The sequence below is a fragment of the Euphorbia lathyris genome, chromosome 2, assembly GCF_963576675.1.
Source record: "Euphorbia lathyris chromosome 2, ddEupLath1.1, whole genome shotgun sequence".
In the NCBI taxonomy this organism is placed as follows: domain Eukaryota; kingdom Viridiplantae; phylum Streptophyta; class Magnoliopsida; order Malpighiales; family Euphorbiaceae; genus Euphorbia; species Euphorbia lathyris.
In genome coordinates this window covers 85,347,113-85,419,201 of record NC_088911.1, presented here as the reverse complement: position 1 = coordinate 85,419,201, position 72,089 = coordinate 85,347,113, and the positions used below count along the sequence as shown (strand labels likewise).

At 36.7% G+C, this 72,089-nt stretch overlaps 1 protein-coding gene and 1 pseudogene across 1 annotated transcript; one reads left to right on the top strand and one right to left on the bottom strand.

Moving 5' to 3' along the window:
- Positions 1-23,782: 23,782 nt before the first annotated feature.
- On the bottom strand, positions 23,783-25,315 carry LOC136217727 (uncharacterized). Its single transcript, XM_066004368.1, has one exon. It carries the CDS (start codon positions 25,256-25,258, stop codon positions 23,783-23,785), a length of 1,476 nt encoding a protein of 491 aa, XP_065860440.1. The 5' UTR covers positions 25,259-25,315.
- A 39,100-nt stretch (positions 25,316-64,415) lies between these two features.
- LOC136218810 (transcription factor GTE3, chloroplastic-like) lies at positions 64,416-67,773 on the top strand (annotated as a pseudogene).
- The last annotated feature ends 4,316 nt before the right edge of the window (positions 67,774-72,089 follow it).

Here is a 72,089-nt window from a genome sequence, read left to right as displayed (position 1 = left end):
TCCTTGGCTGGCCAGCAATTATTGCTGGCCTAGCCCAACTAATTAGGCAGCAGCAAATTGCTGCTGCCCATTATGTTGATCACCGATTTCGGTGGTCAACTTCATTTACTTGACCACCAATTTCGGTGGTCCAACTTTCATTATTATTATTTTTTTTTAATTTACAAATTACATGAAATCACTCCTTAATTCATACAAATTACAAAAATAGTTCTTCATAATTAGAACTTCACAACAATTCCTTAATTGTTTTAAATTAATAGTTAATTTTCTCAACATTTTGCTGGGTATGAATTGTTTGATTTAGGTATATATACATGCTTCTTCTTGTTAGTGTAGTGTACAAGGGAATAGTTTTTTTTTTCATATTTATCTATTAGGTTAGAATTCATTTATGTTGTATCTTGTAGATGCTTAAACAATCTAAGGATTAGCACATTCACTTCCGGAGCATCCTTTCTGCATTTCATTGGATAAATGGGGTAAAAGTTCAGTTAATTCGGTTGGCAACTAGACTAATAATACATGCTAAGTTCTGAAATTTAGTTAGGTGATAAAATGTATCAAAAATTGGTTCAGTTAGGTTAGTGAGCTGTACGAACAGATGCTCGGCCTAGAGTATGCTCTTTCTAGCAGTTATATATTTTCTTCACAGGTTGGACATTATTCTTTTTCATATTATATAGCAGCTTTGTAGTAGTTCCTTGAATGGATCCAATACAAGAGTTTTTGGGAAATAACTGCATTGCATTGAATACATATGTGGCTCTGTTCTTTATCCGAGTCTGAGCTTGTAAGTCGAATCTTTTCTTCATATGTAGATAATGTAATTCTTTCAATTGAAAAGTCCATGAAAGTGTGATTCTACTGGATGTGTTGCTTGACGAATTAGTGCTTTCTAAGATCATAACAACTACTGAAACCATTTAGACAGTCTATCTATGGGAAGATCTTGGTAGCTGTTACCATCACCATGCACCTGTTGGTTCTAAATGCTAATTACTGGAGGTTAATGTGTGTCAGGATATGCTAATTAGCTTGACCTATAATAAACGTTGTTAACTTCACTACATCCTACATCTTATGATTTATGTTTCAATTCAACTCAGTTAGGAAATGGACTTCCAATTGAATATTTAAGTACCAATTTGACAATCGTGACTTCTACTTTTTAGTCAATAAATGGATTTCTTCACGCACCTCCCCCCGCACACAACCCCCATATCAAAATTATACTTGGGAGTCACAAGTGTCTGCTTTTTTCTTTTTTTAAATGCTGTTATTATGACAAGAGCTCAGGTTATTCTTACTGCATTTGAACTTGCTATTAGCAATTCACCCACTTTCTTGGAGTAGGACAGTTACTGATGTAGGTTTAGGTCTACTAGTGTTGGGAAGACTGAAAAGTTTCCTATTAAGATTGGAGTGCATCAAGGTTCCGCACTAAGCCCATTTCTTTTTGCCATCGTTATGGATGAACTAACAAGTTCACTTCAAGATGGTATACCATGGTGCATGCTGTTTGCAGATGATATTGTGTTGGTTGCTGTTTGCAGATGGTATACCATCTAAGGGATAATCACCTTAGATGGGAGAGTTGTTCAGGCCTCGGATTGCTTCCGGTATTTAGGATCTATTATCCAAACGGATGGAGAAGAAGATGGAGATGTTGCTCATAGGATTAAAGCTGGTTGGTCGAAGTGTAAGAGTGCTACGGGTTTCCTTTGTGACCCCGGCATGCCTAATAGATTGAAGGGGAAATTCTACCGGACGGCAATTAGACCAGCATTGTTATATGGTACGGAGTGTTGGGAAGTGAAACATAGCCACATCCATAAGATGTCGGTGGCGGAGATGCGTATGTTGAGATGGATGTGTGGTCATACGAGAAAGGATCTGGTGAGTAATGAAATAATTAGGACAAAAGTAGGGGTCACATCTATTGAGAATAAAATGAGAGAAAACCGACTAAGGTGGTTTGGCCATGTGAGACGTAGAGTGCTTGATGCGCCAGTTAGGAGAGCCGAAGAGTGGCAAAGGGATGTAGTGGTGAGGGGCAGGGGAAGACCTAAGCAAACTTGGAGGAGGGTGATCGAGAGTGATATGAGTTTACTGGTAATTGAGGAAAATATGTTAGTGGATAGGACGGAGTGGAGGGAGCGAATTTGTGTCGATCACACGACTTGATTTCACGGTTTTATATGATGGTTCATGTTAGCCGACCCCGAATCATTTCGGGACTAAGGCTTTGTTGTTGTTGTTATTTTAAATTATTTAGTTTGTTTTATTAACTAATTGTTATTTTTCAAGAGTTTATTTTTATGTATGAAGTTTTATGGTTTGGGAGTTTTCCAAAAGAACTCTTATCCTTATGGATACTACTGCTAGTATGTTTAAAGCAGGGTTTCACATTTAATAAAATCATTTAAGAATTAAGGAAGTTTGGTGATCTCTTACAAATCACCATCGAGTCTCAGAGAAAAATTAAGGGCCTTTTTCTGTGAATAGACCTCTGATGAGACCCTATAATCAACTTGATGTATAGCGGACTTGATTCTCGTAGACTAGGACAATTTTTAACTGTTTTCCTTTTTGAACTTGTTGCAGCACTTGTATTAATGGAAAATGCGAAAGACAACATAAAGAAATCATCTCACGTTTCCTGACTTGGAAAAATCGGATGCTTTCATGGATAGTTGTGGCTTATTTCAATGTAAGCTTGCAGATATCTTGAGCATAGAGGAACTGCAGACTTGTATTGGTATTGATCGGAAAAAGCGATCTAAAAGGTATCTATAATCTCAATTAACTCTTTCACAATCAATTCTGACTTTCTCATTTCTTTTTTTTCCTTTTTGAATTGATCTTTGGACCTTTACATTTCATAATTTCTTGAATGGTAAGTTGAAAGTGGTACTTCAGTGAACCTTAATCTGAAAGAAAGTTATCTTTATATTTTCTAGATTTGCAAATATGGATATGTGGTTTAAAAGTGTATGTGGTTTGTGTAGTTTGCAAACAAAGACATTCTGCAGCAAAAAAAAAAATTGTTTTAACTAATAGAGTAATAAAAAAGACTGACTTTACAAATTAACTAAATCACAAGTATTTTCTGACTGAAAAATTGACTCACATAAGTTTGCACAAACTACATACTAGTAATTACAAACTTTTAAACCTTTAAACCACATATATATGTTTGGAAATCGAGAAGCCACATTTATACTTTTTCTACTCTATCCTAAATAATAATATTTAAAATATAATAAAAGATAAATTTCTAAAATCAAAATGGAGCATTAAATACTAAATCATGATAAATTGTTATTCATAAATTCTAAGATGCAATAAACCCCATATTTTAAAGTCAAGTGTTGAACTAAATAGTGAATTCTAAATTGACTAATAGCTACTTCTCTTCAAAAATCTCAAAATTCATCACTCAGTCATCAAATACTTCTTAAGGGATTTGATCCGCTTCATCTTCATCATACCCATCTACAAAGTCAGTTTCCGTTGTGTATCCATCCGCACCTTTTCAAAGTCTTTGTTTATTTTGGACACTAAATGTGTCTAGTCCAAGGAGATTAAAACCCTGTGGCGTGCGTATCATGATCGCACCAGGATCACAAGGGTGTGCCTTTGGGGTGCTAAAGGTGCCCAGCCTAGTGCCTTGTGCGCTTGTAGCCTTGGGTGGGCCTTTAAAAAGTATAGGGTGTAAATTGACTTTGCAACAACTTTGGTACTGTTAAAATATTTTTCTATTTTTCATGTTCTCTCCTTTAATTTCTGATGAATTTCCTTTTGTGTAGACCAGGGGAAGAAGTTGCAGCCGATGAGAAGGATTAGATCATTGTAGTAGAAGTTCATCTAACTAAGCCCATTGAAGGTATGATCTAATTGACCAATGGAGCATTTAATATATAGCTTGAATATGCTTTTGTTGTTAATATATTTTATTAATTAGATCATCTATTGAATTCTTTCAAAAAAAAAAAAAAATCATGTATTGAATTTTTGTGTGAATCAATTATACACTTAAAACTGTTGTTGAATGGTAATTCTTTTGTGCTCACAGTTCAGACCAAAAGCGGCTCTAGGGTGCTTCACCTTCTGCTCCGTCAGGGCACACTTTTACGCTGTACACTGTTTATTTCTCTTTTTATTTTTCACATGTTCTAAAAAAATTAGAACATGTGACAATAGATGTGGCCGATTAAAGTTTGATCTTTTTAACTGACCTTTCTATGTAGGAAAATTCAAATTCTGAGAACACTTTTTTTTTTTCAACGGTGACATGGTTGATTAATCAGTTCATTAATTTAAATTCGGTCAAATAACCATTAATTTTTTCAGTTATCTTTTTCTTTCAGTTTTTAGCCATTAATAAATACACTAAAAAAAGTAATTATATTCTTTTTTTTTCCTAATAGTTTAAAGATATATAATTCATTAAATAAAATCATAAATTAATATGACATAATAATATTCACAAATCATAAATATAACCAGTCACTAAAAATTATTAATAACATGGATTGTGTAAAATGAAAAAGGGTAAATTAAACTATGACTACTAAACCTTTTCCATTTTAACATTGTGACTACTGAACTTCAATTCTTAATGGTATGACAATATGTTTTTTAACACCGGTGGCCGCCCAATGCTTCAAAACTACCTCAAAATAAAAAAATTCGAAGAGTTAATAATATTCTAAGGAACTTTAATTCTTGAAAATTTTCATTTTGAGGTCATTTAAGTATTGTTTTGTTAGGAGAGAGAGAGTGAAATTTTAAAGAGAAAGTTCCAAAAAAAATCATATTATGGAAAATAAAAAATGTGGTTTCGTGGTAAATGTTGTTCTGAACAACTTTAATTCTTGAATATTTTCATTTTAAGATCGTTAACGGCCATTTTGAGGAGTTAGTTAAAGTTGACTGGTCACCGGTGTTAAAAAGTGTTAAATTCAGTGACTATACCGTTAAGAATTGAAATTCAGTGGTCACAATATTATATTAAGTAAAGTTCAGTGATCATGGGTGTAATTTACCCAAATGAAAAATGGCATATTCAAGATTGGTTTTCAAATTTTAATACTCCACTTGTCAAACTTGTTGACAACTAGTATAATTTTACAAAAACAAAACAAGAATCTCATGAATTAACTGTAACTATATGCATTTAGAGCATCTCCAACACACTCTTAGTAAGCTCTTTAAAAATAATATAAATAATTGACTCTTAGTGATTTAAGAGTGGCTAAGATATATCATCTCCAACAATACTCATTATATTCACTCCTTATTTATTATTTTATTATTAAAATTATTCTTTATTGTTACATTACCAATAGCATGAGGAGAGAGACACATCAATAATAAATTATTAATAAAAAATGAAGTTAGGAGGCACTAAGAGGTGGAGAGAGGCTCTCTATTAAGGGAAAAGTACAAAAATAAACCTTGTGGTTACACCTGTTTTCCAACAACACCCATGTGGTTTAAAAGTTTGCAAAATGGTACCTTGAGGTTCATTCTGTTAGCAAACACATACCAAATTGACTAATGGTGTTAAAAGTCAAAGGGAAAAGAGTTAATTTGATCCTTATATTTATTTATTTTATAAATTAACCCCCTTTATTATCTAATTATCATAAATAAATCCTAAAATAAAAAATAAAATTCAATTAAACCTTCCTCCACATCTCTCTTGAAATATCTTCAGTTCTTCAATCTTGGAAAAAACGATCTTCGCCAGTTCTCTCTTCTCTTCCTATTAATTACCCCTTTAATTTTCATCATTTAATTCTTCCCTTTTTAATTAGTAATTCCCCTAGTTTTGCTTAATTTTGGCAATTTCGTAATCAAATTTAGAGCTTCAGTAGTTGAGTGAAGCTCTGGATAATCTTGGTCTTCCTCGATTTGATCGGTCCCTTTTTTCTTATCTGTTTTTCAGTAATTTTTTATATCAGATTTGCCACAAGCTTCGATTAAGAATCTGAAGGAGAAATCGGAGTTTCGATTAAGAATTTGTTTTTCGTAATCAAATTCGGACTGTCCCGCAAGCTTTATCAGTAAATTTTTCTGAAACTAACTTCTTTTCCAATGGTAATTCTAGCCATGGTGTATATTAGATGCTACCATATTATCGGGGACTCTCGACTGGTGATTTTCGTTCACTTGTTGGATCAAATCCTGTTACGGTCAAGCACCGATTGGACCTGCCGGAAAGTGGTGTTGAAGGTTGCCCAAACCTCGGGTGTTCGTCATCGTCGTCGTCATTGCAGCGCTTGTCGGCGGTGGAATTGGAGTTGTTGTTCATAGTTGAAATTGATCGGAAAGATGTTAGACGGTGAAGAGTGGTGAAATTTGATCGGGGATCCGCGATTGAGGGATTAGTGTTTGGTATTTGCTTTTTTTCAGCGATGAAATGAAAATTGCAAGGATGGGGATGATATGTGTAAGGGTGGAATAATGAGTTGTTTATTTGGTTCCATTGATTTTAGAGAGAGAAAAATTAACAGAGAAGAGAGAGAAAGAAGAAAAAAAATAAGAAATTAGAGAGATGGAGAAGATGCTATAATTGATTTTTATTTTTTATTTTGGGGTTTGTTTATGATAATTAGATAATAATAGGGGTTAATTTATAAAAGAAATAAATATATGGACTAAATTAACGCTTTTCCCTTTGACTTTTAACACCGTTAGTCAATTTGGTATGTGTTTGCTAACATAATGAACCTCAAGGTACCATTTTACAAACTTTTAAACCACATGGGTATGTTCGAAAACAGGTGTAACCACAAGGTTTATTTTTGCACTTTTCCCCTCTATTAATAGAGAGGATGGAGAGACTCTTAGTGATTTGAGGAGTCACTAAGAGGCTGTTGGAGATGAATTTTCATTCTCTCTCCTCAAATTTTAACTTAAGAGCCAATTTAAAAGGCTGTTGGAGATGCTCTTATAAGACGTGTCACCCAATTTTGTTTATAAAAATAAATAATAAAAAAATATACTTATATATATTGGATCGATTAACAGAGTCTATTGGATTTTGCAGGGGCGGAACTATGAGGTTGGGTTTGAGTTCCGGCAGACCGCTGGAGAATTGAGAATTTTTTTTAGTAATGGTGTCTGATAGTATTTTGAAAAGAATTATATTGACTCTATTTAGTATTATTTCAATGTTTAAAGGTAGATGAGATGGTTAAGGATGCTTACTTTCATTTGAGAGATCCTATATTCAACTCCCTCCAACCTCATTTTCTTTTTAAAAGTTTTTATTTATTTTAATTTTATTTTTCAATAATTATAAAAAGATGTTACCATTATTTTTTTTTGGGGTAAATAATTATAAGCTTCATGTGTTTTTACCTAATACACTACTTAATCCCTGCGTTTTTAGAAATAATTATATAGTCCTCCAGTTTTTGTTTTTGTTAATTCAGTATTCCTTATACTTAGATCAATGGTCAAACTATACTAAATGGTAAATAATTATAAGATTCCTGTCACACCCGACCCTAAATGACCTCAATCGGCATCGGGCGTGAAATGGAAAGATAATAATCAATACTTAGGAGTCTCCAATTTATCCACATATCATTATATTACAATTGCAATACCAAAGTTCTAACCATAATTCTAACAATAAGCAGCCAATTTCCAAACCTCGCCTAATTGGGCGGTAACCTTCTCTCTATCATGTACCTTTTCACCTAAAAACATTAAAACATTTAAAAATGTGAGACAAAAATCTCAGTAAGAAACTATCCGCTATAAAAACCAACTTTACTTAACATAGCTATATATATACCTTTATAAAGGGATTTAATCAAAACGTTATTAAATATACTCAAAACCAAAGTTCATAATATAGTCAAAGTAGTAAACCAAACACCAAAAATATATAATCTTGTATCGACTCTTGAGTTCAAAACCTTATTAAATAGTATAATCAAATAAGCGTTTTATCAAACCCAAATCGTAATCAATAAAACGTAAAACCTTATATCAAAATCCATCATAACGGAAAACATAATCCAAATGAACTTAAAAACGTTGTATCCATCCTCGAGTTTCTCCCCTTAAGTATCAATCCATAACCACATATATAGTCGAGACGTCTCTTAACATTGTCTATCCCATATGGTCTTACCCGACACTTCTTTGCCATACCCAATAGGTCTTTCACACTGTGTACACAGGCCATGTCCCTCACTGAACATGGTCTTCAAATATAAAACCACCGATCCGGATTACTCTAGATGGATATAAAATCATAATGTGTTCAAATATCCTTTCACAATCAAATTTCAAACTATTTCATAACTATAAATCATTTGGCTTCAATTAGCCCTTTTGTATCATAAAAATCATATTTGGACTTCAATCCAAAATAATAACAATAATAACCACAACAGATTTCTCAATCCAAACACAATTCGTAAGAAATCATCAAATTCATTTTGTTCAATATAGATTTGTATTGAAACCAAAAACATATACGTATATATGTAAATCAATCAAATCAAGCTTTAAATCAACATAATCAAGTAAAATAGGAAATTCATATAGAAGCATAATCATTAGCTTCATTTGAACCGTAATTTCACAATAAAAAGCAAAATCGTGAAAAACCCCAAGTTTACAAAATACCCGTATAAACCCTGAAATATCAATTTCTGTAAATCCTTTGATTATATATATATTTATATACATCAAACTCAAAATATAGTTGATAGTTACTTACCTTGGCTGTTAATTGAAAACCACAAACCCGTTCAATTCGCCTCTAAACTCTGTCTAAGCCATTTCTCTCTAAACACTGCCGAAACTCAAAAACTCTTCGATTAGGACTTAGATCTATAGATAAAGATGCTATAGTTTCAATTTCGAATGATTCGGATGGTCGAATCTCCGTAAATCAAAGAAACGGTGAAGAAACGGTTCAAGAACGGCAAAGAACACGAAGAGGCAGAGAATGAAAAAGAAAAAAGAAAAAGAAAATAAAGATGATGAGCATCATCTCTGAATCCGTTTTAACATATATCCAAATTTGGATAAAATCCCGTTTGATCTTCCATATTTATATAATCTTTTAAAAATTATTCTAAACTTTTAATTTACACCTAAAATCCTCAAATTAACTCCAAACTTTTTCTATAATACCAAATTAACTTCACACATCCAATAATTATAATATATATTAATATAAATTTTAGAAATTTAGTCACGGACGTGACAATTCTTCCCACCTTAAGAAATTTCGTCCTCGAAATTCACATTCTCTAATCTAAATTTTCTTCCTCAAATAATCTCCAAAATCACAAAATTATTATAAATTATCAACTTTACTCATAATCATCATAAGACCACAAATTCTAATGTTTCTTTCCATTAACTCCATGATTTATCCATTAACTCAATGATTTATCCATATCCACATCACTGTAACAATCATTTAAATATATCTCTTAATAACTCTAAACGTCAACCTAATAATTCCATCACCAATAAATCCACAATAAAACTTCAAATATCATATATTCAATTTTATATGATATGATACACTTTATATTCGTATTTTCCTAACATACACCAAATCTCACTTTAATAAATTTAAATTACAATTGATTCCATCAATTGCATATGTATCAATTATATTTCACCTATCTTCAAATTCTACAGACTTCAAAAAAATATCACTTTTGAACCGCTAATATGTATGATATTATATTTTTTCCTTAAACTTCAAATAATTCGAATAATGATTTGCCTCCATATATAATCTTACTTCATCATAATAACAATATTTGTATCTATAATTTTTCACTCCAATCATTATTTATATTATAATCTTCAATCATTAGCATCAACATCACTATCACTCTTATAAGAGTCATTTCATAAACACCAACATCAACATCACCAATATAGACCTCATTATGATGATACAATTTCCTATCAATAAGAGTCATTTCGTAAACTCTTAACATCAACATCACTCTTAGACTTCTCTGTTTAACTCCTCAAAATCAATTAAGCTAACATGTTATTTTTTTTCCAAACTCCAAATAATATCTTTACACCCATAAAAGTCAATAAATCTATAATATCATTCGATTTTCTTATTTGACCGATAAACACTCAATTTGATCCTTATATAAACTTAAACCGTAATCACACAAACTTCAACTAAAAATAACTTCTATTAACAATATATGTACTACAAAACTTCAATTCTCAACATATATATCCTCTTATATCATATTTATCACTTAATTTCCTACCTCAAAATGTGTTTAAAATCAGACAAATTTGTCTTCAAAATTCATATCTTAATTATTTCCTCAAACATCAAATATAGTCTCCCACTTTACTTCTCATTGATCACTAACATCGGTATCTCTCTAAACATCATTTATATAACTCTCAATAATTCTAAACCTCAACCCGATAAAGTTCAACAATAGATCTGCAATTTGAATTCGGATATCATTTATTCCAATTAAGATTTCATAACTTATTAAACTCCTATCATAATAATCTCCAATTAATCAACCTCCAAAACAATTAATTGACATCTCCACTTTTCTTCGCTTTCTTAATCACATATATATTATCTTCAAAACTCATCATATCATTTCAAAGTCTCCTAACTTTACTTCACATCTGAGATATATATATATTTTTCAGCCAACTATTAAACTCTCAAATATCAATTCCAAGTCACACTAAGGAGAAAAATCAAACAAAAACCAAATTCTGGTTTAAAGCTAAAATGACCAACATATGCCGTTTTCAGCATAACTTTTTCATACGGAGTCCAATTAAGGCGATTCAAAAATCCCTGGAAACGTAAGATAATAATAAAGAACTTTCATTTAGGACTCCATGACAGATTCAACCTCTACGTGGTCGAAAAATACATCATAAGATCAAATACGAATCTGATTCTCTCACAGCACCTATATAGACAATTCTTTATTATCTCTAGCTCAAAGTGATAATTTACTCCTATCTCATATATCTATGGTTGTAAGCTAACTATTAAACTCTCACATATCAACTCCAAGTGATACTTAATATCAAGTATGTAACCCATATCACCAAATATCAATAATTTGCAATTTTTCATACACCCAATATTTTACTAACCATCAAATCTCATTTCTACCCCTCATTTTCTCAATCCTCGAAAAATGTCAAAGTATTTCTTAGCTTTCACCATATATCCATATTCCTCAATTACTATCGACTATTTCTTAGCTATCACCAAATATTCATATTCCTCATTTACTAACAATTATTTCTTCGGTATTATCCAATATCGACATGCCTCAATTACTATCAACCTTAGGTCCGAAGAATTTAACCTAGAGCTCTGATACCAAACTGTCACACCCGGCCCTAAATGACCTCAATCGGCATCGGGCGTGAAATGGAAAGATAATAATCAATACTTAGGAGTCTCCAATTTATCCACATATCATTATATTACAATTGCAATACCAAAGTTCTAACCATAATTCTAACAATAAGCAGCCAATTTCCAAACCTCGCCTAATTGGGCGGTAACCTTCTCTCTATCATGTACTTTTTCACCTAAAAACATTAAAACATTTAAAAATGTGAGACAAAAATCTCAGTAAGAAACTATCCGCTATAAAAACCAACTTTACTTAACATAGCTACATATATACCTTTATAAAAGGATTTAATCAAAACGTTATTAAATATACTCAAAACCAAAGTTCATAATATAGTCAAAGTAGTAAACCAAACACCAAAAATATATAATCTTGTATCGACTCTTGAGTTCAAAACCTTATTAAATAGTATAATCAAATAAGCGTTTTATCAAACCCAAATCGTAATCAATAAAACGTAAAACCTTATATCAAAATCCATCATAACGGAAAACATAATCCAAATGAACTTAAAAACGTTGTATCCATCCTCGAGTTTCTCCCCTTAAGTATCAATCCATAACCACATATATAGTCGAGACGTCTCTTAACATTGCCTATCCCATATGGTCTTACCCGACACTTCTTTGCCATACCCAATAGGTCTTTCACACTGTGTACACAGGCCATGTCCCTCACTGAACATGGTCTTCAAATATAAAACCACCGATCCGGATTACTCTAGATGGATATAAAATCATAATGTGTTCAAATATCCTTTCACAATCAAATTTCAAACTATTTCATAACCATAAATCATTTGGCTTCAATTAGCCCTTTTGTATCATAAAAATCATATTTGGACTTCAATCCAAAATAATAACAATAATAACCACAACAGATTTCTCAATCCAAACACAATTCGTAAGAAATCATCAAATTCATTTTGTTCAATATAGATTTGTATTGAAACCAAAAACATATACGTATATATGTAAATCAATCAAATCAAGCCTTAAATCAACATAATCAAGTAAAATAGGAAATTCATATAGAAGCATAATCATTAGCTTCATTTGAACCGTAATTTCACAATAAAAAGCAAAATCGTGAAAAACCCCAAGTTTACAAAATACCCGTATAAACCCTGAAATATCAATTTCTGTAAATCCTTTGATTATATATATATTTATATACATCAAACTCAAAATATAGTTGATAGTTACTTACCTTGGCTGTTAATTGAAAACCACAAACCCGTTCAATTCGCCTCTAAACTCTGTCTAAACCATTTCTCTCTAAACACTGCCGAAACTCAAAAACTCTTCGATTAGGACTTAGATCTATAGATAAAGATGCTATGGTTTCAATTTCGAATGATTCGGACGGTCGAATCTCCGTAAATCAAAGAAACGGTGGAGAAACGGTTCAAGAACGGCAAAGAACACGAAGAGGCAGAGAATGAAAAAGAAAAAAGAAAAAGAAAATAAAGATGATGAGCATCATCTCTGAATCCGTTTTAACATATATCCAAATTTGGATAAAATCTCGTTTGATCCTCCATCTTTATATAATCTTTTAAAAATTATTCTAAACTTTTAATTTACACCTAAAATCCTCAAATTAACTCCAAACTTTTTTTATAGTACCAAATTAACTTCACACATCCAATAATTATAATATATATTAATATAAATTCTAGAAATTTAGTCACGGACGTGACAATTCCTGTGTTTTTATCTAATACACTATTTAGTTCCTATGTTTCTATCTAATACACTACTTAGTCCCTGCGTTTTTAAAAATAATTATATAGTCCTCCAGTTTTTGTTTTTGTTAACTCATTAGTCCTTATACTTAGATCAATGGTCAAACTATACTAAATAAACTTTAAAATATCAAAATTGCCCTTTACTTTATGTTTTAATAATAAAACATCTATTTTCATATTTTATATTTTTTCTCTTTTTTCCTTCATAATCACAATCTCTCCAATATAAACTCTAATATAAAATAATTGATTTATTAATTTTTATATAATTACAGAATTTTAATTTAATAACGTAAAATTTATTGACAAAAAAAATGAATGAAAAATATTTCAAAAATTATTAAAATACGAGTAAGCTATCATTGTAAAAAGTTTACAATTCTAATAAATTTTCTGAATGAAGAAAAAAATATGATTTAAAAAAAATTATAATTATATTTAATGTTAGTTTAAAGATATTATATTAAAAAATAAAGAAAAAAGTAATTATAATTTAAGAAAATTAATAATACATTTTTAGAAGTATATTAATTTCGGTGTATATGTAGTTTAAAAACTTCATCAAAATTAATTAGATTAAATTTGAAACTAAAAGATAAATTTTTTTTATGTATATAACTAGGAGTAATTTTGGACTTTCATTTATAAAAAACAAATGGAAGGACTAAAGAATTGATTAAGATAATACTTAAGGACCTTATAATAATATGATGGACTTACTAGCGTGTTGAGTAAAAAAATGAGGACCTTATAATTATTTACCCTTTGAATGTCGCTATTTACCCACGACATCCGCCCACGACATTGGCTGGGCGGGTGTTTCACCCGCCCAAGCCATTGGATGGGCAGGTGTTTCACCCTCCCAAACCATTGGCTGGGTGGGTCCGCAACCCGCCTAGGCTAAAATTGGGCCTAGGCATAATTTTAATATTTTTAGTGCCGAAAAATGTTAAATCATTCAATTTTTTGTGACAAAAAAATATAAAATTCTCTAATTTTTTGTAACGAAAAATACAAAATCGTCACGGAAAATATGCATTATGTTCGTTCGGGTTGTCACATATCAATTATTTTCATAATTTTAATTATTGTTGTTCGGGTTCGTATTTTGGAGAGAGAATTTATAGTTTTTGATCAAAATTATAAAAAATGGCAAAAAAGTCCAAATGAGAGCGGTAAGTAGGAAAAAAGTGGCGGTATAGCAACCCACTTATATTTTGATAACACTTTTAAATTCATTTTTAATATGTCTTTATCATTAAAAAAATAAACATATATTATTAACCGCACGGTTAAAATTAGCCTCCCAAATTATTGTGTTAAAAATTATTAAATTTTACGTGATATAATATTTTTAATGTTATAAAAATTTATTATTAAATATTTAAATCCCGACTTAATTTAGGTTCTGGTTCCGCTATGGGGATTTTGGGCACCTAAAAATCTAAACAGAAACTGTTGATTTTGGAAATGGGAAACCCATACATTAGTTTATTGGGTTTGGTTAATCCAATTTCTAGTTTTTCTTTTCTTTTTTTGGATGGTGCACTCTGACTTTTTTTGTCTAGCCACCAAAGAAATATAATGGAATTGGAGAAATTAAGAAAGAACTCTCCTAATTGGAGGCATTATATATTGAGATCATCCTTTTCTCTTCGTACGCTTGAATACATTAATTGGTTGAAATATAACAACTTATTGATAATATGTCCCCTCCCCTCCCCTGCTATTATCTTTGAAATATTTTGAAATAAGTCAGCCACAGAGGGAAGAAAGAAACACCGCACCGCACTATGTATAGTTGGTTATTAATTAATTACTGATGGCATTTTGTACAATTAAAACCATTTGCAAATGAAAACCCGATTACTAAGGTTATGTATTTCTTACTCCGTTCCTAATGTTAATGGCGGTGAGTTATGTATTCTTCATTTCGGTTCCTGAAAGTGGATTCCGGAATCAGATTTTGAACAAAAATATAGGAAATTTTGATATAATAATTTTAGTAAGACAAAATAATGTTTAATTAATTTCATGAGACAAAATTGAACCTTGATGGTAGGGCTGTAATCGAGCCGAGCCGAGCCGAGCTTTGGCATGTTCAAGCTCGGCTCGCTATAAAATTAACGAGAACGAGCCCGAGCCGAGCTTGCTATAAAATTAACGAGCCGAGCCCGAGCCGAGCTTTGGCTTGCTCAACGAGCTGGAACCGAGCTTCGAGCTTGTTTCGAGCCCAAAATCATCTTTTGGATTTGGTTCATTAAGAAAATTATCTAACCATGAATTGTTTGTGAGTAAAATGTTAATTATATTTGTGAAGTTTGCTCGCAAATAACTCTTTAATTGTGTACATAAACAAGCTCACAAGCAAAGTTCGTGAATAAATAAACAAGATGCTTACAAATAGTTCGTCTATTACTCATTTATTATGTTTGTGAACGAACTCATCTAATAGCAAATGAAATAATATCAAGTTTAGATATTTATGAACTAACACAAAACTATATAGTTTTCTACAAAACTAAAATTTGTTCATAAATGTTCTAATCGAGCCTGCTCGCAAGCTTTCGAGCCGAGCTTTGGCCTGCTCAAGCTTGGCTCGTTTACGAACCGAGCCAGTAAATCGTGTTCACGAACGGCTCGTTTACAAATCGAGCCGAATCGAGCTGAGCTTTTATCGAACCGATCACCGAGCCGCTCATGAGCGGCTCTGTTCATTTACAGCCCTACTTGATGGGATGCCACAAATTGAACCACATATCCAAAAGACAATGCTGGTAAGAATTTGTATATGAAAGGTAAGGAGACATGAATGGTTGGATTCCACTAATTTTATACACGTACGTACAAGGACTTACTTTTAATTTGTTGTTATTAGTAATTCATCTTAGTTATTACATCAATTATTACACCAACATGAACCAAGAAGGTCAAATGCGGATAAGATAGGGTCAACGGATTTGATATTAGATATATCCGAAATATATATTAATCTGAAATGAATGGGCATCCCACTATACCTACGGTTAAGTAAACAAATTTTCCAATACCTTATTCCTATGCCTTAATTTCAACAATGAAATGATGATCATTCATTTTCCTCTCTAATTTTAATCTTAATATGCACTTTACGGATTGGATTAGGTTTTATTATTATGAATTAGATAAGAAACTCTGATATATTTATTGTTCTATTCCACAATAGACGTCTTTTTAAATATTTTTTATTCTATAATATATGTCGTTTTGATTTAATCAAATATTCATTTATTTTGAGAATAAGTAAAAATTAATTAATACAAAAGTAATAAAATGTTTTAGTTAAAATTAATACAAAAGTAATAAAATGTTTTATTATTATTATTATATTTCTTAATTTGTGTGTCTTGAAATTATCAAACTGCAAAGTCAATACAATTTTAGATAAATTTAGCTGAAATCCTTAAAAATACGATGTTAAAGGGGTGTTTGGCGACTCCATTTCCTCTTCTGTTTGCATTTTCACTCAAATGAAGACTTTAAGTGTTTGGTTAGACACATTATGTTTGCCTTTCATAGCTGAAATCTCTTCTTTTTTAGAAAAGTAGCTTTAACCATTAAACAACAAACAACAACAGTAAACAACAAGTAAACCAAACGATCCTTAAATCAGACAACTTTTGGTAAATGGGGGTATTGCATATGAGATGAGATGCATTCTTCATTTAGTTAGGTATATATGCCCTTCCTTGTCATAAACTTATATTAAGAGGTTTAATTAATATTAGATTATGGATAGAAGAGTGGTGAGAAACAACAAATCCAAAAAAAAAAAGTTAGTCCAATTAGAGATTAGAGCAATATATACATAAGATTTGCATGCAAATGCAATCTTGTCTTGTCCATAATTGGGTTAATGCGGCTGACTCATTTAGAAGCAGACAATAACTCAAACACAACACTTATCTGTTTTATGATCATAACTCACTTCTCCTTTTCTCTATCCATTTCTTAATTCAACTATATATATTAATATTAGTTCATGCCTTACAAAATTATCTTCCTATGATATGGCTAGTTTATTATCAAAAGCAAAAGTTTTGTTGATGATTGGATTGATGGTGGTATCAAGTTTGGATGCTCGTGTTATGCCTGCTCACCAGCTTTCTGTCATGAAAACCAGGATCCGTTTTTTACAGGAATTCGGGTATGATGTTCCGAAACTTGAATATTATAAGAGAAGATGGTTGCAACAAAGCAGCAGTACTGAAAGACTCTCACCTGGCGGCCCAGATCCTCAACACCATTAATTATTCATACCTATGCTTAACCATGTGTCTTTTCTGTTGTTTTAGTGGTTAATCAGATGAATTAATTTCTTAACACTGTTCAATTTTGGGTAAGTTACTGTTCAATTTCTTGACTAGTATGATATTGTTGAGACCTGCATGTAATATGTTTTCTATTTTGAAGTAGTTCATCTCACAAGATATACATATATGGATATCTAAACACTAACTTGGATGGATATGAAAGAGTTCATGTACATGATTCGTTATGAGATCTCAAACGGATAATCACTCTCCAAGTGCTAGTAGTTGATCTAAGGTGAAAGTAATCATTCTCATATTTAAATAGTAAGTTTCTGCATAAACTCTGCACTAATCTAACTCTCTCAACATTTTTTCAACTCTCAATCAACTCTTTATTTATAGATGTTGAAGAGTCGTTATTGAAGTGTCGTGTCCGTTGTGAAGAGACGTATCCATTGTGAAAGGACGTTTTTATCCACCCGAACGAACGCGTTTCTTGGAATTAAACATGTGTTCATTGTACTTGGCAGAATTTCTGCTCTTACCGAGAATGGAAATTCTCTGCCGAGAATGAGGAACTGATTTTTCAGCCTTCGGACGAAATGGCGTGTCGCGACCGTGAATAGTGGGGGCCGCGGTCGCGGCACGGAGCATTTTTCACTTCTTCGCTCTCGTTCGTGTCCTCGACTTGGCGTTTATTAATTTTCGTCGTTTTCGACTCCTTTTGTAGGGCTTTTCTTTTATTTTTGAGCTCTTTTTACTCCTATTTGGATTTTACCAAATATTTATGTACCTTGCATGAAAGAAACATATTCGAGAGTAAAAGCTTTCTAAATGGTTATAAATATCATAAATTCGTAGCAATATTGATGTAATTATTGATGATATTTTAGGTATATTTTGGGCTTAACAAAGATCTTTCTCAATAAGTCGTTCTAAGAAAGGTGTATTTCTGGCACTAGTCACGTTGTCGGAGGCAATGTAATAAGCATCCTTCTAATCAGGTTTCATGCCGATAACATACACATCCAAACTGATCATCTCCTCTCCATTCTTTGAAGATAAGAACCTAAGGAGTGATAGAATAGGCTTGTGGTTTTCATAGTCTCAATGGAATCCAATTTCAAGTACTCTTTTCGTAATTATCCCATGACTTCTCATAATCCTACAACAAAAGGACCATATATTATTTAAAAAGAAAACAACAGGAAAGCAAAACTTCCAGTCCTAAATGTTTAAATACTAAATACATTAAAAGAAGAGGACATACTTCTCTATCCTCACTCAAGCATTTACGAATGATCTGTACCTTTAAGAACATAGAGTAAAAACCAGAAAGATATCATTCGTTAGAATAATAATCATTTCTACATCTAATAAGCTTTCATAAAACAGATTCATCTTTCTTGAAGAGTCTCATTGTGATATTGATTATGAAATGTTTTGACATTATTTCATATTACACTTAAGAAAGTTGTAGCGTAGTGCAATGAATGATGTATTACATCAAGTAATCGCAATGTTATTGAATGATAGATTAACTGTTCATCACACTTGGATGATGAGGATATATCTTAGGCCGATTTTGGTAGACTTGCTCTAAATTCTTGGAATGCGATAAATTAAATGTTGAAATTGAATTTCATGGATCATTCTACTTTCAGCAACTCGACCTATTCAAGTAAACAAATGAGCCATTAGCGAGATTTGGCAATTTATGTGGTTACGGTTTGATAATATCCAGATTTGCAAATGATGTCATCAACTGTTAGTCTTTCTAGAAGAAGGAATAATGGCAATTAATAGGAGTGATGACAATACCGTTATTCATTCTGGAAAGAGTAATAACGACAAACCATTATTCTTCTAGAAAAAAGATTAATGACAATTAATAAAAGTATTAATGATAATTAATAGGAGGATTAATGACAACTAAGTTCAATTATGACAAGCACGTTACAAAATGGAGTATATATACGCCCACTAGGATATCTTAAAGGTAAGTTAACAACACTCTCCTCAATACTTTTCAATATCTATTAATTTCAAATTTCATTACTGGCTTTATTATCGGAGGTGCCACAGACAACCCAACGGTGTCTCTCCAGCGACATAATTATCATCAAGGGAAAGAAGTGGTATTATCAAATTGGTGCGGTGAGTGTGGAACTATTGATAAGTAGAGGTTCACGATGAACAATACGGCGGAGCCAACATGGGTGCCACCAACTACCGGGGATATTACGATGCCCACAACTACAACTCTAGTTTCTTTGGAGATGGTACGCATGTGGTGGATATAGATGATGCATAAATAGGATCTATTGTTGCCACCCACATGAGTCAACGCTCAAGGAATTCTCTAATTGATCTACTCACAAGCCTGGCAACCAGAGTGGAAACACAAACTCCAGTTCAACCCCAGACTCAAACTTTAGGGGTTCTAGTGCATATGAGCCTTCCGCCACGAAATATGTTCCACAGATCAAGCACTATAAATATGATCCCAATGGTAAGTGAACATAGCTTTTATATCTTACCACACCCCCTTCTTGATGGACAGGGTACATGCCCACTCCCAAAGTTGTAGTCATATATGCCACTAAGAATGTGGGATCCTTTAGTACCCCAACTAATGTTAACACTTGCGGAATCCAGGATAAGTGGAGAAAGACATGCGGTTCAAAGAGGACTATGGTTGTTTGATCCATTTACTGGGACTTCCACAAACGATGGAACTTCCAACCCCATAACTTATAACCAAGTCGCAACCAGTGGTTGAAAGAGCCAGAGATAAAGTGGACCTATGTTACCACATGAAAGGCTAGTGCAGAGTGAACTGGTGAAGATATGGATAGGCAGGTGGTGAAGACACTATTGAGATATGGATACCAAGCCAACAATCAAGTTCCATCCAAGAAGGACTCGCCATTTTGCCAGCGGATCTGGTGCATTAGTGCATTAGTCCTGTTGGGAGTTATAAAAGGAAATTAAAAAGCTAATTGAAAAAGACAAACTTGACATATTCGTCAAAGATAAAGATAAGCGGAATTCGGAAGGAAACAAAACATAAATATTTTTCACCCTTTTTGAGGGGGATACCATATAAAGCATAGAATGGCGAATGAAAATACTTAGAATGACGAATGAAAATGCCCGGAATGGCGAATGGAAAGTGATTTTTTTTTTGCTAAAACAAAGTAAGGATACTTTGAAAAAACATATGCTTAAATATATAAAGTGTACGCCAAAAGCAACAAATGTGGATATAGCGCGCCACCTATTTATATATCCTCGACAAAATGCTTATATTAAGTATCAAAGCAAAAAAGGCCAAGTCCATACTTGGCCAAAAGAGTACTAAAATATATCCAAAATTATTACAAGAACTTTGCAAAACTAAAACTTCGCTACTCAGGAGGAGGAGATTCGTGTTGAGCAGGATGCTTAGAGAAGCGGGAAAGCTTGATGATGTGTCCCACTCCTACTGGCCTGGTTAAATGTATTTAACATAAAAGCATGTGTACTGAATTCATTGGTTGTGAGTATTACTCTATGAGTACCGTAAATTTTCTAGTATATATATCCCACTAGGACATATTTAAAGGTAAGTTAACAATACTCTCCTGAATATTTTTTAATATCTATTAACCTCAAACTTCATTACAAACTTTATCATCAGATATGCTATGGTCAAACCCACGGTGTCTCCCTAGCGACAGAACTATCATCTAGCGAAGGAAGTGTTGTTATCACAGTTCATTTGGATATACAGTTCATTTGGATATAGCTAATGAACGATTGAATTACACTGCAACTAGTCACTAAAAGATAAAGTCAAAATCAATTTGACCTCTTATATCTCTAAGAGGGTATGACATATTTCTAGATGGTAGAAAAAAAATCTGTCATACGTTAATTACATTAACTAATAAACATAAAATTAAAGAGTTAATTTATCCAATTCTAGATATGAAGAATGGCAATTAACACATAAGGCTAACTATGGTAAAAACCTAGGTCACATACAAAATATTTGTTGCGAACGGTAATTTGATAAATTGGTTTAAATGGTTATATATAAAAGTCCTGAATTATTTAATTAAATTAGATATGTTAATCGTAATATGAATTGTGATTAATTTATGTAAATATTATATATATATATATATATATATATATATAAAGAAAAAAATATTTATCAACTTAAAATAAATATTTTTAATTTGATTATGATTCCAACTAAGTAAAAAAATACTCTAAATACTTTACAACCGTATGAACCCTAAATATATGTATAATCCCTATATAGACCCTAGATATATATAACGTATAGAGATAGATGAAAGTCTCAGATAATGGAAATATTATGATAGTGAAGTAGATGGAGATGTTGCTCATAGGATTAAATCTGGTTGGTTGAAGTGGAAGAGTGCTACGGGTTTCCTTTGTGACCCCGACATGCCTAATAGATTGAATTGAAGGGAAAATTCTACCGCACGGCGATCAGACCAGCATTGTTATATGGTACAGAGTGTTGGGCAGCGAAACACTGTCACATTCATAAGATGTCGGCGGCAAAGATACGTATGTTGAGACGGATGTGTGGTCATACGAGAAATGATCGGGTGAGCAATGAAATAATTAGGACAAAATTAAGGGTTACATCTATTGAGAATAAAATGAGAAAAAACCGACTAAGGTGGTTTGGCCATGTAAGACGAAGAGCGCTTGATGCGCCGGTTAGGAGGACTGAAGAGTGGCAAAGGGATGTAGTGGTGAGGGATAGGGGAAGACCTAAGCAAACTTGGAAGAGGGTGATCGAGAGTGATATGAGTTTATTGGGGATTGAGGAAAATATGGTAGTGGATTGGACGGAGTTGAGGAAGAGAATTTGTGTCGCTGACACGACTTGATTTCACGGTTTTATATGATGGTTCAGGTTAACCGACCCTGAATCATTTTAGGACTACGACTTTGTTGTTGTTGTATACAAGGATTATACATATATTTAGGGTCTCTACAGGGGGATTGGTAGAATTCAGCCAACACATAACAGGTGATTATTTTGTGACACAGAATTGAGATCCCATGAAATTGTACATGCCTACTAAAGAACAAGGTATTAGTTAATGGATCAAACAGTTTGTAACCTTTCACATTTGTTTGAAAGCTAATAAAGACATACCTCATTGCCCTATCTGTCAACTTGGTTTTCTTTCGATCTAAGGTAGTAGCATAGGCAAGACATCCAAAGACTTTGCTTGGTTTTATATAAAGCAATAGTAGGCAATCGATTTAATTAATAAGCAGAGTGTGCCACCGTTAGAGGCCATAAATCTTTAGGCATATTACTTTGAATAAGGCTGTTGTAATATTCATGATTTGCTAATGTTTTCTCTCAACTCTGTCATTTTGTTGAGGAGTTTCAGGAAATGATGTTTGATGTCGGATGCCAAGTGAAGCATAAAATTCTGACCTATAGTATAAAGCTCCTTTCCATTATCTGATGTTATCATTTTCACTTGAGTATTGAACTCTGTTTTGACATAAGTGCAGAATTCCTGCGATAAAGGTCGTGCCTGAGCCTTAGTTCCCATAATAGAAATCCACAAAAGCCTGCTATAATCATCTAAAATTGTAAGGAAATACTGACGTTCAGAAAAAGATTCCTTAGTATAGATCCACAAATGTTTATATGAATCAAATCAAAACAACATTTTGATATGTTATTACTTAAAGAAAATGATGACTTCTTTTGTTTTGCCCTATGCCACGTATCACAATGACTATCAACCGCCTTGAAAGGAAGTGACAATTGTTTCCGCAACAAATTCATCCTTTTATATGAAGGATGTCATGTTGATCAAAAAAAAAAATATATATGAAGGATGTCATAAACGTGCATGCCATAAACTACTATTCTCATAAGCTTGCTAGTAGATATCAGATTATACGAAAGGATGGAATATGTAACACATCCAGCAAAATCAACTTTGGACTTAACATAACCGTGCCAATGTGTATAACCGGTATAGAATCTCCATTAGGCACTTTTACACAGCAGTTTGAAACTAATGTATAAGAACTAAAGAATTTAGTTAAAAAAAACAAAAAAACTAAAGAATTTGCATTCAACACTCGTAAATCCGAGCATTACTTTATGGAAACTCTTTAAATATGAAACTAATCATTGCATTCAACATATTATACATTTCTTTCTATTTGCTATAGAATTCATAACGGAACTAATTCATCAGTAAGTTTAAATGGGTTTATAATTAATCCATACAAAATTGTTGAAGTACTTAACAATGATCAGTAGGAAGAGGATATTGACAGTATCTATAATTCTTCATGCAAAGAAAGAACCTTTCATAAGCAGATGCCATTTTTGCAGCAGTAAACATAGAAAGAGCATACTCTTTACAACTCATACCTTTCTTCTCCAATATTTCTTTCCCATCTCTTATCACTGACTCCAATGTCTCAACTAGAGATTTAACATTAGGAGAAAATGTGTATCCTAAATCTCCATTAACAACAACTGTCCCAACAATGCTTGGATAATTTGGACTCACTACTGTCTTCCCACAATGCATAGCTTCAATTAATGTAAGATCAAGCCCTTGTGGCCTCATTGTTGGATTCACAAACACATCAATACCATTATAAAATTCTGATAGCTCTGATGATTCTAAGGCCCCTAATACTTTCACATTAGCCCCCAATTCACCATACCTTCTTCCCCAAGGCCCTGATCCTGCTACTACCAACCACACACCAGGATGTTTTTTAGTGATCAATGAGAATGCTTCATAGAGTAATGGATGCCCTTTGTCTCTAACTAGTCTTCCTGCAACTCCCATCACTAGCTTCACGCTTTCAGGGACACCCAATTTCCTTCGAAACCGCGTTCCGGCATTCGGGTTGTGTGCAAATTTTGTGTTGTCTACACCATTTAGGATTACATGGACGTTTCTTTGAGGTAGTTGGTAGATGTTTGTTAGTACTTCTCCTGCACTGTTGCTTATGCATATGTGTTGATTGTAGTTGGAGAAGAATCTGATTTCGTCTAGAAGTCTTGGCATTGATTCTTGAAGGTCTGTCATAGGTATTGGAATTATGCCTTTTGGGTTTGAGAATAGTTCTTCAAATAGCTTGGAGTGCATAATCTCATACCAAATTCCATGCCAAGTTACAGCAAGATCAGGCACCATTTTCGCCCGCCAAGGAGGCAATGAAACACTCTCAGTATGGACGTAATCAAATTTCTTGTTAGAATTTTCCTTGTTGAAAATCTCAAATGCTAGAGAGCAATTAACAGAACCATGATCATTAGCTGCAAAATAGACATGAAGATTGGTTTCATGGATATCAGAATGAGACTTCCTGTCTGAAGGAACTGTGAAAACATGAATTTCATGGCCTCTAGCAGCAAGTTGATGGTACAAAGTGGAAGCATGACGTTCCATGCCTCCAGGGGCTGAATCAATTGGCCATGTTTTGGAGAAAACTGCGAGTTTAAGCTTCTCAGATGTGGGTCCGAAACAAAGCTTATTCCAGGCAAATTTAGCATCTCTGAGATCACCATGAAATGTTGTTGTTGAGGTTTGAACAAGTGCTGAAAAGAAAGGTTCCTGAAGAGGCCTAATTGAAGAAGAAATGAAGACAAAAAAGGAAGTGAAAAGAAGGATTAGAATGAGAATGGTTGAATATCTAATGGAAATATGGGGATTAGAAGATGAAGTTGTTTTGTGCTGATTTTGGTGTCTCAGTCCCATTTCTTGGTAGAGGAGGAGACTTGCCACAGCTGGTGGTGCTGCTTCATCTTAATTAAAAGAAACTGTAAATTCCAAGAATGATTTTTAATAAGTTAATGAATGCTTTCCACCATGAATGCCGGATCTCCTCGAGCTTATGCAAATATATTGTGAGATTGCACATGCCTGCCTTTACTTCATAGTTTGTCAACTCTTTTGCTACTTTCAACCAATGTTTTAAAAATCATGTCAAAACTGGATTGGCAACAGTTCCGAAATCAATAGATTCAATCGGTCAATTCAGATGTCGTAAATAATATATATAATAAGATTTCCTTCCACTAAACATAAATATAATACAATGTACATTTTTTTAATTTAAATTATAAAATCTATTAGATTTTTAAATTTTATTTTGTGTAAATTTAAAATTTAAATATTAAATAATTTTTTTTATTATATTGTAAAGATAAATTATCTTTTACATAATATTTATCGATATATAGATAAAAATAAATACTAAGGATCCGTTTGATTTATCTGTTGTTGTTTGATATTACGGTTTGTTGTCAGAAAATACTATTTTTCTAAAAAGCATGGATATCTATTTTTATAAAAAAAAATCTACTTTTCAATTATAAAAAAATAAATCTCAAACACCTACAACTCTATATTTTAAAGTGAATAGACAAACATGAAAAGAAAAGTAGTTAACCAAACACCTTATATTTTAAAGTGAAAAGACAAACATGAGAAGAAAAGTAGGTAACGAAACACCCTATAAATAATATTTTAAATTTTTAATGATTAAGTATTAGTATAATATATAAATTTGTATTGTTGGTAATAATCACGGGTTGAAAGCTAGCTTAGTGGTAATACATGTATAATAATTAATAAAAAAATTAAATCTCAAATGGACCGGTTAAGGTAATAATGTTAATCAAGCATACAATCCACCTTAATCGGTTTCTTAGCTAAAAATGCCACAATAGAAATTGATTGTTAATCTTGTATGTAAACTTAAAAAAGCGCAATATTTTCGTAACATTACTAATTTCAACTTGTCACGTGTGGATTATGTATGGACGTGCTAGGAAAATTGATTTTAATGGTTAAAGTTATAAATTTTGTGCGTGAAAAATTAAATTCTAAACTAAATGATTGAGAATTAATTTAAAAGATTAGCTAGTGATTCAATAGCTACCAAAATAAATGAGATTTAAATGTGAAACTTGATACCGAAATTTAGGAAAAATTCTATTTTATTGATGTAAAATTGTTGGATTACAAGTGTTGAGATGAAAAAAAAAGTATTTATAATTGAAATTATTTCTATATAAAATATAGCTAAATTAATTGCAGAATTGAATATAAACTAAATTGGAGATAGAATTGAAATATAAAGATGGAATAACAATAACATGATTGGAATTGAAATAAATAAACTTGAAGCCAACAAATGATTATTTCGATGAGACCTTGAGTTGTAATTGGAGTCAAATTCACGACCAAATTAATGAGCGACTTGAATGATTGGTAAAAAACGTAGACAACTTAATCCATGGAACTTCAACAAATAATGACCAAAAATAGAACAAGTGAATTAATTGGAAAATTGGACACAGTCAAATTTTTAGTAAAAGATGGATTTTGAGAGTTGAAAATGGCTTTCATGGACGGATTGAAGCAAAACGAAAGTCTAGAATTAAAGTTAGGATATAGAGGATGAGAATAGAGCGAAAATTTCAGATAAAAACGAGCTTTAAAGGCTCAAAACAAATTAAGAAAGATGGTTGGGCAGAATCTGAAAAATGGTGTAGAAATTGGCTTTGTATGAACTTCGGGCAAGAAAAACGTTAACTTTCGAACTCGGGATAAACAAACAAAAGATTGGCAATTGAAAACGGGTTGTTAATGAGTGATTAGAAGCTTGGAAACACAAAAATTGGGGACTGGAAGTTAAAGAAAACGAGTCGTGAAATCGGGTTATTGTAATATTTTGTTTGGGTGATTGAGTGAGGTTTGAAATGAAGACTTTGACCACCATACATTTGCCACCCACTACTTCTTAATTTCACTCACTCACATCTCCACTCTATTAACTTTCACTCCTAAAAATATGGGTTCATGGACATTGGAAGCAAAAGTTTAGAAGAAAGTGGACAAAATTCTGCACAGGTTTAAAACATGTGTCAACTTCAAGCATTCGAAATTCCTTTAACAAGACTTTGTTTTGGCTCCAAAATAACTCGTGGATTCGTCGAGAATTTTAGTTTTCGAAACCTTCATTCCTCAATAAAAAAAATCTGTTATGATAACAAGTCTCGAAAACTTAACCAAAGTGAATTTCTTTTGAATTCCATACGGTGTGTGAAATTAAATTTTACGAGCAAAAAGTTTACCTTTGAAATCCCACGACGTGTGATTTCTAGATCCATTATGTTGATTATTATGAAAATTCATACTGCGTGCGAAAAAATTACTACAAATAGAAAGTTCTCATTTAGACGTATACGATATGTGTAGCCGCATGGCGTGTGAGACTTTTGACCGTGCATGTTGATTGTTTTGCTGGAGAAATAGAAATAAAAGTAACTAGGATATTATTTTTCTTCTTTTTCCTTTTCTTTTATATTTTATTATCATTAAACTTTATACTAATTTTTATTGTATGCATTTATTTGAAATGAAATGAAATTTTTATTTCATAAACTAACAACTTTATTCAAATTCATTACAATACATGATTTAATTAATATAATAAACGTTTTTATATATAACAAAAAATATATTTTCTATTATAATAAAACATACTAGAAAAATATTGTGTACATACTAGAAAAACATGATATATAGTATGAACAGGTATTTATCCAACAATATATTTATAATATAAAATATAAAAACACATAAGAAGCTGAGTTGTTTCAACTCAACAGTTTAATTGAATTCAATACTACTGTTTGGTTCAATTCTCACTCTGAATATTAACAAATCTTTAAAATAGTACCTCATCGGATAAGGATATTGAACAGTTAAGAGCCTACCAAAGTTGGATTCCCAGTTCATGTATAAGTTCTGATTAAAGGTGTGAATGAGCTTTGGAAGTTACAAATTATTCGAGGTCGGCTCGGTCGAAACTCGATGAACGTTAGATTCGATAGGGCTCGAATCGAGTTTGGATCAGCTCGACCACTAATGAGCCTAGCTTTCTTAGATTCGACTCGAAAGCTCGCGAATAGACTCGATTATTTTTTAATTACTATATAATTATATATAATTATTTTAAATTTTTATTTCATCGATCATTATTAGTTTTTCATCACAATTCACAACTCAGTTAAGTTTTAACTCATAGAAAAAATGCACAAAAAAAAAAAAGCTTTTAGCCTTTTGGGCATTTAGCTAAAAACTTATGTTTTGATAAAGAATAAAATTCATGACAAACTTTAATATATATTTCAGTGTTTTAACTTTTTCTATCAATTTGTGTTTTCCGACCACGAGTATAATCTACTATTAAGGCTTTTTTTGTCTCATACGCTATTTATTCTATTCATTATTGATGAATTTAATTAAAGCTCGTTAAAAGGTCGATAAAAGCTTGGCTAGATCAAAATTCGATCAGATTTGGTCAAACCTCGATTCAAGAGAGCTCGGTTCGAGATATAAACGAGCCAATACCGAGCATGCCTAGGTTCGGTTTGGCTCGACTCATTTACACCCCTAGTTTTGATAGTCATGTTAGCAATTATACTTAGAGTATTAGAGAGATAAGGTAGAGAGAGATCAGATCCTTTTCTCTGGGTTAGTTGTGGCCTTTATATAAGTTTTGGAATCTCTAATTAAGGTCCATAATGCCCCGAGACGATAGATTAGCCCTAGTAGTCGGGTTCTCGCTAGTGGTCCGACTTGGTCACATGGGTCGGACCCCATGTGGATTTTAGCCCTGGACAGTTGGGCTGGAACCTCATCAGATGTTGGATGGGCCTAAGGTGTGTAGAATTGGGCCAAAAAAATGCTAATGCCTTGTCAAGGAGTTACATCTGTTCTAGTACATTCATCAAGTCATTTATGTTAGTTTGTCAAATTGGAATCTTTTTGTTCCTTCATGACACCATATTTGGCAATTGATGAATTTGTGTCTCTAAGTTTTTCATGCCGCAGTCGCGGAGTTAGGATTAAAGGGTAGCTTAACATTAGAAAAAAAAAATGTTCATATATATATATATATATAATTAAATGAAATTATATAAAATTTTAATTCTATTGAAAAATGCTAAAAAGTACTTATTACATATACTATATTATCGGTAAATGTACCTTTTTTTTACAATAGGTGAGCTACCGATAGATGGCAAACATAGTCTCATAGAAATTGAATTTTGAAAAAGTTACAAAATGACTTCATCTTCAACACTGTTAAAAGTAGTATTCTCAAGATAACACAACAAGCAATTTGTGAGATAAACTTCTCTCATCTGGTTGTGTAAATCTATCTAAACAATAATTTGTATAGAAAAACATCTTTCAACAGTAGATGTTGCAACAGGTAAGACTGCCAACTCTATAAGTCGATAGACTAGATGGAAAAAAAAACGTGATATTGCTTCTCCACCATCTTTTTTGCAAGCTAACCAATATTACAAAGACTAGAGATGATTCATTTAATATCATATCATGAACGTAAAGACTAAATTGATGGTCAAACTCAGTTATCTCACAACTAAAAAAATAATATGAATATAACTTAGCAAGATGAAGTAGTCTCTCATGATCAAGCTTAGCAAATGAATTTGAAGGATCAAGACACGATATGCACAAAAGTAGCTCAAAAGTTGATTATGAAAAACAATTGTCCATTTTTTAAGCAATAGAATTAACAGCCTAACATTTGTGCAAATAAAAATAATTTAGAATATAATCAAGGTTAATGTCGTTTACAATTATATTATTAGATAACAGAAAGAAAATCAAATACCTCAAGAAAGATATCCATACGAAAACATTGGAGATAAGTCCTTTGGAATCCATAATAAGTTGTCTAGCACGACTTGGAATGATATCTTCCATATTAGGCACGTGTATATCTCATGCTTGACAAAATTTAGTGACTTCTTTTAACAACTTCTCCCAACAATCTTCCGGAAATGCTTGCAAGCCTTCACCAATGTAATCATGCTCATAGCACTTGCGATATCTTGATTCTTAACTTGTAAGAATTGTGATAATCCATTTGTCATTACTAATAGAAATTCCATCAACTTTCCGAGCAATATGAATTCAAAATCTAACATTTTTGTAACCAAACTATCAGTAGTGCCTCGACATTTTGCATCAGTGCCATCATTTGATATGGCTGAAAGCATTTCTATCACTGAATCCCACATGTCAAAAATACAGATCATCATTTTATAGTGAGAACCCCAACGAGTATCACTTGGACGAGTTAAATTTTTTTCTTCATTTTTTTCTCTTTCCTGTACAAATATCATTGCGTTTTATTCATTATGCTAGTTTCTCATGATGTAATTGTAGAAGAACATCCTTTCTTTTACATGAAGGGCCAACAATATTCACAATAATAGGAACATAATAAAAAAAAGGAACTCACCGGGTGACAAGCCCTTGCAGCAGCAACAACAACAACAACAACAACTAATTGAAGTTGGTGAGCAAAATATATAGTGAATATAATGTGCATGCTTGTTTTCATTTAAAATGAGCACTTTTAGTCCATAAAACTCACCACGCATATTAGAAGCACCATCATACCCTTGACCTCTTAGCCTTGTAAGTGATAATCTATTCAAATCAAAGAATTCACCAATCATTTTTTTCAAACACTGTGCAGATGTATCACTAACATGCACTAATCCAAGAAACTGTTCGATCACTTCTCCATTGTCATTTATAAATCTCAAAACCACAACCATCTTCTCCTTAACTGAACAATCTTAAGCTTTATCAATCAAAAGAGTGAAGAATTTCTCCCCAATCTCATCAAGAATAACTTTTTTTTTTGTCTACAATGCACAAGCTTTTATAATTGCCTTTTGAATTGTCACTACACCAAAAACCCCTTTAGATGACGGTTAAAAACCATTCTGCAAGATATAAATTTATCACGGGGCTTGCTGCCATCTGATGGTACTTCAGATGATGGTCGTGTTCTGTCATCCGTAATAGCCTCACATGACAGCAACCTAATAGCTGTAAGTTGGAGCAAGCGGTTATTCTGTATTGATGTAAGTCGTGAATATATACACAAGGATACAAACCCTAGATAAGAGTAATTACAAGAAAGCCCTTAACATAAACATTATATACTATTACCCTCCCTCAAGTGGAGCCGGGGTTCTACAGAGGCTCAACTTGGAACACAAAAATTGAAAGCGAGCCTTGGTGAGTGGCTTAGTAAAGACGTCAGCGATCTGATCCTTGGTGGGAATATACTGGACCTGCAGTAGATGTTTGGTAACTCTATCCCGAACGAAGAAAAAATCAATCTCGATATGTTTACTGCGGTGATGGAAAATGGGGTTGACCGTGAGATAGGTGGCAGAGATATTGTCACACAAAAGTATTGGAGGGCGAGGAAGAGCAACACCCAATTCATGTAATAAAATCTGAAGCCAGCCAATTTCAGAAGCACCAGTAGCTAGAGCACGATATTCAGCTTCAGTGGAAGAGCGAGCTACCGAACGTTGCTTTTTAGAAGTCCAAAATATAAGAGAGCGACCAAGGTAGATTGCATACCCGGTGGTGGACTTACGATCATCCAAACTACCAGCCCAATCAGCATCAGTAAAGCCATGTAAAACAACTGGAGACTGAGAATGAAAGAACAGACCTTGGTGCTTCGTATGCTGAAGATAACGAAGTAATCGTTTGACCCCTTGCCAGTGAATTAGAGTTGGAGCATGCATAAATTAAGCCAATTTGTTGACAGCAAAAGAGATATCAGGGCGAGTGAAGGATAAATATTGAAGATTGCCCAAGATGTCGCGATACATAGTTTGGTCGGTAAATATTTCACCTTTACCCAACTGAAACTGCTCTTTGACACACATAGGAGTGGAAATACCAGTGCACGATTGCATATTAGCTTTGTGGAGTATCTCAGTAATGTATTTGGCTTGATTTAAGAGTAAGCCATTCGGCATCCACTGTGCCTCTAGACCAAGAAAATACTGAAGCTTGCCAAGGTTGCGAAGAGCAAAGTGAGTCTCCAATTGTCGAATAAGAGATTGAATAACAGTGGGGTCGGAACCCAAGAGAACAATGTCGTCAACATAGACAGGACAGAAAACAGTAACAGCATTAGTGCGCTAATAAAACAAAGAGGTGTCGACCTTAGAGCCTTTTAAGCTAGAGAAGAAAGGACCTCAGTTAGACGACGATTCCACATACGGGGAGCTTGCTTGAGACCATACAGGGATTTATTGAGTTTACAAACATAGTCTGGATGAGCAGAGTTAATAAACCCCGGTGGTTGGTCCATGTAAACAGCTTCATCAAGGGTGCCATTCAGAAATGCATTGGAGATATCCAGGTGAACAATAGACCAAGCATTTGAGATGGCAAGGGCAAGAAGTAGCCGAATGGTGGCCGGTTTAACCACCGGACTGTATGTTTCAAAATAGTCAACATCGGGACGCTGGGTGAAGCCCTTTGCAACTAGACGGGCCTTGTACCGTTCAATAGAGCCATCTGAATTTTGCTTAAGACGAAAAATCCAGCGACAACTAACTTTGTTAACTGAGGGTGGCCGAGGTACAATGGTCCAGGTTTTATTTCGAATGAGAGCAGTATATTCCTCAAGCATGGCTTTGCGCCAATGGGGATCTTTAGATGCCACGGTATAGAAGCTCGGAACTACAGGTGGAGTGGAGACTAGGGCACGGGGAGGTGTAGGTTTAGGGTGGCCGGTTTTGGATCGGGTGAGCATAGGGTGTTGGTTGGCTATAGTGAGTGGGGGATGGGTCAGTGGTGGCTGTGACGGGTCAGTGGGGGCGGGAATAGGGCTGGATGGTGAGCTAGTGTGAGTGGCAGTAGAGGTAAGGGAATGAGAAGTAGGCAAAGGTGTTTGCTGGGTTGGGGAAGTAATGTGCATGGGAATGGAAGGTGTTTGGTGGGTATTAATATCTGGTTGGGAAGAAACAGTGGAGGCCGAGTGAGGTGGACCCAGGATTGGCAAAAATACAGGAGGAAAGCTCGGGTAAGCCGAGGTACTGGACGTCGAGGAATTAGTGTGTGTCATTGTCGAACCCGGGAAAACCTGTTCATCAAACAATACATGACGTGAGATTATAATTTTGGAAGAGAGAGGATCAAAACATTTATATCCCTTGTGAAGCTTACTATAACTAAGAAATATACATGCTTTAGATCGAGGATCAAGTTTTGTATTAGCATACGGACATAACCAAGGAAAGCACAAGCAACCAAAGACACGAAGAAAGGTGTAATCGGGGGCATCACCAAACAATGATTGATAAGGATTAGCATAATCTAAAGTGACATTAGGTGTGCGATTAATTAAGTACGTAGCCGTATCAAAAGTGAATCTCCAATATTGCGGTGGAAGTTTAGCATGTGTGAGAAGTGCGAGGCCATGTTCAACTATGTGTCTATATTTTCGTTCAGCCATGCCATTTTGTTCGGGTGTGTGAGGATATGAGATACGATGAGAAATGCCATGGGTGCGAAAATAAGATGCAAGTTTGACAAACTCACCACCACCATCAGATTGGAAACACTTAATTGAGCGATTGAAATATTTTTCCACAAGACTTTTAAACTGTATAAAAGTGTCATGCACATCAGAATTTTGTTTCAGGAAATATACCCAACTATATTTGGTGTGGTGATCATGAAATAAGACATAATAACGATAGCCATCCATGGATATGACAGGTGCAGGACCCCAAACATTAGCACAGATCATATCAAGAGGTGCATTAGTGGTGTGATTGGACATGGTAAATGGTAACTTATGACTTTTGCTAACACAACAAGATGAGCAAATAGGAATTTTATTATTCAGAAGATCAATATTATTCAAAGCAACAAATCGTTTAACAATAGGAAAACTGGCATGTCCAAGACGATCATGCCAGCGAGATAAACTAGCTAACTGAGCATTGAAATTGCTAGAGCTAGATAAGCACAAAGAATACAAGCCTTCATTACTCCGGCCTTGAGCTCTCACCCGGCCCGTCTCCAAATCCTTCACAAAAAAAACGATCAGAGAAAAATTCCACAAAGACAGGATTAGAGTTAGTTAAAGCAAAAACGGATAACAAATTGTGAGATGACTTTGGTACATGTAAGATATTACGTAAATTGACAGGAGACGAACCAAGTGAAACAACTGAATTACCAATGCGATGAATAGGAAGAGTAGAGCCATTACCTATTTGAACTTCATCAGGTCCCGAATACTCAGAGTGGATGTTGAGGTTACCCAAGTCCGACGTGACATGATGAGTTGCCCCGGAGTCCAGTACCCAGGGTTGAACATGAGACAAGGCAGTAGCTATGTGAGATTGAGGTGATATGGGATTGTCACGATTAATCTTTGGTGAGGAGCAGTTCCTAGCAACGTGGCCAATACTGTGGCAATTGTGACAGGTCAAGTGGGCTCGCCCATTGGAAGCAAAATATTGTTTCGGAGTCGAATAACTAGAGGAAAGCTACTGTCCGCCAGAAGCAGCCCCTCGGCCAGCAGCATATGAATTCTGTCCAGCAAAATGACGTCCGTCGCCACGACCGGTTCGTCCACGGCCACGACCTCGCTGTCCCGAATAGCCATTAGAGGAGTGTCGGCCACTGTATAGGGCTGTTGGCGGGATCAAGGGTGCTGAATTTTGTCGAGTCAAATTTCGCTCTTCCGACAAGAGCAAGCCAAACAGTTCATCATAAGTAATCGGCTCCCGAAAGGAATGAAAATGACGAGAGAAAGCATCATAAGTATCACCAAGGCCTTGAACAATAGCTTCATTGAGATCATCCTCGGGCAAGAAAAATTGATGAATTGCCAATTGATCAGAAATAGCTTTGGCACGAAGCAAATAAGTAGAGATATCATCGGTAGCTCTAGTAAGCGTGCTAATTTTAGCACGAAGAGCACGAACCTGAGAGCGAGAGCCTGAAGTATACGTGGTAGTGAATTTTGTCCAAGCTTCAAGAGCAGTGGTAGCTGTAGCAATGTGAGGCAAGAGAGATTCTGAGATGGAACTTAGCAGAACATTGAGAACTTGTTGATCCTTACGGTACCAGGATTGATAATCAGTGTTGGGGGCTTGATCAGGAAGTAGTGGAGATGGAGTAATAGCTTGAGGATCAATATGATCCGAATATCCACTACGACGAATAGCAGATAAGGCTTGTGCACGCCATAGAATATAATTCATTGATGTGAGTTTCACGGTCAATTGACTGTGGAGGGACTGATGATGATGCCCATAAGTGGGAGGAGGCGGAGGAGGTGGGTTGTTTGAAGAGGAATGGAAGGGATTTTCCATGGAGGTTTCAGGTGAGTGGGAGGAGTTTTCGTCGGCCATGAGAGCAAAGGAGGAAGACGATTTGGAGGGGAGCGTCTAGGGTTTGGGATACGGCTCTGATACCATGTAAGTTGGAGCAAGCGGTTATTCTGTATTGATGTAAGTCGTGAATATATACACAAGGATACAAACCCTAGATAAGAGTAATTACAAGAAAGCCCTTAACATAAACATTATATACTATTAATAGCGACCTATCATCTGACCACTAATTATATGGGTTTATCTAATAACAACTGTCATCGAATATATGTTCTCATGACACCATTTTTAAATAATCTGTCAAAATATCAAGTTAAAATAAAGCTATTATGTTAATGTTATGACAGTTTTTATTTTCATGACTGTTGTTGTAACACAATTCACATGACATAATTTGTATTAAATCATGTTATTGGAACGTAATTAGTATGACATTTTCTTATAAGAATTTTGTCATTGTTCTTTTTTTTACCTCTTCCATGAACCTGTATAAATAACCAAAGTTTCTTGTAAATAATGTGCAAATAACCTTTATATATAACAATAAACGTATACATATGTGAAGATCACAATCCCAACCAAAGGTTTGTCATTACAAAGCTAACATTTAACTATATAAGAAGCCTAAAAACCTAACCCTTGAATCTCATGACTTGTTATGCCCATTCTTTGGAGGTTTTCTTCCATCCTTTTGCTCCCTGCAACATAAAATACACAAGTTAATTGAATGTTGATCTTCAAAGTATAAATATAGAAAATGAAAAGAGAAAATGAGTACAGGCATTGGATCACAATTCTTCATGGTGTACCAGGTAAATGAATAACATAATCAATCTTTATATCATGACATTTTATAAAGGAATGCACCAAATAGATTAGAAAATTCACTATAGCTACAAATTGGTAAAAAAACAGAATGAAATATATCAGGTAACCAACATCATGATTTAATCTTCCTCTTCAATTCCAATATATCAGGTAAGTATGATGGGAAACAGTTCAATATGTTATTTGTGGAATATTACAATCCTAACCCTTCTCTAACCCTATGGACTCACTTGACTATGAAGGTTTTTCCAATCATTACTAACTTGGAAAATCCCAATCATTACTAAATCAATAATCTTAGCCAGAAAATTCACCTGAAAAACTTTCACTTACAATAACTCAAGGGGCTGATTAGTTTATAAAAAGAAAAAAGTCAAACAAAAATGCATTCCTAACCTTGTAATTTCGCTACATCAAGAAAAACTTACACTTGCCCTTGTTGAAACACCTTTCCACAAGATTTTGATTTGACAAAATCATCCATGATTAAGAGGCAATTAAATTTAGATGCTTTGATTTAATTGTACTAATATGTTTGTTAAATCTTGAGTGCAAAAATATATAAAGTAAAAGACAGGACAAAAGTCAGCACAAACGAAGCTGAGTAGAAAAAAACTCAGCATGACAGAATAGAAGCTGAGTGGAGTTAAAGTCCAGAAACAAAACGAAGCTGACTAAAGCTGAAGACCTCTTCAGGAGCGGCTAAACAAAACGGAGCTGACCTTGAAGGAACTTAGCATGAACCAACGAAGCAGAGTATTCATCAGGACAGCATGAAGGATCCGTTTTACTAAAAGACAAAGTCTGCCAATCTTCTGCACCAATAATTGGAACCTCGAAGATACCTAAGAAGACTGATTCCGAGAGTCATGGGACGTTGGATTATTGGAAACAGACAACTGGCACAAACAAACAAAATAGACGCTAGAAGACAACCTGACGTCTGAAGAAAAACAGAAGCAGGGAATGGTGTGCAGTCTGAAGATTTCCAGAAAATGTTCCCCAAAAGAGCCGTTTTGGTAGCAACGGTCAAGACATTTTAACCGATCAAATCCACATGATTTAGTCTATAAAAAGACAATCGAAGAACCTAAATAAGTACAAGCACTGAAGCATCAAAAGAAATATACAAGAGAGAAAGTTTCAAAAGCACTCAAATACAAAAAGAATCTTACACCCACGTTTCTATTCTATGTGTAAATGCTAGATTGAGTTGTAATCATCTAAAGTGTTCTTTAGTTCACAAAGGAACAAGTCTGTGATCAATAGAAATATCGAGAGAGTAAAACTGAGTGCTTGGTTGTAAGCATTTCAGCAGTAGAGAAATCTAGGTGCTGGGTTCTAGCACTTAGTAGGAGTTGAGTAGACGAATAGAGGAAGGTACTCTTGCATATTCAACTGCCTTGTAATTGGTTTGTGCTCTACCGTTAAAGAGCTCAGTATTGGATTCAAAAAGCCCGGAGGACTCTGGGGACTGGACGTAGGCAGAGAGGCCGAACCAGGATAAGTGGTACTGAGTAATCTCTAAACTCTCTCTTATATTGTATGTGTTGTTTGCTAAATTTACTCAGCATATAAATTGCCTAAGCTGACCTTGAGTAAATAAGTGGTGCTGAGTTAGAAGCTGACCTCCAAGAGTGTCAATTCTTAACTCACAAGAAAACAACTATAGTCAACATCTGACTAAAGCTGTCTTCAAACATTTCTCACCAAGCTGACCAAAAGCAGAGTTATTAAACTTTCAAAATTACTTCCAGTCAGCTTAATTAAAACTGGAAAAAGTTATATTAGTTCCTAACCCCCCCCCCTTGGAACTAATTATCAAGGACCAACAAGTGGTATCAGAGCCTTAAAAGCTCACTACTCAGAGATCTAACAATCTTGAGCTGATCCCTAAAAATGGGTGAGAATAGCACTTGTTTCCTTCCTGGAAGCCAAACAACACAGATACTCCCTGAGGGATTATCAATCACTAGACCACCCCTATTCTTTGGATCAAACTATACATTCTGGAAGAATAGGATGAAGAACTTTATTCAAGCCACAAACATGAGTGCATGGCTTGCAATTGTTCAAGGTCCACATATGCCATACAAAACTATTAACAATGAGAAAATTGTTAAGAGTGAGGCTGAGTGGACAGAGGATGACCTCAGAAAACTACAAAATAATGCTTCGGCTATAAATATGCTTCACTGTGCGTTAGATGCCGCAGAATACAATAAGATTTCAGGTTGTGAGTCAGCACAGGAGATTTGGAAGAAGCTTGAAGTAACCTATGAAGGCACGAGCAAAGTTAAGGAGTCTAAAGTCAATCAACATATGAGACTCTACGAGTTGTTTGAAATGAAGGAGAATGAAGACATCTCAGAAATGAACGCAAGGTTCACAAACATTATAAATGAGCTAAAAAGGCTTGGAAAGAACTTCACTGAAGAAGAACAAGTGAAGAAGATTCTGAGAAGTCTGCCCAAGAGCTGGCAAGCAAAGAAAACAGCCGTAGAGGAAGCTCAAGACTTGACTACCTACAAATATGATGAGCTGATAGGATCCTTGCTGACCCATGAAATCTCTATGAAAAACTTTGAAGCCAAAGAAAAAGAAAAATCAGAGGATAAGAAACAAAAATCCCTTGTCATGAAAGCAGACTCAACTGAAGCAGAGTCAACCGATGATGAGGAATTAGCCATGTTCACCAGAAAGATGAAAAAGCTGTTCAGAAGAAATGATAGAAATGGAAAAAGATCATTTAGAAGGAATGATAAGTACAAAGCTGAGTCAAGCGACAAATACAAGAAGGACAGCTCGAAATCTGTCACATGTTTTGAGTGTCATCAAACCGGGCACATCAAGTCAAGCTGTCCAAATCTCAAGAAAGAGAAGAAGGGAAGCAAAAAGGCTATGGTAGCCACATGGAGTGACAGTGATGAGTCAACATCATCTGAAGCTGAGCAAAATGAAACAGCCAACATATGTTTTATGGCAGATGATGGAGCTGACCAATCCCAGTCTGAGCATGCTGACCTTTCTGATGGAACTGACCAAGAGAACCACAACAATGAGGTAACATGTTTACTTTTGCTTAGAAATGAAATGGTGAATGCCCTGAGTGACTTATATACACTTACTAAGAAGTGTAACAAAAAGATTAAGGCACTCAGCAGGCGATGTGATGAGATTGAAGAGGTCAAGCTGAGTGATCTCTGATATCTTCTCTAGGACAACTCTGACTTGCATACCAACATGCAAATCTTACATAAGTTTGTCACGGATGTCCAATCTGAGTCAAAGAAACTTAGGAAGGACATCACACACTTACAAAGTCACGGGAAAGGCTTAAACAAAGCCCATGCTGAGTACGCAAATAATAGTCAGCATAAGCAAGTCACTCAATGTGAATGTTGTGGAAAACGGGGACACACAAAGGATGTGTGTTGGCATAACAAGCGGACTATCCAATGTGACTTCTGCGGAAGAAAAGGGCATACCACAAAAGTATGTTGGCATGCCCAACATAATAATGCTGACTATACTCAGTTCAACCCACAAAGGGTACCTTTTTGTGACTTCTGTGGTAAACCAGGCCACACCATAAAAGTATGCCGTCATAAGTTGAAACATGACTTTGCACCTGTCTATACTAACAAGAAAGGACCCAAAAGAAATTGGGTACCTAAAAATGAATAGTTTGAACTGCAGGTCAGCTTGACATGCGTGGAGAAGTCAAAACTATGGTATATAGACAGCGCATGCTCAAGACATATGACAGGTGATGAAACTCAGTTCATCACACTAGAGCTTAAACGAGGTGGAAGTGTAAGCTTTGGAGACAACAAGAAGGGTAAGATAGTCAGCTCAGGTACTATCGGAGGTAACCCAACCATTGAGTCTGTCTCCTTAGTTAAAGGTCTCAAATATAACCTGTTGAGTGTAGCTCAGCTTTGCAAGAGCGACAGAAGGGTTGTATTTGATGATACTAAGTGTCAAATACTCGAGGGAAATACAAATGAATTGATTTTAACTGCCCCTCGTGTAGAAAATGTATATATGTTGAATTTGGAAAAACAGTTTTCTAAAAATATATGCTTAGTATCTAAAGAGGACAACTCCTGGCTATGGCATAGAAGACTTGGGCATGTCAGCATGGATCTTCTTGCCAAATTAGCTAGAAAGCAATTAGTTGAGGGATTACCCAAATTAAAGTTTGAAAAAGATCAACTATGTAAAGCCTGTCAGCAAGGCAAACAAACTAAAAAGTCATTTCATAGTAAAAATATCGTCTCAACCAAAAGGCCATTGGAATTACTACACTTAGATCTTTTCGGACCTATCCAGCCACTCAGCTTGGGAGGTAAGAAATTTTCTTTGGTTATTGTAGATGATTTCTCTCGGTATACTTGGATCATCTTGCTTAGTAACAAGGATGAAACCTTTGAGATGTTCACCACATTGATCAGAAAGCTTAAAAATGAAAAAGACCTAAAATTAGCTCACATTAGAAGCGACAATGGTGGAGAATTCAAAAACCAGTAGTTTGATGAATTCTGTGAATCCTGTGGTATTGACCACAACTTCTCTGCTCTAAGAACACCTCAACAAAATGGGGTTGTTGAAAGGAAAAATAGAACCATTGTTGAAATAGCTAGGACGATGCTGAGTGAAAATAGGCTTCCAAAGTACTTCTGGGGTGAAGCTGTTCACACAGCATGTTATATACTGAATAGGGCTCTAGTCAGACCTATACTTAAGAAAACCCCATATGAACTTTGGAAAGGTCGAAAGCCCAACATTGGATACTTTCGGGCCTTTGGGTGTAAGTGTTTTATACTCAATACAAAAGACAACCTTGCTAAATTTGATGCTAAAGCTGATGAGGCGATCTTTTTAGGGTACTCAACAAACAGTAAAGCATATAGAGTATTTAATAAAAGGACTCAAGTTGTAGAAGAGTCTGTACATGTTGAGTTCGATGAAACTGACCCTACAGGTAAGTCAGCTCAGCCTGAAGAAGAAGAACCAGGCTCAGCTTCCGCTGATCAACCAAAAGCCACAATGCCTAACATACAGGAGCTGACTCAAGGTAAGCAAGAAATTGAAATATCATTTGCTGACCAATCTATTCCTGTAGAGATTGTAGAAACACCTCTTCCAAACGACTCAGCACTGCCAAAGGAAATAAAGATCCCAAGAGGCCATACAGAACAAGCCATTCTTGATGCCGCCAACAACAAACTGATGACCAGGGATCAACTTAGAAAATACCTCAGCAATGTTGCATTCGTATCAATACATGAGCCAAAGAATTTTGCTGATGCTGAGCAAGATGAGTATTGGATCAATGCTATGCAAGAAGAGCTTGATCAATTCACCAGAAATGAGGTATGGGATTTAGTACCTAAACCTAGGAATCAAAAGCCCATAGGAACTAAGTGGGTTTTTAGAAATAAGCTAGATGAACATGGGAATGTGATTAGAAACAAAGCCCGGCTTGTAGCTCAAGGCTATAGTCAGCAAGAGGGTATAGACTATGGAGAAACATTTGCTCCTGTTGCTAGATTAGAAGCTATACGTATACTGTGTGCCTATGCCAGTTACATGAATTTTAAATTATACCAAATGGATGTAAAAAGTGCATTTCTTAATGGCTTTATAAACGAAGAGGTATACGTCAATCAACCTCCTGGATTTGAAGACTCAAAATTTCCAAATCACGTTTATAAACTCAAAAAGGCTCTATACGGCCTAAAGCAAGCTCCAAGAGCTTGGTATGAGAGGTTGACCAACTTCCTGCTGACCAAGAACTATGTCAAGGGAAAAGCTGACACAACCTTGTTCATTAAGAAAAAGGGAAAACATACCCTACTTGCACAAATATATGTTGATGATATAATTTTTGGTGCTACTGACGAATCTTTGTGCAAAGAATTTAGCCAACAGATGCAAACAGAGTTCGAAATGTCCATGATGGGTGAACTCAACTTCTTTCTTGGACTCCAAATCAAGCAATCAGTTTTCTCTTCCTATATCTGACTAATCAAGTTTGAACAAACAACTCAAAAAGACACTAAAACTAAACTAAGAGACAACATCTCTCCAAAATTAAGCCAGTATACTCAAAAGCAACAAATCTAATGAAATTAGATCTTGAAAGGCTTAGAATAAAATTAAGACAAAATAAATGCAACCCTTACGGGGGAGTCACGTCAAAAAATTTCAATCATGGGGCAACTTAAAACTGAGTTCCGTAATTATGTATTTTGCCAACATCAAAATGGGGGAGTTTGTTGAAACACCTTTCCATAAGATTTTGATTTGACAAAATCATCCATGATTAAGAGGCAATTAAATTTAGATGCTTTGATTTAATTGTACTAATATGTTTGTTAAATCTTGAGTGCAAAAATATATAAAGTAAAAGACATGACAAAAGTCAGCACAAACGAAGCTGAGTAGAAAAGAACTCAGCATGACAGAATAGAAGCTGAGTGGAGTTAAAGTTCAGAAACAAAACGAAGCTGACTAAAGCTGAAGACCTCTTCAGGAGCGGCTAAACAAAACGGAGCTGACCTTGAAGGAACTTAGCATGAACCAACGAAGCAGAGTATTCATCAGGACAGCATGAAGGATCCGTTTTACTAAAAGACAAAGTCTGCCAATCTTCTGCATCAATAATTGGAACCTCGAAGATACCTAAGAAGAATGATTCCGAGAGTCATGGGACGTTGGATTATTGGAAACAGACAACTGGCACAAACAAACAAAACAGACGCTAGAAGACAACCTGGCGTCTGAAGAAAAACAGAAGCAGGGAATGGTGTGCAGTCTGAAGATTTCCAGAAAATGTTCCCCAAAAGAGCCGTTTTGGTAGCAACGGTCAAGACATTTTAAACGATCAAATCCATAGGATTTAGTCTATAAAAGGACAATCGAAGAACCTAAATAAGTACAAGCACTGAAGCATCAAAAGAAATATACAAGAGAGAAAGTTTCAAAAGCACTCAAATACAAAAAAGAATCTTACACCCACGTTTCTATTCTATGTGTAAATGCTAGATTGAGTTGTAATCATTTAAAGTGTTCTTTAGTTCACAAAGGAACAAGTCTGTGATCAATAGAAATATCGAGAGAGTAAAACTGAGTGCTTGGTTGTAAGCATTTCAGCAGTAGAGAAATCTAGGTGCTGGGTTGTAGCACTTAGTAGGAGTTGAGTAGACGAATAGAGGAAGGTACTCTTGCATATTCAACTGCCTTGTAATTGGTTTGTGCTCTACCGTTAAAGAGCTCAGTATTGCATTCAAAAAGCCCGGAGGACTCTGGGGACTGGACGTAGGCAGAGAGGCCGAACCAGGATAAGTGGTACTGAGTAATCTCTAAACTCTCTCTTATATTGTATGTGTTGTTTGCTAAATTTACTCAGCATATAAATTGCCTAAGCTGACCTTGAGTAAATAAGTGGTGATGAGTTAGAAGCTGACCTCCAAGAGTGTCAATTCTTAACTCACAAGAAAACAACTTTAGTCAACATCTGACTAAAGCTGTCTTCAAACATTTCTCACCAAGCTGACCAAAAGCAGAGTTATTAAACTTTCAAAATTACTTCCAGTCAGCTTAATTAAAACTGGAAAAAGTTATATTAGTTCCTAACCCCCCCCCCCCTTGGAACTAATTATCAGGGACCAACAGCCCTTGCCTGCACCAAAACTAACCATAACCAATTTGACTACCAACAATACATAAACATTGATAATGCATCCTCCTATATATAATGAAATAAAGAAAACCCTCTATATTGTAGTTTCAACAAGCTCAAGTTCAAACTTCAAACCACAAACATATATTTACAGCTTCACTAGGTAAATATCACCACTTGCACAAAGCAGCACTCATAAATTACACTGAAATTAGAGTGACATGCTTAAAAACTTACACCTTTCATTTCAGCCACAAAATCTAGTGTGGATCCCCTGCCTTGCATCGTTGAAAGTAACTATTTCGCCACCAGCCCCTTGCTTACTCCCTGCATTGCATACTTCTTCTTATTAGAATAAACTCCAATAGTATAATGCATGAAAAAAATAATGGTAACAGCTCCACTCGATGAGGATTGGACACATCATTCCTATTACTTCGTTAAGTTCTGATTTCTCCCTCCACATACAATTAACATAACTTAACGGAGTAATATCAATTACGTGTCTCGTTCCATTATCAAGACCTAAATTGGTACATTTTTTAAACGTTAAGCCTATATTGATGCTATTTTATACGTGGAGCTATTTATCTAAGGTAATGGATTCATCTAAGTCCAACTACAACATTTGTTAGCAGCTATTTACTTAACACATTTCACTTTGCATTGTGCAAATTATAAATCAGACTCAATTCAAAGGATTGAAAGTTTCATGGAAATTCAAGTCTACATGGTGTTGCAAGCCATTTTCTGTCTCAAATTATAAATCAGAACACCGTATGGTGATGCATTGTGAACAATAGTATCCAAGCATATGTATACGTCAAATTATAATTATAAACTTGAGAAAATGCTAATCTCTTGCAGCTTTAACTAAGCCTACATGTGTCCTAATCTCTTGTCCTGCTCATACACCGTGGAAACAATGCAAACAGAAATGTATGTTAATTATGTGGGTAGTCATTTATACATTTTCATAGCTAGATAAATAATAATAATATCCCATTAGTTAAACTCTATTGCAAAATTTAAACTCAAATGAAAACACAACTACAGTTACATCTATTCTAAAACTAAATAATGAGACATTTAACAAGAGCTTATTTCAACTTATTTCCTTACCCAACTTGAAATGATGAACAAGATCAAGACAATGGGACACATCTCTTTTAAAAAACCGTATATGTCAAAGTTCAATTGTAGTTTGTGGCTAGTGTTGCTCAGTAGAAGCTTTCATCTTAAAATCTTCTCCATCCTAAACAAGCAAGCACACATAAAGAAAAAGAAAGAAAGATATCCTTAATTGAACTTCAATTTTAAAATAACTTTATTCAGCATCAGAATCTAATTAAACCTCTCTATTTTTTTCCATGGGTTTGCCATACAAGGCCCTGAGCTTGGCAATGCCATCTTCCCTCTTCTTCTTTATCTTCTCCTGAAACCAATTCCACCAAATTAACTAACAAAACATCCAATCAAAACCATTCAAATTAGTTTCATAATCAACAACTCACCTCTTCAATGTTATGTTTCCACTTTCTAAAAGCTAAAAACTTTTCATATTTAACCTCATTCAACACCACCAGTTAAAAATACAAAAAAAAAACTCACCACTCCCAACATAATGGGAGAACATTTACCCTTTTCGGATGTGGATAAGCACCCTTGGAGATTTCCGTGGTAAAGAACAACAACTAGTGCATACAAAAATACAGAAAATTCTTCCAATATACAGAATGTAGTGACCAATTATATATACAGAAATTGAGAGGGGAAAAGAAAAGTACTTTTAACTTTGACATTCAGTAAGTATATAGAAATGCATATCCAATTCTAAAGTATTTGTTGGAAGAAAACTACCTTGAGAGGGCATCTTCTCCTTAATCCAGCCCTTATAAACACCACCAAAACCTCCCCTACCTAGTTCATATCACTTCTAAAATTAGATGTTGCAGCTTTCAATTATGCAAAAGTGAAAGCTTTGAACTTTGAGTCTCGTGTAGTTCCTTCAACAGGGAGATGCAACTCAAATGCTAAGAAAATCTCTACTAATAAGTCCATGACTAAAAAATGCTTCAGATAGGCAATGTCACAACACATATACTCAAAACTTCCCCCTTGCCACTTAGGGTTCAAATTTAATCCTAGTAAATTTTGTACAATCTACCAATACACAGTCAAAGTAATCTGTATAAATCACTATGCAACGTGCTGGGCCATAATTTAAATTAAGAAGATACAATCATTTGAAAAATCAAAGTGTAAGGTTTATAAAGCAGGGATTTTCGCAAATGAGAAAGATATAAGTGTAAAAAAAAGCAGCAGAAAACAAACCTTGCGCTTGAGATTGTAGCCATGCTAATCAGACTTGTACTAGAGTTTTTGTCAGCACTGGACTTGTACTCGTAGGCGGTGGAATGACGGTCATATTGTGCAAGCACCTGGAAAGATCTAGGGTTTGGGAGGCCACAAGACCGATGGTTGAAATTGGTAAGGAAGAAAACTCAAGTGTAAGGAAGAAAACATGAGTGTAAAAATTGGTAAGATACAAAAGAGAAAGAAGCGACTTTAAAGCAGAACATCAAAATTAACAACAAGCATAAAGAACTTAACTTGTTCATGGACGTTAGAGTCAAAGGCTCATATTGCCGCTGGCTGCCTCCATGGGGACTAACCGATGGTGTCATCCTAAAACCCTAAAATAAAACAATAGATTATGAAACCATAAGAGAGAATGAAAGAGCGAGAAGAGGGAAAGTGAGGAGTTACCAATAATCAGATCTGAGAATTGATAAAGAAGCTGAACAAAATAATCAGGTTTTTCAGAGTGGCTTTTATACTCTGTATAAAAATTTGGGCGCATTAAAATTTTGGGTACTCTTTACTCCGCCCGCGAAACTTAGAAAATTTTAGATTTTTTTTCTCTCACAACAATGATAGTGATATTTAACAACTGTCATGTGATGATTACATACATTTTCAATAAAAAAATCGTGTTTTTTGAGATGACAGAAGACTTTCATCGTAACGTTATATGAGAATCGAGCGCGTTTTTAATTAAGCCTTAAGATGTCAGAATGTTAAAATAATGTCACGAACAAAATTCAGACGACACGTAAAAAAAATGTCTGCCATGTATCTTGTGTCATGTGAAAGTGAAAATGACAGTGTGTAGGAGAAGTCAATTGATTATTACCTAGAGCATTTGATTGCAATACCTTCCTTACACCTTGCAAACAGTACCATTTTATTACTAAAAGAAAGTTACTCAGCCGCATCAACTCAGCATATCCCTGAAATGTCACACTCGTCTCTAAAAAATTTCGAATAACATGCACAACTGTAGTTAACCTAGTACGCTATTCAGCCTCTTGTGCTGAACATTTTACTATTAACACATGATCCATATTATCCCTTTGATTTTGATATCGGTCAAGCTCATTCTTAGCATAATGGTGTTGATACGGTATCGTTAATAGGCCTTAAGTCAATGGGTTATAGCTTGTTGAAACACTTTTCCACATGATTTTGATTTGACAAAATGATTTAAGTTAATCCATGATTAAGAGGCAATTAAATTTAAGTTTTTTGATTTAATTGTACTAATATGTTTGTTCAATGTTGAGTATAAGTATAAATGCAAACAGAAATAAAAAGTAAGACATGACGAAGTCAACATGAGAACACAGCACAAGCTGAGTGGAGTGCAACTCAGCATAACAGAAGGAAAGTCGTCTTCAGAACAAACGCTTAAAGATGAAGCTAACCAAAGAAGCTGAGTGGAACGCAACTCAGAAAAGTCTTCCTTCAAACTAAAGCTTGCAGACGAAGCTGACCACGGAAGCTGAGTAAGAATATGACTCAGAAACAAAGAACAAAGGCAAAGTCAATAAAGTCAAGATGAGTACTCGTCAGGACAGCATGATTGATCCGTTTGCTAAAAGACAAGATCCGACATCTGTTTGCACCAATAACAGAAGCCTTGGAATTACGCACAGAGTCAATTTCGAGATGCATGGGTCAACTGTCCATTAGCTAAAAGACAAACTGGCACTAGAAGACGCACCTGCGGAAAGAAGACAAGTCTGACGCCTGCTAATTTCAGACGACAGGATTGGCCTACAAATCTGAAGCTGACCTGAACAATTACGCAATAGATCCGTTTGAATCCAATGGATAATTCCAGATTAAAATCATTAGAAGCTTCAGACTTCAATTATAAAAGGACAAGTTCATTCTTGGACCTTAAGCCGATTGCCGAAAATAAAAAGAGAAAAAGAGCATACATACAAAGCACATTCAAACAAGAAAAAGATCTTACACCAAATTTCCATTTCTGTGTAGAAGCTAGATTGATTTTGTAATCATCTAAAGTGTTCTTCATCTAGAAAGAACAAGTTTGTATCAATTGTAAAAGATTGAGAGAGTTGTGCTATGTACTCGGTTTTAAGTACACAGCGGTAGAGAAATCTAGGTGTTGGGTTATAGCACTTAGTAGGAGTTGAGTAGACGAATAGAGGAAGGTACTCTTGCATATTCAAATGCCTTGTAAATGGTTTGTGCTCTACCTTTAAAGAGCTCAGTATTGGATTGAAAAAGCCCGAAGGGACTTTGAGGACTGGACGTAGGCGGAGAGGCCGAACCAGGATAAGTCGTACTGAGTAATTTCTAACTCTCTCTCAATATATCTATATGTGTGTTGCTTGATTAAATTGCTCAGGATATAAATTGTAAAAGCTGACACTGAGTAATCTTGGTGTTGAGTTGGAAGCTGACCCCAAGTGTCAATTCCCAACTCATAAGTAAAACAGTTCTAGTCAGCATCTGACTAAAGCTGTCTTACGTCTCTCGGTCGTGCTGACCAAAACAAAGTTAAATAACTTAAGGAATTAATTAAGTCAGCATAATTAAACGAAAAAGTTACATTAGTTCCTAACCCCCCCCCCTTGGAACTAATCACACGGGACCAACAAGTGGTATCAGAGCTTAGCAGCTCACTACTCAAAGATATAACTATATTGAGCTGATCCCGATAAATGGCTGAGAATAGCACTCGTTTCCTCTCAGGAAATAAAATAACACAGATACTCCCTAAGGGATTATCAATTAGTCGGCCTCCCTTGTTTTTCAGATCAAATTATACATTTTGGAAAAACATGATGAAAAACTTTATTCAAGCTACAAATATGAGCGCGTGGCTTGCAATAGTTCAAGGCCCATATGTGCCCTACAAAACTGTTGATAACGAAAAAGTTGTCAAGAGTGAAACTGAGTGGTCAGAAGATGACCTTAAAAAATTACAAAATAATGCTTCGGCTATCAATATGCTTCACTGTGCATTAGATGCTGCAGAGTACAACAAAATTTCAGGTTGTGAGTCAGCACAGGAAATATGGAAGAATCTCGAAGTAACCTATGAAGGCACGAGCAAGGTCAAGGAGTCAATGGTGAACCAAAATATGAGACTGTATGAGCTGTTCGAGATGAATGAGAATGAAGATATCTCGGAGATGAACTCAAGGTTCACAAATATTATAAATGAGCTTAAACGACTCGGTAAGAACTTCACGGAAGAAGAACAGGTGAAGAAAATCTTGAGAAGTTTACCCAAGAGCTGGCAAGCTAAGAAAACAGATGTGGAAGAAGCTCAGGACTTGACTACGTACAAATACGACGAGCTGATCGGATCTCTGCTGACCCATGAGATCTCTATGAAAAATTTTGAAGCTAAAGAAAAGTCAGAGGACAAGAAGCAGAAATCACTCGTCATGAAAGATGACTCAACCGAAGCTGACTCATCAGATGATGAGGAGATGGCCATCTTCACAAGAAAGATGAAGAAGCTGTTAAGAAAGAATGACAAGAACAGCGAGAGGCCATACAAAAGAAGCGATAGGTACAAAGTTGAGTCCAGTGACAAATACAAAAAGGACAGCTCCAAGCCTGTCACGTGCTTTGAGTGCCATCAAATTGGGCACATTAAGTCAAGCTTCCCTAACTTAAAAAAGGAAAAGAGGGGAAGCAAAAAGGCAATGGTGGCCACATGGAGTGACAGTGATGAGTCAACCTCATCAGAAGCTGATGCAAATGAGACAGCAAATATATGCTTCATGGCCGACGATGCTGCTGAACAAAGTCAATCTGAGCAAGCTGACCTCTCTAACAGATCTGACCAAGAGGAACATTCCAATGAGGTAACATCTCTACTATTGCTTAGAAAAGTGTAACAAGAAAATAAAGGCACTCAGCAGGCGATGTGATGAGATCGAGGAGATCAAACTAAGTGATCTCCGACATCTTCTCCAAGACAACACCAGGCAAGATGAAAATCTGAAAATCATGCATGGTTGTGTCCCAGAAGTCCAAACTGAGTCAAAGATGCTTAGGAAGGACATCACAACTATACAGAACCAGCTGAGTAAATCGGCAAAGAAAGGGTTCTATCCCAATGCTGAGTATCAAGGTACTGGTCAGCATAGATAGTACACTCAGCAGAACAGTCAGTGTGACTATTGTGGGAAAAGAGGACACACCATTGATGTGTGTTGGTATACTCGGCGGAATGTCCAATGTGACTTCTGCAGAAAGAAAGGCCATACCACTAAGGTATGCTGGCATGCTCAGCACAATCGTGCTCACCAGAAACAAAATCACTCTCAAAGGGTGACCTATTGTGACTTCTGTGGTAAAGCTGGCCACACAATAAATATATGTCGTCACAAATTAAAACATGATGTAGCACCTGTCTATGCTAACCAATGAGAACCCAAAAAGAATTGGGTACCTAAAGATGAATGATTCAAAATGCAGGTGAGCCTGAGGTGCGTGGAGAAGTCAAAGCTCTGGTATATTGACAGCGCATGCTCGAGGCACATGACTGGTGATGAAACTCAATTCATCACACTTGAGCGTAAACGAGGTGGAAGTGTAAGCTTCGGAGATAATAAAAAGGGTAAGATAGTCGGCTCAGGTACTATCGGAGGTAACCCTACTATTGAGTCAGTCTCCTTAGTCAAAGGTCTCAAATATAACCTATTGAGCGTAGCTCAGCTGTGTGACAGCGGTAGAAAGGTTGTATTTGATGCCACTGAGTGTCGGATACTCGAGGGAAAAACAAACAATTTGATTTTAACTGCCCCTCGTGTTGACAATGTATACATGTTAAGTTTAGAAAAGAATTTTCCAAAAAATATATGCTTAGTGTCAAAGGAGGACAACTCCTGGCTATGGCATAGGAGACTTGGTCATGTAAGCATGGACCTCCTTGCCAAACTAGCAAGAAAGCAATTAGTTGAGGGATTGCCCAAACTTAGATTTGAGAAAGATCAGCTATGTAATGCTTGTCAGCAAGGTAAACAAACGAAAAAGTCTTTTCAAAGTAAAAATGTTGTCTCAACCAAGCGCCCATTGGAATTACTACATTTGGACCTTTTCGAACCTGTCCAGCCACTCAGCTTGGGCGGTAAGAAATTTTCCTTAGTCATTGTAGACGATTTCTCTAGGTATACTTGGATCATCTTGCTGAGTAGCAAGGATGAAACATTTGTGTTTTCCACATTGATCAAAAGACTTGAAACTGACAAAGACCTAAGAGTAGCTCATATTAGAAGTGATAATGGCGGAGAATTCAAAAACCAACAGTTTGACGAATTCTGTGAAGTCAGTGGCATTGACCATAATTTTTCTGCTCCTATGACTCCTCAACAAAATGGGGTTGTTGAAAGGAAGAACATAACAATAGTCAAAATTGCTAGGACAATGTTGAGTGAAAATAGGCTTCCAAAGTATTTCTGGGGTGAAGCTGTCCACACAGCATGCTATATACTAAATAGAGCTTTAGTTAGACCTATACTCAAGAAAACCCCTTATGAACTTTGGAAAGGACGAAAGCCCAACATTGGCTACTTTCGTGCCTTTGGGTGTAAATGTTTTATACTCAATACAAAAGAAAACCTTGCTAAATTTGATGCTAAAGCTGACGAAGCGGTCTTTCTAGGGTACTCAACTAACAGTAAAGCATATAGGGTGTATAATAAACGAACTCAGGTTGTAGAAGAGTCTGTACATGTTGAGTTCGACGAAACTGACCCTGCAGGAAAGACAACTCAGCCCGCCGAAGATGACCCAAGCTCAGCTTCCGCTGACCAAAATGGAGCCGCTGAGTCATCACCACAAGAGCTGACCAAAGGTAAACACGAACCCGAAATTACCTTTGCTGACCAATCTACTCCTGCAGATATTGTAGAAACACATATTCCTGACAACTCAACACTACCCAAAGAAATAAAAATTCCAAGAGGGCACTCGGAGAAGTCCATTCTTGATGCTGCTGAAAACAAGCTAATGACTAGAGATCAGCTTAGAAAATATCTCAGCAATGTTGCGTTCGTCTCAGTCTATGAACCAAAGAACTTCACCGATGCTGAGCATGATGAATTCTGGATCAATGCTATGCAAGAAGAGCTTGATCAATTCAAAAGAAATGAGGTATGGGATTTAGTACCAAAACCTAGGAATCAAAAGACCATAGGAACTAAGTGGGTCTTTAGAAACAAATTAGATGAGCAAGGTAATGTAGTCAGAAACAAAGCCCGACTTGTAGCCCAAGGCTATAGTCAGCAAGAGGGCATTGACTATGGTGAAACCTTTGCTCCCGTTGCTAGGTTAGAGGCCATACGTATATTGTGTGCATATGCTAGTTTCATGAACTTCAAACTATATCAAATGGATGTCAAAAGTGCTTTTCTTAATGGATTTATAAACGAAGAGGTATATGTTAGTCAGCCTCCGGGGTTTGAAGATCCAAAATTTCCAAACCATGTTTATAAACTCAAGAAGGCCCTGTACGGCCTAAAACAAGCACCACGTGCTTGGTATGAGAGGTTGACCAGTTTCCTGCTGACCAGGAACTATGTCAGAGGCAAAGCTGACACAACCTTGTTCATTAAGAAAAAGGGTAAAAATACCCTGCTCGCACAAATTTACGTAGATGATATAATCTTTGGTGCTACTGACGAATCTATGTGCAAAGAATTTAGTAAACAGATGCAAACTGAGTTTGAGATGTCAATGATGGGAGAACTCAACTTCTTCCTTGGACTTCAAATCAAGCAAGGGAAGAATGGCATCTTTATTAGTCAGTTTAAGTACGCCAAAGAAATGTTAAAGAAATTCGATATGGAAGAATGCAAGCCCATATCTACCCCAATGGGTACTGACACTGTCCTTTGTGCTGACGAGAAAGGTAAGTTAGTAGATAGCAAATTATATCGAGGTATGATTGGCTCTCTGCTTTATCTTACTGCTAGTAGACCTGACATTCAGTACTCAGTATGTTATTGCGCAAGATATCAAGCTGACCCTAGGGAATCTCACCTTATAGCTGTAAAAAGAATTTTCAGATATTTGCAGAGCTCAGTTAATGCAGGTTTATGGTATCCAAATACAAATGACTTTACACTCATTGGATACACTGATGCTGACTATGGACGAGATAAGCTAGAGCGTAAGAGTACTTCAGGAGGGTGTCACTTCCTTGGAAGCTGTTTAGTATCTTGGTTCAGCAAGAAGCAATCATCAGTGGCCCTGTCAACAACTGAAGCTGAGTACATTGCTGCTGGAAGCTGTGTGGCTCAAGTCCTATGGATAAAGCAACAGCTTGAGGATTATGGTGTAAAAACAGAAACAATAGAAGTCAAATGTGACAACAAGAGTGCCATTGACTTATCCAAAAATCCAATCCAACACAGCAGGATGAAGCATGTCAGCATAAGGCATCACTTCATAAGGGATCATGTACTCAAGGGTGAGATCAAGCTGACCTACGTTCCTACAAATGAACAGCTTGCAGATATCTTCACAAAGCCTCTGGCTCATGAGCAATTTAACATACTAAGGGAAGCTATCAGTATGTCTAATCCTCTTCACTAAAATTCTATGTTGAGTGATTACCATGCTGAGTGATTTGTGCTAAATTAGTAACCATTGCATGCTGAGCTAAATATGAAGTATATCACCCTATGCTGAGTAGATAAACATACTGAGTGATTAACATAAGTTGTGTTACTAAGCATAACGAAATTCTTCTACGTAAAACTGACTACTCAGAATATCAAACATTTAGAATTCTAGATACTGAGTAAATCCGTTGCACAATTAATGCTAGCACGCGTATTAAATAGCCACCTAGGATGATGTAAGCGCCATAATTAGAAAACACATGCGCTGATTGTGTCATAAATGCCAGAATAATTATCGATTGATTATCTCGAGGTCAAACCGCCACTTCAACGTATCAGATCAACTCGACACCTCTATAAATAGTGGATGAACTCCCACTCATACCTCTTTACATTCAAAATTTCTAGCATTCAATCTCTCTCTCTCTTAAATCCCAAAACCTCTCAAAATCTCTCAAGAAAATCATGTCTGATTCTCAGAATATCTCCAGTGCCGATTACGACCAAAATCGCTCCGATGAAAACCCTCCGTCTCCTGCTCAACAGGAATACGTAGAGACCTCAAGTGAGTCTCAAGGCCATGGTCAGCATGACCAACCTAAGGTCAGCACCCCCGGAAAAGTCCCTCTTGCTGACCAAGCAACTCCATCTAAGAAACAGAAAAAGGAGAAGGGCAAGATACCACAGGAAAGAAACTATTCTCCGGTCTACAACAGTGTAAGGGGATACAAGATCGACCATTCCCACTGATTCTCTAAGGGTTTTGTAGAAGCTGAAAAACCCTTTTGCGAATGGATCTCTAAAAATGGCTGGACCGAGCTGTTTTCCCTCCGAGAAGCCATTTATCCTGAATTCGTAAGGGAATTCTACACCAACTTACGAGCTGCTGATGATGACAGTGACTACATGATCACCAAGGTCAAGGGGAAGAAAATCTTCATCAATCCCCCCTATCTCGCCAAACTGCTTAAACTGAAGAATGAAGGAACCGAACTCAGGTGCACAAACAACTCCGGAAAAATCAAATACTCTGTTGAATTCTGTAAACCCTCTGGTCACAAAGGAGAAATATCCAGCACGTGTATGGGTCAGAATCAGAAAATGGCTCATTACATCCTGACCAACTTTATATTTCCGAAGGTCAACTCCCAATCCTCCGCATCTAACTTTGGACAGTGCTTTGTCTGGCACATGCTGACCTACCAGCCACTCAACATGCCCATTTTTCTTATCGGCACATTTCAACATAGTACCGGTACACTCAGGTTGGGATCCCTTATCACCAAAATACTCAAAGACTACAAAGTGATATTGGTAGAGGAAATTAACGTCTGGGGTACTGAAATCTCTGCTGGCATACTGTTCGGTTTGGCCTACGACCAACCCATCATACCCAAGAAAGGAAAGAGGGTCGCGGTTGAAGAAGCACAGGATGTGCCGACCAAGAAGGGGAAGAAAGTGTTGGTCAAACCAACTGACCGCACTCGGTAGGACAAAAAGCGGAAAGCTGACCAGTCAGCAAAGGATGTGAACACAGCTCCTAAAAAGCTAAGAATAGTATCCAGTGCGAGGAAAGCTAATGCTGAGCAAGGTCAGGAGGAACCTAAGTCAGTAGAAAAACTGAAAAGGCAAGTTGAGCCTGAGGAAGAGAGTGAGGATACTCCTGAGCAACCTTTGCAAAAGAAGAAGAAACCTTCTGGGTTAAAGCCAATCGATGCACCTCCTCTAGATTTTTTAGTCTCTGAAGACTCACACTTTGTGAGAAGTCAAGAAATTGATCTTGAGAAAACTCCTGCTGACCAAGAAGAAGAACTGGGTAATGATGAAGGACAGTTTGATGTTGAAAGGACAAATGATGCTGAGCCAAGTAAGGATGTTGATGCTGAGAAGACTGAGACTCAAACTGAGCAGCTTGTGCAGGACAAGGTTGTGGAAGGTCTCAATGCTGACCTTGGACTGAACACTTCTTCTGAGTCTCTTGACTCCATTCCTGCTGATCCCTCTCCTCCAACTCATAAGAACAGCGGAGGCAAACGACTTAAACGAAAAGCTCAAAAGTCTCCTGTCATTGACATTCTGAATGATTCTCCACTACGAGAACCGATTACTGCCCTCACAAAACTCCAGTTTCAATTCTTCTCTAAACCAACTCCAGATCAACTTAGGGAAAAGCAAGCCTCTGTTTCTCAAGCTGAGGAACATGCCGACCCCAAAGCTCCACAAGGTTATGCCGAACAAGTGCTCGAAGTTCCTGCTGCTCAAGACAAAGAGTTAGCAAAGGAAAATCCTGCTCAGGTCAGCACTGAACTATCTCATCCCTCTGAAACTACTCAGCTTCAGGCTGACTCTGAATAGGTCAATATCTCTGCCGATCCACCTCTTCCAAATCCTTCAACGCAGAATGAAAATCAGTCAGTTCCTGTCGCTGATCTGAATAAAAGCCCAGCCGCTGACCACGCTGGCACATCCAAGTCTGGACAGCATAATACTCCTCCTCCATCCGGTCCTATTCCATTTCCGGCCTTTGAACCACAACATGATGAATCTTATGCTTACCTGCATGCTACTGAGTCTGGACGAAGAATCATTGACTCAGCTCAAGCTTTACTTCAGGAAATTCATCACTCCAATGCCGATGTTGCTGGGTCTATCAATGTTGAGCCAACTCAACTCTCTTCTGTCACTCAGCTTTTGACTGAAATCAAGGGTCTCAAGGACTTACTGAGTGTCATGACATCTTTTCAATCTCAACAACCCAAGCAAAAATCTATCGTGAAGCTGGCTGAACTCCAGCTGACAATGGTCCATCATATGAATGCTATCCAGGGCCAACTCAACACTTTATCAGCTGCGAACTCAATCTATGCAACCTCTGCTGAGGTTCATCAACTCTTTACCCAGCTAAGTTTTGAGCTGACCGGGACTCGTGAATTAGTCTCCTCCTCCTCCCAGTGTTCCATTGAGCAAATCAGCGAAGCTGTTCGCCTACTCAACTTGAGTAAAGAAGAAATGGATACTGACCAAGTAAAAACAAATGAGATTCTGCAGTATTCTCAAGCCACACTTAAACATGTCAGTCATACAAACGCTCAACGTTAGTTCTATGATGCGGCATTGCTTAAAATGTACCATCAATCGTATGCCAAGCTGACAGAATCCATTACTTGGATCGGGAAATCACAGGAGTATCTCTTGAGCATGCTAAGTGATAACATTAGGATCCTTGCTGCCACACTGGACGATGGCATGGCTATCTTCGACGGTCTTCGGGAGAGTACGAGTCAACTCCGAGCATACTCCGCAAAACTCAATCGTGTTGTTCTTCGCAAGACATTTATTCCTCCCTCATCTGATGCTGGCAAAACGGGGGAGAAAGAAATGCACGTTGCTGGAACTCAGCAGAAAATCGGTGAGGCATCTGGTTCCGCAACTCAGAGTCAGCAACAAAGAAACGCCAAAGGCAAAGGGCTAGCTAACCAAGCTCAAGTCAACAAGAAGATATAGATTGGCTAGCCTTAGTTTTTCACTTGTAACTTTTATCTAGCATATTCTATTTTGTTAATGCTGACCATCTACATATATTTATGCATCTTTTATTCAAAATTGACAAATCTTATGTGATGCTTACTTACTTATTGTGCTGTGTGCTGATCTGTCTTAAATGAACAAACAAACAAAATTAAAATGGGACATACTTAGTACACATTTGCTCTGATACATCCGTTCATAACTCTGATACCTAAAACTGACTATGTATCAAACTGAGTAAACATATGTTTCAAGAATTGAACTCTTCTGAAAGCTGACCTAGGCTCATCTGAATTAGATCTTGGAAGGTCTAGAATTGAACTTAGTCAGTATAGGCATGTCTTAATTTTACTCGATTAAATCTTAGAAGGTTTAGAGTTAATTTAAGTCAATAGATGCAACCCTTACGGGGGAGTAACTTCAGAAGTATAAAAAGAATTTCAATCATGGGGAATCTCAATGTTGAGTTCCATAATTAAATATTTTGCCAACATCAAAATGGGGGAGTTTGTTGAAACACTTTTTCACATGATTTTGATTTGACAAAATGATTTAAGTTAATCCATGATTAAGAGGCAATTAAATTTAAGTGTTTTGATTTAATTGTACTAATATGTTTGTTCAATGTTGAGTATAAGTATAAATGCAAACAGAAATAAAAAGTAAGACAGGACGAAGTCAGCATGAGAACACAGCACAAGCTGAGTGGAGTGCAACCCAGCATAACAGAAGGAAAGTCGTCTTCAGAACAAACGCTTAAAGATGAAGCTAACCAAAGAAGCTGAGTGGAACGCAACTCAGAAAAGTCTTCTTTTAAACTAAAGCTTGCAGACGAAGCTGACCACGGAAGCTGAGTAAGAATATGACTCAGAAACAAAGAACAAAGGCAACGTTAATAAAGTCAACCTGAGTACTCGTCAGGATAGCATGATTGATCTGTTTGCTAAAAGACAAGATCTGACATCTGTCTGCACCAATAACAGAAGCCTTGGAATTACGCACAGAGTCAATTTCGAGATGCATGGGTCAACTGTCCGTTAGCTAAAAGATGAACTGGCACTAGAAGACGCACCTGCGGAAAGAAGACAAGCCTGACGCCTGCTAATTTCAAACGACAGGATTGGCCTGCAAATCTGAAGCTGACCTGAACAATGACGCAATAGATCCGTTTGAATCCAACGGATAATTCCAGATTCAAATCATTAGAAGCTTCAGACTTCAACTATAAAAGGACAAGTTCATTCTTGGACCCTAAGCCGATTGCCGAAAATAAAACGAGAAAAAGAGCATACATACAAAGCACATTCAAACAAGAAAAAGATCTTACACCAAATTTCCATTTCTGTGTAAAAGCTAGATTGATTTTGTAATCATCTAAAGTGTTCTTCATCTAGAAAGAACAAGTTTGTATCAATTGTAAAAGATTGAGAGAGTTGTGCTGTGTACTCGGTTTTAAGTACACATCGGTAGAGAAATCTAGGTATTGGGTTATAGCACTTAGTAGGAGTTGAGTAGACGAATAGAGGAAGGTACTCTAGCATATTCAACTGCCTTGTAAACGGTTTGTGCTCTACCTTTAAAGAGCTCGGTATTGGATTGAAAAAGCGTGGATGGACTCTAGGGACTGGACGTAGGCGGAGAGGCCGAACCAGGATAAGTCGTGCTGAGTAATTTCTAACTCTCTCTCAATATATCTATATGTGTGTTGCTTGATTAAATTGCTCAGGATATAAATTGTAAAAGCTGACACTGAGTAATCTTGGTGCTGAGTTGGAAGCTGACCCCAAGTGTCAATTCCCAACTCATAAGTAAAACAGTTCTAGTCAGCATCTGACTAAAGCTGTTTTACGTCTCTCGGCCGTGCTGACCAAAACAAACTTAAATAACTTAAGGAAAGGAATTAAACGAAAAAGTTACATTAGTTCCTAACCCCCCCTTGGAACTAATCACACGGGACCAACATAGCTTTATGCCGAAGTCAGCATTTGGGCCCATCCTTATTAAGGCCTATGAACGAACTTCTCTTCGGTCAAGTAATGACCTTCGGTCAATTAACATCTCTTTGAGAGCTGCCAAAAGATGACACGTGGACCAATGATCACACTGGATTCCAAAGGCACGCTCCCTAAATTCACACGTATATTAGAACCGAAATATAGGGTCTGGAGACCAATTAAACACCGCCACATGTCCATGTACATAATATTTTGCCTATAAATAGCTTAAGACTCAGGTGTCATAGGTACATCACTTCTTAACTCAATTCTAATCGAGTTTGCAAGCTTCAAATGTCCATTAATGGATTGAAGCAGGCATCTAGGTCTTGGAATTAAAGATTTAATGAAGCTATTACTGAATATGGATTCATATAGAATCCTGATGAGCCATGTGTGTATAAGAAAGTTAGTGGGAGCGTATCCACCTTCCTGGTGTTATATGTTGATGATATATTTCTCACTAACGCGGGTTTTGAGACTGATGAGTATGAAAACGAGTCACAATCTGCTTATGTTTTTCTCCTGAATGGCGGTGCCATTAGTTGGAAGTCCTCAAAGCAACCCACCATTTCCGATTCTACAACGGAATATGAGTACATAACTGCATGTGACGCTATGAAAGAAGCAGTTTGGATCAAGAATATCCTAAGCCCAGTTGATGTTTTCTGTGACAACAACGGTGCCACAACACAAGCACTAGAGCCCATGCCACATAAGAAATCCAAACACGTGCTCAGAAAGTTTCACCTCATTCGTGAGATCTAGAGCAGAGGTGACATTACATTATAGAGGATTGACACAAAGAATAATATCACTGATCCATTTACCAAGGCACTTGCACAACACCTACATGATGGTCATACTAGATCTATAGGGATTAGGGAAATGTTTGCTTGGAAATAGTCCAAGTGAGAGACTGTTGGTGTGCCCTGGTTTATAGGCATTGGTTCTTGTAATAATATGTATTATACTTTGAGATATTTTGTATATATACACTATTTGTGTCACATTAATATAGTCATTAATCTAGTGTTATAATATGATCAAAATATCCATTGATTGACAATCATAAAACCTTATCCCAAGTCTATTCTAATCATGAGAATTAATAGAACCACATACTTGTATATTTGATGGTTGTATGATATTAATACACACTAGCCATAGTACTTGTAAAGTCAGTCATGAATATAGGTACATGTCGCAAACATGTGACTAGATCGATCTGCCTAAGAAAATTACATGGTGGTCATCTCATAAATTTTCTTGAGTAGGTCTCTAATCGTCTTTAGACCAGATTTCATTATAATATCATTGTGGAATCCAGTTCACTTTAACATACGCCCAAAAGGACTGTAACAGGATGCCAAATACGGGTATGATTGGGTGAACTAGTGAACACACTCGCATTGATATCACCGGTGAATCCACTTAAGATCAAGAAATATTATAAACATCAGAGATGATGACAGCCACTGTGCCTCTTGTTTACCATATTGATATCAAATGGTAAAAGACAATAAGAAATAACTACCGGGTCTCTGCATGAACTAAGAAATAAGTCGAACAAATTGAAATAAAAATTCTAGGAATTGAACAAAATTTGGCACAAAGGAAATTTTTTACATGAACTATCTATTTTGAAATGAGCAAAAAACTACTCTTATACGAATACTATTGGAATGTTTTATTTTCCTCAATTAATTCAATAATTAACTCGCTTAATAAAGAATTAATTTTATTGAATTAATTCACATTATTAAAACCATTGTAACCACTAAAACAGTTTACAGAATTAATAATTAATAATGCATATTAATTCCATTTAATGGCAATTAAAACAACTGTAACCACTTTTTACACAATTGATAATGAATATTAATTTTATTTAATGCAATTAATGAGATTTATTTCTCTAGTAACCACCATAGGGTTTATGAAGATTAAATTAAATGTAATAAATAGGCAAACTGAAATAGTTAAAATTATGTGGTCTGCCACATCATCGATGGCTGATGTGGTATCATCATGAAAAGTTTAGAGAGTTCTAAAAAAACTAAGAAATAGGTCGAACAAATTGAAATAAAAGTTTTGGGGGATTAACAAAATTTGACACAAAGGAATTTTTTTATATGAACTATCTATTTCGAAATGAGCCAAAAAACTACTTATAGGAAGACTATTTGAATGTTTTGTTATTACTTGATATCTCTCAATCTGTAGAATGTCACAATCAAAGTTGAACAGACATGGATACAATCAACAAATAGTCAGAAAGGGGTCAAAATCCAGCGTTCCCTCTTTGATGCTTAAGTTTGTGATGTACTTGAATAAAGTAAGATAACTTGAAAGCAAAACTTGTTTGTAGAAATATTGCGTACCTTGTGATGTTTTCCAATAAGCTATTTATAGACATTCGGAAACATACTTGTGACTGAATACTTTTCCACGTGTAAGGGGTTAATTGGCTCATGCACCATTCCTTTTATCCTTTTCTGTAAGATATGGCGTGTTATTAGGATTATGAGCGTATTTTTGGATGGTTATTGGCCCACGTATCCGATTAGTTGTGCTTTATGCTAAAGTTTTGATTGGTATGTATCCCAATCCAAACCTTTTATTCAGTGTGATGTCATTTTGTTTTCCACAGTAATTCAATAATTAATTCACTTAATGAGAAATTAATTTTATTGAATTAATTCACGATGTAACCACTAAAACATTTTATAGAATTACTAATAAATATTAATTTTATTTAATACAATTAATGAGATTTATTTATCTAGTAACTACTGTAAGGTTTATGAAGATTAAATTAAATGTATTAAATAAGTAGGTTGAACGAATTTAAAATGGAAAATGATAAAAAATATATTAATTATTTAATAATAATTTAATTTTTTTAAAAGAATAATAATTTAATTATTAAATTTTATAAAAATAATAATAAGTATTGAATTAATTATTTTGTTGATATTTTTTATAAAATTAATAATAAATATTAAATTAATTATTTTATTAGATAAAATTATTAATTATAAAATAATTGAGTGAATATATATATTTTATGATAGGTGAACTCTATAAAAATTTGGAAGTAAGAAAAATATTTTTTTTTGGTAGGAAAAGGAAAGGAAAACAAACGAACAAAAAGCCTAACCCGGGATCAGTCTAGGAAGGCTGACCCCAACCCTATCCTCAAGAAGAGTAGACAAAAGAGAAGAGGGAGGAATATAAAGGGTAGTAACACCTAGCATTCCCCCATGCCCAGCAGCTGCCAAGCGATCAACCACTCGGTTTTGCTCCCTATAAATATGGGAGAAACTAAGAGCCTCAAAGGCAGGACGAAGCCTCAGAATAGCCTTGATCAGGTTCTGGCTATTAAGACAAAAAGCCTGGCTATCAGAAATCATGTTGATTGCCTCCAAATTGTCAGACTCCACCGAAAGCCTCTTAACACCCATGCGAATGGCAAGTTTAATACCTGAAAGAATACCCCAGAGCTCCGCAGAAAAGGACGAGCCCGTCCCCAAGTTATGGGTAAACCCAGCCAGCCAAGCGCCACCAGCATCCCTAAGAACACCTCTGGCAGCAATTCTGCCATTGCTAAAGCAGGAGCCATCCGTATTCAGCTTCACAACCCCTTCTCTAGGCTTCCTCCAACCAACTAAATGGACCACCTTATCAGGGGAAGATCTCGCAAGGGGCTCCCCTTCAAAGCTCTTTAAAATAACAGAGAGCTTTTTCGAGAAGAAGTCAAGTAAGCCAGGGATAAGGATAGTCTTCTCAGCAAATAACTTTTCATTCCTCCATTTCCAAATTTGGTGACAGATAATAGCGAAGAGAATGTCACCGTGCTCCATGTTGGCCAAAAACTTCCCATTGACTCCATCAGAGAACCAGTCAGCTTCAGAATAAGCCATGAAAGAAGGAATGGTGAGGTGAGGGAGAATTCCTTCCCAAACCCTTTTACTATTAGGGCAATCCCTCAGAGCATGGCACAAGGTTTTCACATGACCTCTGCACCTACTACAGGCTCCTGACTCAGCCAAGTGCCTTCTGTGCCTGTCCGCATTAGTGAGCAGCCTGTCCTTGACCCCCAGCCACAGGAAACTTCTAATGCGATAAGGGATTTTAAGGGCCCAAATGGTCTTCCAAATCTCCAAGGGAGGATCAGCCCTATTAGGGGAAAAAGCTTCATAGGCCGATTTACCAGAATAGATGCCATTATTAGTTAAGGCCCAACAGTGTCTGTCTTTATCTTCCTCTTGATTGCTAATCTTAACTCCTCTAATCTTAAGGAGGATAGAAGTAAGAAAAATATTATAACATTATTATTTATTTTATTTTTTTTATAGTAATTCTTTTTTTTTTGGAATAAGTTATAATAGTCATTAATGTATAGGTTGCAAGCGAAAATACAAGATTTGTTACTTAATGATGGTCAAAGCATAACCTTCTACTTGAAAGCCAATGTTGATGCTTCTCTGTCAATGTGGAGTGGGTCTTGCTAATCTTTTGTCTACATTAGTATTTCTCGTTTTATTTTTAAGACAACTTGTGGGTCCAGGCTGACGTGTCAGGCGGCATTCTCATATCATCCTTCCCTGAATTCAATCTCCGTTTCTCTGTTCAGCAAAACATTACATAATTAATTAAAAAATTAAACACCCTAATTCAATCTTCGTCGTTCTTGCTTCTTCTCACCAAAAACCCTACCTTTTGCCCCCAGAACCCCTTTTCACTATTAAATCACTCATTTCAATCTTCCTTAAGCTTCTAAATAAGTAACCATTCAACCATAAACCCACCATTCCAATCTCTTTCCTTCCTGGAATTTTCTATTTTTATTGAATGGCTACCGGACTCAGGGAGAAACAGAAAAAGTTCGTTCATACTAACACCACCACCACCAAGAATTTATATGCCAGAAAAATCATGGACAAACCCCATACTTCCAGGGATATCCCTCAGTTGCAGCACTTCTCCACTGGCGAAAACAATTCTCCTAAGGCCTTTCACACAGTGGCTTCCGACGATTCTTCCAGTCTTAACCGCGTACAACCGGTCCCTCATAATTCCCGCAACGGGACCAAAAATTCAATACCCGGGTATGTTAAATTTGATAATAAGGTTAGGATTAGCTTGAATACTGGATCCAAATCAGTGATTAGAGAGCTGAAGAGAAAGCTATTGAGTGAACTTGATCAAGTTAGGAACTTAAGAAGTAAACTTGAAGCTGCTGAATTTCACTATAGTGGATACAATGATACTGGGTTAATGAGCAGTGTTGCTGGTAGTTGTAGTAATACTAATAGAGTTGGAACACTTGCTAGGGTTAATTCTGAGGTCAGTTATGTAGGACCCCCTGATTCCCGGTCGTTGCAGGGATTACCTAGATCAGTAGATGGTAGTGCTGGTGAGAAGGTGGATAAAGTGAAGAAAACCCCAAAGATTAATCAGCACCAAAAGAACCCTGAGTCTGGGATTGGGATTGGGATTGGGATTGGGAAGGAAAAGGTTTCAAATTCAGATAATAATAATAAGAAGTGGAAGCCAGGGAGTGAAGTGGGGAAAGTAATGGAGAAGGAACCAGAGATGGATCGGAATAGGCAGAAGATGATTAAGCAGTGTGGTGTTTTGTTGGAGAAATTGATGAAACATCAGTATGGATGGGTGTTCAATAAACCTGTGGATGCCAAGAAATTAAATTTGCGTGATTATTATAAAATTATAAAGCATCCAATGGATTTGGGAACAGTCCATAGTAGGTTGAAAAAGAATTCGTACAAGTCGCCTAAAAGATTTGCAGAAGATGTGAGGCTGACATTTAATAATGCCAAGACATATAATGAGAAAGGGCAGGATGTGCATATTATGGCTGATATATTGCTGAAGTTGTTTGAGGAAAAGTGGGCTGTGCTTAAGGCTGAGTATGGCTGTGATGAAAGGTTTGACATTGGGGATAATAAGAGTTTAAAACCTCTGGCATCGCAAGAGAAAACCAGCTCCTCCTGCTCCTCCTCCTCCAGTAAAACAGCACTCAGAGACAAGGATATCGGATAGAGCAGAAGAAGTTATGACAAAGGCCAAGCCTGTCGGTTCGACCATGACGGGTTCAAATATTGTGACAGATGAGGGTAAGACAAAGTTGTCAGAGAAGCCCAAGGAAAACGAGCCTCAAAGAAGGGAGATGACTTTCAAAGAGAAGCAGATATTAAGTACTAACCTACTGAATTTGCCCTCAGATAAATTGGATACTGTTGTCCAGATTATAAAGAAGAGGAATCCTGGGCTATGCCAAGAAGAAAATGAAATTGAGGTGGACATTGATAGCTTTGATTCTGATACATTATGGGAACTTGATAGACTTGTGAACAATCACATGAAGGATTCAGGCAAGAACATGACACAAGGCGAACCTTTGCTCCAAACAAGAGAAGATATTCTCCCTGAGACTGTAAGACTATGAATTGTTTTATATACATCAATTTTTGCTACATGTAAAAGTCTTTCATCTTTCACGCATTATTGAAACAACAATTATCCATTGCAGAATCTGACTTCTACTGCTGCCCAGGCATTACAAGAATCTGATGCGGGTAAGCTCCTCAAACTAAGATGTATGCTGATTTTATTCTGGCTCACTTGTTGAGTACCTGTTGTTTTATGCACTGATTCTAAAATTCAATTTGCTTATAAAACAGCTGAAAAGAATGTCCGGAGCTCTCCAATGGTTCGTGAAGAGCAAGATAATGTAAGCGGATCGTGTAGTTCAGGCAGTTCTAGTGGTGGCCCTGGATCTTCTTCTAGTGGTAATTGAGACATTTTCCTTATAAATTATAATTAATGGTACAATCAAAAGGTTTTTAGGTGGCATCGCGGTTAGCATTATGAATACAGATAGATTTGTATTAAATTTTGTTATGATTTTTCATTTGCAGATTCTGACAGTAGTTCCTCAGGATATTGTTCAGATACAGGTCGATAACATGAGCTGGTAAATCTGTTAAGGTAGGCAACACTGTTCTTGGTTTTTGATTTCATTGTGTCTCTTGTTTCTTTCCATGACCTTTACAATATTCAAATATCACACTGTCCCCTGAAATGAATCTCTCGTGCCTTAGATAAAGTATATCGGCGGTTGTAAGGTTACAGTTAGGTGCTATGACTATGTAATGTTTTTCTTTTTATATATGTTTAATCGGGTAGAATACGAAACTAAAAAAGCTAGTTGTTCACTAGATTCAGTATGGACTGCTTGCTCTGCCTCTTTTTGAGGTGAAACACTCGTGTGAATGCTGTAAACGAATCCTCATTACTTAAATAGAACTATTGAAGCCTATAGTTAATACTTAATATTATAGAATGAGGTAAATTATAAAGCAACAGCCATGATTGTCCTTAAGCTTTTTGGTTTGGACTGAGTTACATAAATTTAGTAAGATGTATTATTACTGGTCCCTTTGAAGACTTGCTAACAATGTTGCACGGGAACTTCTCTTTGATGGTGTTTCCGCATTTCATGTCTGTTTCCGAAATGGAAACTCCTGGTTGACCACTATGTATAGCTTTAGGTTTTTGATATTGGGTTGTGTATAGGTGTAGCTTACCGCATTCCCTTCCGAAACTTGTCTTTCGGAGTCTCTTTTTTGTTTTCTTCTTTTGAAGCATATAGTTGTAACTGAGATGTGGCAGTTTTTTTATTGCAGCTATTACATTACATAGATGTAAATTAATCAGTGGAGGGAGGTGCACCTGACGATTCTTGGCTGTGAGTAACTTTGATGTTCACATTTTGTGTGTTCTACTCGGATATTACCCCATTTTTGTAACATATCCCAACTATGCACTCATTAGCACTTACTAGTCGGGTCTTTTTTTTTTTTTTTTTTTGGTTGATTAACTGTTATGATGTTTCATTCAGTAATTTTGTAAGTAATTCTTAATTGCCCACAAGTTTAAATTATGCTTTTTATGATGTTGATTTTTTTTATTGTTATTATTAATGATCTTATGAGGATCATATTTGTTAATGATTGAATTCAATAGGTAGATTGGGAAAGATTTGTGGTATTCAAATGAGACAAACTAGTGATAGGTTTATTTTAGGAAATATATATATATATATATATATATATATAATATTACAACATAATTTGTAATAATGATCAGCTTAAGATTAAAACATAAATATAAACATGCTACAATTAAAACTAAATCATTACGTAAATGATACTCCATCCGTTCCACAATATTTGTCTTTCTAGAGAAATTGCTTTGTTCATAATATTTAACATTTTGATTCAATCCTTCACCTCTATAGTTGATAAAGATTGGTTAAATTATGACCAGAAAAAGAAAATATGATTTGTGTTTATTGTAATGTTAAATTGTATACTGATTTTTTTGTATGTACGAATTTTTATACATTAAAATTCTGATGGTAGTCTAGTATAGCGGCAGATAGGACAAAAACATAACAAACTCACTAAGGTCCAAAATAACTAATGATTCGGGATATGAATAAAGGGCCCAAGAAGGCCCAAGCGGGCGGAAAGGCCCAGGGCCCAAACACCCTCTATATATACACAATTCACATTGGGAGCAAGGGGCGGGTAATCTCTAAAATCACTTGTACCTTTCATTGAATATATTCTCTTGAACAGCTAACTGTCTTGCTCGTCGGAGTGTCCGCAGGGACCATTCCCGACGCAGGGACGAGCCATCGGTAAACTAGAGCACCTCATCGAAGACCGGGATCACTGTGTTCGCATACCTAATTATTTGGTGCGGTGAGCGTGGACTACGAGTGACTTCGGATCTTCAGACAAGATGCAAACCCCTAATGACTCGGCTCCAACCGTAGTTCATGAAGCGGGAGCGACCGGCTCCATGACCCACGCCGGAGGCGTGGCCCAGAACCTTCCGATTTCCCCCAGGAACCTCGGGCCTTTGCTGGAGGAGGTAGGCCCGGAAGAGGAGGAGGCCTTTAGCGCCACTCAGCTCCTCAGCGCAATCCAAGGTTTTCAAACTACGCAGGCCGTGCACACGGCGGCTCAAATGAAGATCATTGACCAACAGAGAAGCCTGCAGGAGGAGAATGCCAAAATTTGGCAATACCTCAAGACGGCGGCAGAGTTACAGAGGGAGGGACCCCACCCGGAGCAGGCCCCGGAGGCAGAGGTCACCGCGGGAAGAGAAACCGGAGCTGGGGTTACTAGAGAAGACGAGGAGCGGCGAGCGGGAGCCACAGCCGCCGATAGTGAAGAGTTGTTGGAACTGAAGATTCAGCGTTTCCTCGACAAAAGGGCGCTCGGGGGAGTTATGGGGGGTAGCGTCACATCCAGCAAAACACCTCTGGTGCAGAGGATTATCGAGAAAAGGTTCCCGCGTGACTGGAAAGCTCCTCGCCTGGCCCAATATTCAGGGACCGAGGACCCTAACGATCATGTGGCGTCGTTCATGAGCACCATAAATTTATACTCAAAGGACGAAGATATCATGTGCAAGGTCTTCCCCACCACTCTCTCATCCAGCGCGCGGGAATGGTATCGGGGGCTATCCTCGGAGTCTATCGATTCGTTTGATCTCCTGAAGGACCTGTTTCTCTCTCGTTTTGCTGCAGCGGCGAAGGTCAGGAAAATCAGCTCGGACCTCAACGGTCTTAAGCAGCGAACGACCGAGCCTCTGCGCAATTTCCTATCGAGGTTTCATCACATGGCCTCGCAAGTCAAAGGACTCAATCTGGAGGTGGCCCATGACGCCTTAGCAAAGGGGACCACTTGTGAGCCGCTAAAGCAGAAATGTTTCCGAAAGATGCCTAGATCCTTCGAAGAACTGATGACCATGGCACAAACGTTTTTCCGATACGATGACTGTGACCGACCCGCCGGGTACGAGGAAACGGAGAGGGATAAGGCCAAGGGTGACACACAAAAGCAAGAAAGAAGCAGAGCGGCCCCGGAGCCGCGTGAAGAGGCCCGAATCCGCAGAGAGGCTCCAATGCCCTATCCGGCCCGAGCCGAGCGCACCAACCCAGAGCGAAGGGGGGACCGATCCCGGGGCAAGGAGGTGCATTACACCACTCAGCATCAGCCTCGTCGGTTCACACAGCAAATTCCGGTCGGTGATAAGGGCAAGGCCCGAACAGAAAAGGAGTACTGCAAGTACCACAGATCATCCGGGCATTCCACCGACAACTGTTATCAGCTACAGAAGGAGGTCGAGCGAATCACGGAGCAGAGGGCTCCGCTGAAAGCGAGCAGGCAAAGAGAGCAAAGCCCGAAGCAAAGGGAGGCGGGACGAGCAGAGGAGTCGAAGAAGCCAAGGTACCATGGAGAAATACACGTCATAAGGGAGGGAGCACCGGCATTTTCCGCACAGTCCGACGGCTCCCGAGGAAATCAAGGCGGTCCTGAAGGAGCATTCAGATGTGTTCGCCTGGCGCACCGAGGACATCACGGGGGTCGCACCTGAGAGAGCGATGCACAAGCTAAATATCGACCCCTCCGTCGAACCAATGAAGCAGAAGATGAGAGTGCAGGCGAAAGACAAGCAGGCGGCAGTAAAAGAAGAAATTGACAAACTCCTAGCTGTAAAATTTATCCGCGAGGTCAACTATCCGGACTGGCTTTCTAATGTTGTACTTGTAAAGAAAGCCAGCGGAAAGTACCGTATGTGTGTAGATTTCACGAATGTCAATAAAGCCTGCCCCAAGGATTCTTATCCGCTGCCTAACATAGATCAACTCCTAGATCAGACGGCTGGTCGAAAGATCTTGTCGCAGTTTGACGCCATCGCCGGTTTCCAGCAGATCCCTTTGGACCCAGCCAACGCTGAAAAGACCTCCTTCATTACGCACGAGGGGACATATTGCTATAACGTCATGCCTTTCGGGTTAAAGAATGCAGGAGCCACGTACCAGCGTTTGGTAGATAAGATGTTCGCCACTCTCATCGGTAAGACGGTACAGGTGTACATCGACGACATGGTGGTCCTAAGCACCAAAGAGGGCGATCATTCGCGAGACTTAGCAGAGGTGTTCAAAATCTTCAGAGCCTATAACCTCAAGCTGAACCCGGAAAAGTGCTTCTTCGGAATTCGCAGTGGGAAGTTTCTGGGTTGCGTGGTGTCGGAGAAGGGCATCGAGCCTAATCCCGTGAAAATCGAAGCCATTTTAGCAATGGAGCCACCCCGCGACCTGCAAGGGGTGCAGAGGCTTAATGGAAGAATCATCGCTCTGGGACGTTTCATCTCCTGCTCGGCTCAGCGATGTCTCCCGTTCTATAAAGCAATCAAGAAGGAGCACCCCTTTAAGTGGTCGACCGACTGCCAGGCCGCGTTCAACGCCATAAAAACTTTCCTCGCCATTCCCCCTCTGCTATCGGTGCCAAAGCCGGAACAGGACATTCACTTATATTTCACCATAACGGATGAAACGATAGGGGTTGTCTTAACTCAAGAGGAGGGGACAGAGCTTTTTCCGATTTATATCCTAAGCAGAGTATTGAAGGGAGCCGAAATCCGATACTCCGAGGTGGAAAAGGCCCTTTTCGCCATCACGCAGGCTTCAGAACGTCTGAGGCCATATTTTCAGGCACACACGATCGTCGTCAGAACGAACTATGCGCTAAAGAAGGCCGTCCAAAGGCCATAGGTGTCCGGGCGTATCACCAATTGGTCTGTTCGTCTCTCCCAGTTTGACGTCCGTTTTGAGCCCAGAACGACTATCAAGGCTCAGGCTTTATCCGATTTTATTATCGAGTTTACCGGCCGTGCTACCACCGAAATTGCGGCGACGTCGGCTCAACCGGGCGACGTCTGGACGATGAGCATCGACGGGTCTTGCGCTCCCGGACGGGCAGGCATTGGTATTGTCATTCAAGGACCAAACAATCTCCGTTTACGTTACGCCGTCCGATTGAATTTCCCGACCACAAATAATCAGGCCGAATATGAGGCCTTGATCGCTGCCCTCCGACTGTCAAAAACAATAGTCACTGGCCGGTTGACAATATGCTCGGACTCGAAGCTGGTCGTTAGCCATATCAGCGGAGCTTATCAAGCGAAGGACCCTACAATGTGTCAATACCTGAACCTTGCCACGTCCCTACTCAATGATCTCAGAAACAGAGGAGTAACCGTGGATCTGGTGTTAGTCCCGCGAGAAGAAAACGAGGAGGCAGACGCTATCGCTGCACTTGCAGCCGGCGAACAGTCTAGTGATCCGCTCACCTTGATCGAGGTTACAAGCGCCCCAGCCTTTCGCACTGAGAATTCGCTACAGATCGACTC

Coding starts and splice junctions, on each gene's coding strand:
- LOC136217727 (XM_066004368.1), bottom strand. CDS start 25,258: ATGGGACTGAGACACCAAAATCAGCACAAAACAACTTCATCTTCTAAT.